The sequence below is a fragment of the Saccostrea echinata genome, unplaced genomic scaffold (assembly GCF_033153115.1).
Source record: "Saccostrea echinata isolate AGI-Se365-2 ecotype Australia unplaced genomic scaffold, CSIRO_AGI_Sech_v1 ptg000062l, whole genome shotgun sequence".
Taxonomy (NCBI): Eukaryota; Metazoa; Mollusca; class Bivalvia; order Ostreida; family Ostreidae; genus Saccostrea; species Saccostrea echinata.
In genome coordinates, this window is record NW_026889811.1 from 3,845,525 (window position 1) to 3,917,613 (window position 72,089).

The following is a 72,089-nucleotide window of genomic DNA, read 5'->3' on the forward strand; positions in this document are numbered from 1 at the left end:
TATTAAAATCATGACCCCCGGGGGTAAGGCGAGGCCACAATAGGGAATTCAAGTTTTACATTGAAATATATAGGAAAAATCTTTAAAAATCTTCTCAAGAACCACTGGGCCAGAAAAGCTGAAACTTATGTGGAAGCATCCTGGGATAGTGTAGATTCTAAATTGTTAAAATCATGACCCCCGGGGGTAGGGCGGAGCCACAATAGGGAATTCACATTTTACATTGAAATATACAGCAAAACTCGTTTAGTACGAACACGGATATTGCGAATTCACGGATATAGCGAAGTTTTCTTGGATCCCCAGCTAAATAAATTTTACGAATTCCTTATACGGATATGATGAATTACAGATATAGCGAAGTAATTTCACAGGTCCCTATGACTTCATTATAACCGAGTTTTACGGTATAGGAATAATCTTTAAAAGTCTTCTTCTCAATAACCACTGGGCTAGAAAAGCTGAAACTTATGTGGAAGCATCCTTGGATAGTGTAGATTCTAAATTGTTAAAATCATGACCCCTGGGGGTAGGGCAAGGCCACAATAGGGAATTCAAGTTTTACATTGAAATATATAGGAAAAATCTTTAAAAATCTTCTTCTCAATAACCACTGGGCCAGAAAAGCTGAAACTAATGTGGAAGCATACTGGGGTAGTGTAGATTCCAAATTATTAAAATCATGACCCCCGGGGGTAAGGCGGGGCCACAATAGGGAATTCAAGTTTTACATTGAAATATATAGGAAAAATCTTTAAAAATCTTCTCAAGGACCACTCTGCCAGAAAAGCTGAAACTTATGTAGAAGCATCCTGGGATAGTGTAGATTCTAACTTGTTAAATCATGACCCCCGGGGGCAGGGCGGGGCCACAATAGGGAATTCAAGTTTTACATTGAAATATATAGGAAAAATCTTTAAAAATCTTCTTCTTAAGAACCACTGGGCCAGAAAAGCTGAAACTGATGTGGAAGCATCCTGGGGTAGTGTAGATTCTAAATTTTACAAATCATGTCCGCCAGGGGTAGAGCGGGGCCACAATAGGTATAACAAGGGGGGAAATCTGGTAAAGAATAGCATGGCCAAAGCTACTCAAATGAGCGATGTGGCCCATGGGCCTCTTGTTTTTGTGTTCTTTTGAACATTTTCAGCTTCTTCTCTGAAACTGTTTAAACGATTTCAACCAATTTTGCATATAGAATCTATAGGTAAAGGGGAACCAAAATGTGAATTTCATAGTCTCTGCCCCCTGGAGACTGAGGGTTAGGGCTAAAACCATCAAAATAAGTGCAATCTTTAAAATTCTTCTTTACTCCTGGACATCAAGCAGTCAAACTGTTGGCATGATTGAAGTAAGCATAATGAACCCTATACCACAGTTGTGAAATTCATTGCTCCATGGTCAAGGGTTCTGGTTCTAGGGTGGGAGGCTATTGATCATAGACATATAGTGAAAATGCATTAATTCTTTGAAAATCTTCTTTTCTGCTCGTGGGTATTAAGCAGACCAAATTAGTGCATGATTATAATGAGCAAGGGCACCTCTTCCAAAATTGTTAAATTTAGTGAGAGGTTCTGGAGTTAAGATGGAGCTCTATTGATCATATAGGAAAATGCATCAGTTCTTCAAAACTCTTTTCTGTGCCTGGGTTTTTAACAGACAAAGTGCATAATTATGATGAGCAAGGGTGCTTCTTTCAAAATTGTGAAACTCATGGCCCCTTCATCGGGATTTTGGGTGGGGCTATTGATCATACAGTGAAGATGCATTAATTCTCTGAAAAGATTCTCTGCTTCTGGGTTTTTAAGCAGACAAACTAAGTGCATAATAATGATGAGCAAGGGTGCCTCTTTCAAAATTGTGAAATTCATAACCCCTTGGTCAGAGGTTCTTGAGTTAGGGTGGGGCTTTATTGATCATATAGTGAAAATGCTCTTCTCCTTGGGCTCTATTCATCTTAAAGAGAAAACACATTCTTTTGAAAATCTTTTTCTCTACCCCTGGGTATTTAGCAGATAAACTAAGTGGACCTTTTGTTGAATATGTTTCAAGGTCTTTTTCCTCCACTGTAAAACTTAAGATCCCTAACTTGGTCTAAAGTGTATTCATGTTAACAAATCTGAATCAACCTTGAGGGCATTTTCCCATTTGTAGTATAATGGGGGAGGTTAGCAAAAATGACAGAAGAAGGAATAAGAAGATACCCACAATTCTCACCTAAATCTAATACTGTAAACATTATACAATTATGGACTCTTTTGGTGGTGAATATGGTTTGTTATTCACCGAGGCGAAGCCGAGGTCAATATTGATATTTTTTGGTGAATAACAAACCATATTCACCACCGAAAGAGTCCATAATTGTTTTATTATATAGTCAGGATTTGAATGAATAAGACATTGAAGGCTGCATGACGACTCCATTTTCATTAACAAACTTCTGTCCTAGAAAAATTAAAAAAAATGTCCAGATTATAACTTATAACTTCTGTGTTTTCCTTTTGCTGTGTGTAAGACATCTAAAATGTTTGGAAAATAATCCTACGAGAAATTTGCCTAATAGTTTTCCTGCTCAGATATAGGTCTATGTAAAGCTGGCTCCGGCCGTTGCAACCATTGTTTTCAACGTTGTTTTAGGTTTGATTGTGACGTCACAATGCTGCTGCACGCTCACTGACCCTCCGGTGAATACGGCTTCAAATCCAGTGAATATGTAGTATTGTGAACTGTTTGCATTTGTATAGATTATATAGGGACTATTTATAGACTATATAATAATACATTTGGCTGACTATTTTTTTTAGCACTCATCACAGAAAATAATAGAGCACTAATATACAATGTAGATAGCTAAATGTTTATACATTTTTATCTATTTTAGCACATTAAAAATGCACTAAATCAAACTATACACCAACTTATTGATAAATCAATTTCAGCCAAATATTGTACATGCTCAATATAATGCAATTACAGTATTTGCCCTTCTCTTCTTGAGAGAATATTAAAGATTTTTTTTCTATATATTTCCATATAAAACTTGACCCCTTATTGTGCCCCATACTAGCCCAAAGGAACTTGAATCTACACTACATTGGTAGTACGTGGCCCTGCTGTTCTTGAGATTTTTAAAGCCTTTTTTCCCTATAAATTTCCATGTAGAATTTTGATCCTTTATTTTGTGTCCACCCCACCCCCCATGGTCCAATAAATGTGATCCAAAAGAATCTGATTAGAGTTCTCTTACATCCAACAATGTTTTCTAAAAGAAAATGGAATACAAAAAAAAATCAACAAAAATAAACCTTTAAAAGGTTACGTTTTACATTGTAAATGACTGCCACCTTCAAATGACCTCATCAGTCGTAAGCAGATTTGTGTCAGAAAATTACTGACCAGACTCCACACCTTGATCAGTAACTATGGGTCATTATAAAACAGCATTCTGATTAACAGGAAGCTTCCTGCTGTGTAAGGTCTTCATGTTCCTCAAAAAAAAAAAGTTATGGACTGGACAGCAATTCATTTACTTTTTCCAACGACCTTGATCTAGGGTTAGGTCACACCTTCTAGTCATAAGCTACCGTTCTACACATATGATATCTCCATATTGTTATGTTCAGATGTTACAAGCAAGGTTAAAGTTAATAGAGACAAAGACTGAATGCAAAATGTCCCTTATCTTTGAAAAACAGCCAATAAAGTATGTAAACAGGAAAAAAATAAACACTGAATGATATATGTTATCTTTATTGTTAATAACCTGACACATCGTGCCCATGTCACTGTATGTTGAGCATCTCAAGTTCTACATTGTTCCAATGATCATACAAACTGTTAGATCTTATGGCAGTGATGTCCTCACCAGAAACTTGAGAACTTAGTATTGGAACAATGCCACCAGTCACACTGGTTAAATTATCTCCAAAATTTATCTCAATGTAACCATCTTAACAAAAATACAAATTTCAGTTTGTTCATTATCAAACTTGTTAACACAAATTTAAATTTTTCCCCTTTTGGTGATTCAAATCTACATAAAAACTGAAACCAGTATTAATTGATGTTATCGACCAAAAAAAAATTATAACAGAAAATTTCCTGAAAATTTGTACAACTTTATCAAATACAATAAATTATAGTTCACACATTAAACAATATTCTTTTCTACTTCATATATAATCAGGTTAAAATTTCTCAAATTTCACATGTACTTTATGAAATGGCTTTACTAAAAGATGACTCCTTATGCAAATTTTGAAAATTTCAATATTGTGTTCTAATTTACCAAAATCCATCTTTAATCTGAATCCCATCTTTACCAATTTTAAGTACCCTCTTATAAAAACACAAAAAGCTGGGATTCAAAATATCTCCCCTTAACATGTATATATATAAAAGTTAAACATCATCCTAGAAAGTTTTCAACACTTGAACAAATCATTCGACAATTTTTTTTTTCTTGAACAAATAATCAAGTACCACACATACCATCATTCATAGCAATAACAATTCTCAATAGACATGTAATAGGCGGAAAAAAACTTACAAAACAGAATAGTATCAAAAAAAAAAAAAAATTAATAAGCATAAAGGGGAAAAAATTTTCAAACCTAAAAGCTACATATAACAATGCCTCCTCCGTGTAAATGACCTTGATGGCTTGGCATTTACACAACACATCACAAACATGCTGACAGAGGAATGATTGAATCCAAAATAATGCTGGATTATCTTTGTATGTAACAATATAAATTACAATCATCTTATTTTTTAAAAATTCTATTACATTTACTTTTGAATCTTATCAAAGTTCAAGTCGGATCGACATGCAATTAAAAAGTGAAAAAGAAACATTGACCATGTCTAACCATACACAGGATTCACGTGAAACAAAAAATTTTCATGAAAAGAGAACTAGAATTTAAGTACGAAATAATAATGTCATCCCAAAATTTTAAGTATTGGAAACATCTCCCCGTCAGCACCCTTGTAAGAGGTGTTTCAGACCACTGGCGCAATATGAACAAATTCAAAACAATAGCATACTCAAAATAAATATAATTCAATGAAACAAATAACACTGTGATCAATGACATAAAGCCCAAATATCAAGGTTTATGATACCCAGGATATACATGTTGACGTGCCACAAAACGACTAGATCCCACTGTTCACTCCCTTACACACCACAGACAAACCCATGTATGATCACGTTAGCACATCAGATGAAGAAAATAAATTGTTAGGAAGATTTTCTGGCATAAATCATTTTAACTAATCCATTTTTTTCCCGACTGCTGAAGTAAACAAAAGAAGAACAATAGTTAGAAGTTGTTATAAAGCTGGCACCAATTTTATTCCTTTGATCTCTCTCTCCTCCCCTTCTCTCCTTTATAATAACATTCTGAAATAAAAAAAAAAAGAAGAAATAAAAAGGGCACTAAGTACACATATTTAAAATAGAATTTTTTTTTGGTTTAACATTTAATTGGTATTATTCCATGTGCAAAAAGAATGGATTCCAAATCTATCAAAGTACATGGAAATAAAAAAATGATTCTTACCCAGATTTTGTTTATAAAATTGACCTCTATGGTCATGCCTGAAGTTACTATGACATCATAACACCACAATGCTCCAGAACCACTTAACTTCATCCAGCGTCTCCACAAAGAGTATTCTCCCCTGAATTCTCACAGACTGCAGAAAGAGTTCTCCCCCCTGAATCCAGACCTTTCCAATCAGACACGTCTCTGTCTGTTTCAGATGACCTCTGATGACCTTTACATCCATGCATCACCTCCCGGTGGTCATTACTGTCCGTCAACAGAGGACCGATGGTCAGATCAATTTCACACACACAAATCATCACAGGTCTCTCTTCACATTTTTTTTTGGCATATAAAATTAAAATTTCACATTAAATATTTACTTCTAGTCACTATTATTTTCTTTGATAAACAAATGCTTCCAGCAATCAGTGATATGCTAGAAAAGAAAAAAAACTTTTCACCTTCTCTAACAGTTTGAAATAAGTAAAAGAAACAAAGTTTTACATTAAAAGGTGAGTTGTTTTGAGAACACAATAAAAGTTCAACTTTTCTATCACATTATTTCCATATATTGCAGTTTTTTTTTTTTTTTTATACATAGTATCAAGGAATGTTAAGCATTGGCAGCTTACAAATACAGTAAGAAATCTATCAAAAATGCAGTACTTTGTTTTACATGTAAGCATCCACCTCCTATTTTTTCTCTCCAAATTTCAAATTCATATCATATAAATATTTTGCAGAGCAAAAAAAAGTCCTCCAAAGAATCTTGTCCATTTTTTTCTTTAAATAAATATGGCTTGGCTGAAGCTTAATATATGGGGAAAAAGCATCAGCCATGGAGAAAAATATAGGAAATAATATTCTACTGAAAAACAAGAAAAATTCACAAGACATGCTATCCAAAAAACTCCCATTTTCTTTAGTTGAATTTTCTACCTATCCCTATATTAAACCCGTCAGAGATTCCAAATATGTAAGTCACTTGGAATGTATGCAAATATACATGATAGATTATACAAAACAGCATACAACTGAATATTTCTTCTCATTTTGTCGTGTTCATTTATAGATGGTATTTTTCAAAGAATACAAAATGCAATGGAACAAAAGCTGTCACTTTCACCAAAGTTTCATTTTTCAATACACTTGTGATATAAAAATACTGATCATCCACAAAAACATCAAAAAGTGAGATAAATTATTTGACTCTCTAATAACAATGGTTAAAACTAAAATCCAAAGCAACACATGATGGCAGGGTAAGGCAATATGAAGCTTAGAGCGCAGCAGGTTTAGTGCTGGTTGAAGACAAGAATGCTCCCTGGATCTGTGAAAAAAGAAAACAAGCTTCAGTTAGGCACATTTCATTCATTTCCTGTTTATATTTCAATATTCTGCAGTGTTAAAATGAAGGTTTGTCAAAATATGGAATAATAATGGACTTTTTTTTGGAGGGGGGTGATTTTTTTTTTCTTGCAAAAATTGATCATAGCAATTGTTTAAGATATTGCCACAAATAGATACAACTGTTCATGAATATATGCATATTCTCATTGTTTTCATAAGAATATCAGTTTTAAATCGGCAGCAAAGCTATGAACAACTTCCAACCCCAATTCAATCTTACGCTAGTCAGCATTGCTAAGGCTTCAAGCTCTTTTTACGACAGAGCAATAATGCCTATTGCTTCCAATAGAGATGATATTGAACTGTATAGAGGGAGTATAAATGAAATCAATACGCAAGTACCTTTTAGACAAATATTCATTGATCTCGATATAACAAGATGGCTGTATAGGTTTTTCTGTGAGATGTGTCTTAACCATATTAAGGCTGACTGAAATTAATTCTATGTTTAATGTCACCTAAAAACCTATGAGGAGGGAGAAAAAAAAAATTAAAAATAAATTTCAGAGAAATGAGTATTTACTCATTGACATGGATCAAAATACTGTGAATATTTGTGCATGATGAAAGCTAATCAATAATCATTTTAATTAAATCTGTCAGTTTATATGATAGTCTCATCCCAAATACAGCTCATACAGAGCAGAAATGTTGACTATTTCTATAGAATGCAGTTTTTAGTTGCTAAAAATAAAAGAAAATGAGAATAGAAACTTTGAAAAAATATCAATTTCTTCATTTTTACAAAGTGCCAATTTATCCAAAACTTGCTTGCACGGTGGGTGACATTAAACGTACAATTAACTTTGGACAGCCTAATCCTACATCAAAACCTGGTATTTTGTTCAATGTATTTTGTACGAGTGTTGATTTTGTTTCTCAGAGGTTATTTCAAGCCCCAAGACCATAAACTGAGAACAGACTTAAGTCAAAATTTCAAATCAATATAACTTTTGAAATAATTTTGATAATGAAATAAAATTTTCATCATATGTGTACAATGGAATATTATACAAACCTGCAAATTTTTAAGTCTGCATGTTGAATAAAACTCAAGATATTCAAAATCAAAATTTTGACTTAAGTATGTTCTCAGTTTATGGTCTCAAGCCCAGAGGTCAGGAGGAAGACGAGTATAAATATGGAATTCTTGTTTATATTTACTTTCAGCATTTACTCTATTTCATGGCCATAATACTCACTTTTCTCTTTCATATTCATTACAATCTCCCATTCTGAAAATTGAAAAAAAAAAGGTAAATGTATTTCAGAACAAATATTTTAGTAAAAGATCACACAACCTATCCTATACAACATGATATAAGAACCCATTACATATTTGTCTGTCTATACTTGTATTTAACACTGCAGAGGAATCATCCATCATCCTTGCTGCATTGCATCATCAGTACATTTGCATAATGCTCATATCATCATACTTCTCAAAATATTTAAAAAAAAAAAATAATGTGGATCATGCACAACAGCCTTATAGCAAAGTTGTTGATTAAAAAAAATATCAGCTTTGACAAAAGTTAACCATTTTCTTTCCTGATTTTATTACTGAAGATTGGCAAATAATCACACGATGGTTTTAATTTCACTATGTTCACGATTCATCATTTTCCTGCGAAATTAAACCCATCGTGAAAGCTATCATAAGTTTTCAAAAGTTTGAATGCTTATATGAAATTTAAATTAATTTCCTGCAGCGTGAAATTTAAACCATCGCGATTGGTACTTATTGAGATATCGTGAAATTTTTACACTGTGGAATTAAAACAACTTACAGTATTTAGTCAATTATTATTTGTTTTAAAGATTAATTTTAATTTCCACTATTGACATTCATACCTCTCATAAGATAGCTGGTTACATCCACCCTATTAAAGCACCCTAAAATATCCCCCGTCTCTTTCTGATATCTGATTTGTTTTGGGGGATGTCTGGACTCTGCCCCCAACACAGCACTACACTCCTCCCCATATACCACTGTCACACATCCCTCATCACTGGGGGCCTCATTGGAGATCACAGGGGTATCGCTTACAGTGGGGGCACATGTGTCCTCACTGATAAACGAGAACTGCTGAGCAGAAGGGTTCTTGGAATCAGGAGAAAGAATTAAGGTGCTAATTGATTTCACTCCATTTTTCCCTTCTAAAGGAAAAGTTGCTGATTTGGAATTTCTTACAGAGTGTTTGTAGTCCTTGGTATTTGTGTAACTAGAATTGTTTGTGACACTTCTGGAGTGTATCACAGGAACACGGGGCAATCCTTTTGAACTGTTTGAGTCAACACTAAGATTTTCACTAGACTTAGTTTGGGCTAACACTGCAGGGGGCTGTAAACTACTGCTTGAAACAGAATTTGATACAGACACCATTGGTTCCTCGACCTCCAGTTGAGGATCAAATCCAAACACAATATCCAAGTTTTCATGGTCTTTCTCACCTCTGTCCAAGAAAATGACCGATTTTGCTTGCTTCTTTGCACTAACTTTTTTAGAAGAGACTTGTGATTTGCTTGTTTTAGAGGCTTCACAACTAGATTTTGATACCTTAATTTTAGAGACTATCTGATTGTTTGCACCTTGATTCTTTGCAGTCACTTGGATAGTGTTTTTTATAGAATAACTCTCCAGAGGTTCATTGAATTCACTATCACTAGCTTTAGTCACACTAGTGTTCGACACAGCTTCAGTAATAGATACACTGTCAATGGCAGCACTATTATCCACAGAGAAATTCTGAGAAGAGTTTGACTTTACACTCTCCACTACTGAAGGTGATTTCTCAGGTGAACTAAACAGACCTTCTTCCTTTTCTGGTTTGACCAATTCCTGACTTCCGAATTTTTGACGAATGGAAGAGGCTTCATTTTCTTTACCCTCTGGACTAGAGCCTATTGAATGCCTCCTCTCTGTAAGACTTCCCTTCCAAACTGCCGATTTTAAGTCAACAGAAACATTACTTGGATCCTCAGTATCCTCATCAGGACAAGTGGACACCGAACTGTTTGGCTTAGGAGAAGCGGCCATCTTTGCATAAGAAATTTGAAGTCTAGGAGACACGGCCTGTGCTGATGCAGGGAGTGATTTTACAGACTCCAAATCACTGTCATCTTGAGGTTTAATAAGAATTTCCTTTGGTACATCTCCAGTTGAACTGCGACGACCATCTCTGAAAGACTGCCTCCCCTGTCTGCCAGCACCAAGAGCAGGAAATGATGAAGGACTGAGGTCCCTCATTCTGTTTCTCTCATCCTCCATGGCTAGGGAGTTGACGAGGGAGGTTGGAGGTGGGGTAATGGACCTCTGGGGTCTTCGTCTCTCCTCCCTCAAGGGAACACGCTGGGTGGTATTAGCATCCTTGCTCACAATTTCTTTGACAGAGACAGGGACACCCTTTTTCTTCTTTTTACCAACTACTTGGAATTCCTCTTCCACTGGTTTAGGAAGGTCAAGGTCTGTGAATATATAGTAATCACTTTCTTTATCTATATCCTCAGTGTCTCCCACCACACTGCTTTTGGGTTCACTTTTCTGTTCCACCATCTTTTCCTCTGGCTCTTTTTCACCAGAGCTTTTAACAGTGTCTTTTTTATTATTATCTGACACTATGTTATGTTTCTTTTTGGAGTTTTTCATATTGTTTTGTTTCATATTGTTCAGATTTGTGTCAATCTGGAGGTCCTTGGTCACTTTACTGGAGGTATCAATTATTATTTCAGCACTGTCACTTTCCTCTTTATCATTGATTAACACCTCCCCTGCCTTAAGGTCTAAGCTTTTCAATTTCTTGTTGGAAATCCCCTCAGCCTCTTCCTCAGGAGACGTAATGTCACCATTCATCATCTCACCTTTCAATTTACTGTCTTTCAGAACACAATTTTCACCAATGATGTGATTCCGCTCCTTGATATCCCTTTGACAGTCTTCAGTCTTTATTTCTGGTGAGCCGAATCTTTCATTAGAATTTCCCATTTCTATCCTACAGGTTTCGGAATCTTCCCTATTCTCCTCGGAGCCTTCTTTTACACTATTCTCTGGGTTATTTTCCTTTTTTTCTGTAGATTTGATGTCTCCTGGTGTTACCTTAGGTTTTCTCTCTTTGTTCTTCTTGTTATTTTTGTCTGTAGATTTGACAGGGTTAACGTCCACTGTAGTGTTATTGGACACCTTTTTGGGTTTTCGCCCAGTGCCATCGTTTTCAATAAATGACAATATTTCGTCAATTTCTTTCGATCCTTGATAGTTTTCAATTTCCTCTGATTTTCGGACCGTTTCTACTGTTTTGTCTTTCTTTGGTTTTTTGCGTTTCTTTGTTGCCTCCTGATTAGAAGTGGACGACGAATCTTCTAACTCTCTCCTGTTAGAATAAAACGCTGGAATTGAATCATAGCTGGTGGGTTTGGAGTACACTGAGGAGCCAGAAGAATTCGGACTTTCTCTCATCGGCCTGTAGGCTTTAGGATTAAGAAGTTGTGCACACTCTAAACGAGGATTTCCATTTTCGTCTGTGTCACTATAATCTGGTCTTCTCTTGCTTTTGTCATCTAAATCATCTGAAAAGACACAGTTCTGATATTTAAACATTACCTGTATATAATGCTTATTATTAAAAACTGGCGAATGACTTTTGAACATCATTACAGCAGAATTTTTTTTTTTTCATATTTCCATACAAATTAACATATGCATGGAAATACAAATTGCAGATTTAAACTTGATCTATGGTATTAACAGTGAATCAATAGCCATGCCTATAAAACATTCCCAAACATTATACAGTGAAACTTGTCTAATCTAGATGTTATGTATTCTGAAATCTTGCCTAACAATGTAAACTTTAATACAGAATGTTGTTTAATCCAGTCAATTTTTTGGAACCAGTGGTGTCCAGATCAGACAAGTTATACTGTATTATTCTTGCTCTACAATTTTCAATCTACTGGTATAACAGAGGGCATTTATTAAACAAAATGTAATGTTTTAATATTAATTAAAAGTTTCATGATTTAAAAATTCCTGTATCTATAATAGCTACAAAATAGGAATTCATTTAATTGCCTCTTCAATAATAAGTGTATTAAAATTACTCCTCTGATCTGGTGTGAAACACCAATAAGCAACAGGACACATTAGTATACAGAATGAACTGAACATTTTGACAGGCTGTCATATTGCCCGAGGTAAAATGAATTCCTTGCTGTAATGGCCTACAATTAGGCATGCTACCAAAATAATCAAATGTGTGGGTTTCCCATATGGATTTTGTTGATCAATCTTTAAAACATTCTGAAGTTACAACCCTTAGATAAAAACCTACACAGCAGTATAATCCCTCAATATCAGAATTACTGAAATTACACAGAATACTGCCATCAGAAAGATCTTCTTTTTGTTAACTATATATCTGAACCAATCAATATACCTCCCAATACATCTTTATTATTCCATCCAGGTAAATATCAATACTGTTATTTTCACCATATTAAAACCATGTGCAAATAGGGCGTGTTACACAATTTAACATGTAGCAGCCATTTTGGAACACCAAATAGATCTTCATTTCAGAATGACAAATTTATACAAACATGTCTCTAATTACAGCACACATATACATTCCAGTTTAAATGGAGCCTCACAAAGTTAATCAATAACAAAAATAAACCACAATGTCAAACCATGTCCAGAGGTGAACTGAAAACAGCAGATTTGCCTTCTGCTCATGTATATAAATATATTTAAATATCTGTCTAGTGTACCTACATTTTATATATCCACACCTGAATACTGCCTCCTCACAAAGAAGTCATGACAACACACAAGTACTAGAGTACTTAAGACACTAGTCACAGTCAGAAACACATGACTCAGATCCTTCTACACAAAATTCAATTTCTCCCTGTACAAATTTTCACACTGAACAATCATTTGTCAGAGGCCTGTACCATGTGTGTGTACATACTGTCGATTTGAGCAGGTAAATTGTCAGTAGAATAGCTTGTTTACATAACTCACGGCTTGCCTACAATGGGATCTGTGGCAGTGTTGTGGAACACTGACCCCCGTTAGACACAAGAGGCAAGTCAACAGCATCTAACATCCACAAACTTCTGTCCCAGCCTGTCGAGGAACACCACGCAATAACAACACTAGCAAGGACAAACTTAATAGTTCACTGTCTCCCTAGCTTAGTATTCCTGGAGTGAACAGCCAGGCTCTAAAGCCTACTGTGTATTACAATCAATACTAACTGTATGGAAAGTGCCACAATCTCAGACGGACTGGTGGAATCTTTACATACTTTATAATCACAGAATTGCCTTTTGGTTGTGGTCTTAAGAAAACTTCTTATGTTTCTATCATATTCAAATTTTGTTCAACAACACAAATGTCAGAACTGAAAATTCTACAAAATGCCATTCCATGAAGATTTTAATGAGAAATGAAAAGTTCCTACCTCTGTGAATATAAATTTAAGAGTGAAATATTGTGTAGCCACCAATGACAAGATAGAAGTCCAGATCACATGCTGGTGAGATCTTGATAATGACATAGTGATAGAGTTCACATCACATTTTACAGGTGGGAAAAGTCCAACCCTGGGCTTCAGATCCCCAGGCTATTCTGCTCAAACAATTACCATCAAAAAAAGTCTCCAAGACATAAAACCATCTTAAGTGCATTAATTAAGACATGTCAACACATCAATGCCTTACAGATGAATTAGTTAATTTTTTTTATTAAATATACAAACATTATCACAAACTTGTTCACTTATCAATATTGATAACAGTAACACTCTCTGGTTGACTAAAACCTACCAAGGTAGCTTTTTTACGGGTTTAAACTGAAATGATGGAATGCTTTACTATTCTTTGCCTGCTGCACACACCTTGTATAAACATCGTGTAGGACCTGTAATCTGAAGACCCCCAATACAAATAGAGAATGAATACAAACATGTAACAGAGACAGTGTGAGCAGCTGTTCTGAATGGGAGCCAGGCTCAGTCAGTGCATTCCATCCCTGATGGGGAAAACATATACATGATACTCATATGACAAAACCAGAAACAATTCAATGCTGGTTCAACAGTGCCAAATTCATTTTTTTTTTCAGTGGGCTAATGAAAAAAAAAGAAGAAAAATTGAATTTAAATGTGACAGATCAGCATCACTGCCAAAAATGGAGAAAACGTGTAATTAAAACATCAGCCGTGCCTTTTCTTACTTTGTACCAAAAGACAGAATATTCTATGAAACAATTACAATAGTGCATGATATTTATATTACAAATTGATTCCTAGTTCTCTGATTGGCTAAAATCCAACATTCTAGAAATTACAAAGATAATGCCATCTGTACCCAACTTTCCTGGTGAATAATATAACATTTAATTTTCTTACATCGGACCAAAAAAACCCAGAAAACAATGGGTTCAGGTATGATTTTAACAGTTGTATTTAAACAATCAAGTCCAAGAAAATGGTGAGGTTTGCTTAAGGACCTTACATGCACTAATGAAAAATGTTTTTTGGACTCTGAGGAAATTATATCATATAAAGATGTAAATATGAAGTTTATATCTATTTAATTTTCAGCATAGGGTACCTGCCATTTACTCCCAGGATAAATCTTCTAAAAATGTTGTTGAACTGAAATAACTGTTGCTCACTTAAATGAGAATGAAAAGTACATGCAAACAGAGTTAAATTAATTCATCTAGGCCGAATGAAAAATTTAGAATGCTTGAATTGATTTCAAATAAAGTAATAAACTTTAGATTTCAATTTATTTCATTTCAGATCTAAGGGCAGATTACTTTAACCGCATAAAAATACCATGGATTCCGAATTAGAACTCTTTAGTGTGCAGTGTATAGAGGGTACTCGAGTTTGTATCACTTAACAAGTAGAGCTTTTTTCAAAAACTCTTTTTTAGCATCAACCTTAAACATTAAACTGGCATACACCTATCAGGCCATATAATTCTTGAGCATTAAATTTTCTACGTCAACTTTTTACTGACATTAGCCCTACCATGTGAAAGTTCAACCATACTCAGCTTTCCCCGTAAATCCAACTCTGCAGCTTGTTGGAGTTTACGGAGAAAGCAAAGGGATTAGAATGACAAGCGGGAACGACAACTTGGATAGAGAATGGAATGACAAGTGCAAAACAAAAGAAAACGAAAAATACTAGCTGAAAAGCTGACAATAAAGAAGTTCAATATTTCTGTTTACAATGAAAATAAAGAAACGGCTTTTAGTTATTGCTATAAAAATTAAAGTGTTATTTAGATTGATTGATTGCCATTTTCAACTGTTCGTTAGTCAATTTTTGTAAAGATTGAAAATCTTGAAAAATTGTAAAGTCGTGCGAAAATTAGATCACCAGAAAATTATCCCCCTTGCCTTGAACAGCATTTTAACCAATGAAATAATTGGAAATTTTCACATCATGTAATTTCTACCAATCACAAAAGAGAGGAAGTGCAAAATCCAAAGACTGTAAAATACTTCAACTCTGTATACCGTCTTCCAAGGAAGACAGTCATCATTGAATCATATAATAAAGCAATTGATGCAATATTCACCTTGCCCTTTGGGCTCAATAAATTTAGTACTCCTTGGGTTGCTAAATCATCATATTGACCTCAAAAATAACAATAACTGAATAATGGACTTTTGCGAGAAGCACTGACTTTTACACTCGACGGCTTACTTTGACACTTAAATATGTGTCATGTACGGAGGTACGGACTTGGTATTAGATTAGAAAACCTTACTAGTGGTCATAGGTATGGTGTTAGGGACACTTACATGATTTACTTGTATGCAATCAACACAAGAGATGATGACAGGTAGAATAACACAACTTAAAATACCTTATTCGTGAGGGATAGTACATGTATTTCCTTTCAATCTTATTTTATGAAGGAATCAAATAAGGAAGAAAAAACGATCCGGAATGAAAACTTGGGAGTAGTTGGTCAAATGGGAAGGGAGGGGGTTGGTAGAGGGTGTTTCTCCTTCCCCTCCCTAGACAACGTAATATGTGCTTTGAAATGCCCAATTATTATCGTTTAATTAACTGTTAAGCAAAATATTTATATCGCAAAAGAGCTTCCGTATATTGTCGCAATGTAAAAGTAAGTCGTTGATTGTAAAAGTCAGCGCTTCTCGCAAAAGTCCAATATTAAGTGTTTTAGGCAATATATATGCCTCTGTACATATAATGCATTGTTCCTGTAACAGTACTAATTTTATACTCAAAAGGTCAAGCAGCTACAGCTTAACCAATTTACCTGGCAGTCATAATTATCAAGGTACTCTTTAAGAAGATATTTTAATTAAAGTGTAACAGGAAAGGAGAAAATGTATGGCTGGACCGGGAATCAAACCCGGGACCCCTGCATCACTAGTCAGGTGCTCTACCGACTGAGCTACCCAGGCCAATATCACCAAACCATTACATTCCTCTCTCTTTAAATTGTCTTCACCCTCGAAGACACAAACCAAGTTCTTATTTGCCCCTGGCAGGACTTTCACCTGGAAGTCCAGGGGTGGTCAACGGCACCAAATCTGTAACAGGAAAGGAGAAAATGTATGGCTGGACTGGGAATCAAACCCAGACCCTGCAATATTAGTCAGGTTCTCTACCGACAGTTACCCAGGCCAAAATCCACGGCCCAAACCATGACAAAAGAATAAAGTTTGTAAAGTTTTGAATTCACTCCCTTGTCAAATGTACGTTTTATTTTTTGATAGATTTTCTTCAAATTATAGCTAACATAGTAAAAGTTTGCATTATCTTTTATGCATTTAAAATATACAGAGGTATTTATACAATGGAAATGCATATATGTATATACAACACATATTTAAAACGAGGGTTATGATGTTGAACATAGTAGACCGCCAACACAAGTACGACTAAGTGAACTCCATTTTAACCCTAATACTTGTCTGTGCTATTCTTGACCACAGACAACACCAGCTTATGAACATTAATTCTTCAATATTTACTTATTGATACACTTACTCTGAACCCACACCTATAATCTCCACAGCGTTTTTTTCATTAGATAGTTTTATATCTCAGAAAGTCTTATGTTTCATCTATTTTTTCCTCTATCAAGAGCCCACAAACAAATGGTTATAATTGCATCTCAAGAAACTTGTATATCTACAATTGTCAAATGATATATTGCTTCAACTACTATGGGTCATAGCTAGGATTATTTACTTGACCATGTCCTAGTAAATGGGTCCATTAACTCACCTGAGGCATGCACTGCAAGGGGAAGATAGAGGTCACACAACCTTAATGGATTAGTCAGTCCTGCAGCACGGGGGTAGTGAAGATACATGATTGGTCCCTCCCCCTATAAACTGCATCATTAATCCATAAGACAACACACTGATTCTCATCAAGTCCACACCTGTATTTCCTTATGTAAGACACAATCCTCAGTAGACAATCATCTCTCAAAAGATAACACTTGCTTACTTGATCAAAGTGCAGGCCTAAAGTAGATTATACCGAGCCACGTCACAAGAATGACTACCTGAGATGTCTACCTGACGCTCTGGAAGATGGCAAGATGAATTCTGCACACGTTGATGATGTGTCCTTGTTAGTTTCCCATCGTCAGACACACATGACACTGCATGAGAATGGATTCAGCACATACTACTATATGACCTCTCTCTGGCATATACTGTGAACCTCTTCACAAGCCAACAACCGACTGATAACAATGACAATTTTCAATGAGAACTGACCTACAACAATATACATTACACAGAGCCCTGTGTGACAACTGGCTACCTCCCTACACACATGTATATATCACACACATTGATCTTACTCAGTTGCTGTTATTGAAGATCAATACTTCAAGATGTCCATACATTCCACAGCTATGCATGTCTCACAGATAGCTGATCAACACTTAAAATATCACAGCAGCACTTCACTCCAGATTCCTACACACAGATATCTCATAGCAATGGGAATTTAACCAGGGATGTCAACATAATGCAAAGAAGTAGACTGACTGGAAGGCTCCAAATAAACGAGGCCCACAGGTCACAACACTCACCTTGGTCAAAACAGTCATCACCATTTCTTCCACAGGTTTTAATCTAGCCCTCAAATGTCTTTTATACCAACAAGTTTAAAATTGCGTAGCCCCCCCCCCCCCCTTTCCAAAGCATCAACACATCACCTTAATAAGGTATGTTATAAAAAAAAAAGAAAAGAAAAAGACACTCAATATGCCAGATATCAATTTTAATTTAGTTAACATCTAAAAATATGCAATTCTTTACACTCATGTGCTTTATTCCTGCACCTTTCATCAGATTCAACAATTCATTTATGGATTTTATCTTAAATATACTGTCTTTCCCATGGATGTCCAAATTATACAGCCATATAAATTACCCTATAAATTTTATTAATCTCTTCTCTACATGTACATGTAGTATGATCTAAATTGTCATTAACTGAAACAAAATAATAAAGCTAAATCAATGATAAGTCTAGTCAGAACCTAAATCCTTATATCTATAGATCTGATATTTCCAATTCTGCTACAAGTGATTGCTTAATAAACAACATGTTCAATCAATTATCATTGCCATTAATACTGATCAAAGATGTGTCTACTACCTTCAGATTTCATGTAATATCCAGTTATCCAAAGCCTTGTTTGATGTCAAATTTTACTTTTTTATCAAATCTCAGCAATAACACAACATTCCAATCAACTCATAAAGAAGCATTTCAATCCAATCTTTACAGCATCACAGAAGTTTATCAGTTAATAGCAGCACTGGTATACAGCAAACACCCTCTCAGTACAACACTAACAACAGACTACTGCTTGTAGAGAGAGAACACGCATCTACTGACTGTGTGTGTGTGTAGAAGGGGCAGCCATATTTCACCCATAAATTATATACAGAGAAAACAGTCAATATCACCTGCATACATAACAACCAAGGATACTGCTGCTACAGAGCTGGATAACACTCTGACAGCAGTGAGGGCTCAGTATACCCAGACTCTTCTCTGTATTAATTATGTTATTCTCAGTGAGTTATTACTGTGAGTTCTCCCACCCTCAGTGGAGAGAATCCTTAGTGATTATAATGCTGCCAGCAGGTTTCCATGCCAAGTATCCTAGACTGACAACAGTCATTATTCTACATGCATGCAATATGACAATATGTAATTCTCCTGATTTCTGACATATGAATTAATATCTTCTTTTCAACTCTACAATCTTATACAACAATAAAGCTAAAACACATGTACTGAAATGTATAGTGGAATCATAGCCTCCATATATCTATTTTAGATGTGTCTGCCAAATTTAGAAAATTAAGCAGAATATAGAAAACCTATAAATCATAAAATTTTTATAAATATATAAAATATTTAAATAAATAAATCAATCAATCCAAAATACAATAATTTTCAGTTTTAGCTACAAAGATAAGAGCAAGCAAATGCTTTGGCTAATGACAATAATAAATGATATATGACCTTAAAATACATGATATAATACCAAACAAGAGGGCCAGGGAACACTCAGCTCACCTGAGAACTCTGGCTAATAGGTTCAGTATTGAAAAGTTTAAATGCATAAGTGCCGACCCAATCTGCCCCCCCCCCCCCCTTTAATCTACACTACATGAGGATGCTTTCTTATTAATATGACTAATCCTGGCTTTGCTTTTCTTGAGAAGATGATTTTTTAAGATATTTTCCTGTTGTGGCCCCCCTACCCTGGGGGGGGGGGGGGGACATGTTTTGAACAAACTTGAATCTACACTATATAAAGCTTTCATGTAAGATTCATCTTTTCTGGCCCAGTGGTTATTGAAAGTAAGATCTTTAAAAGATACCATTATACTTTCACTACTTCTTAATTATCTCCCCTTTAAAGAGGTATCCCTTCAAGTGAATAAACTTATATTCCCATCACCCAAGGATGATTTGTGGCAAGTTTGATTGAAATAGTTCTGGAGAAAAAAATGAAATTGTGAAAAGTTTATAAATGCCAATGACAATGTCGACAATGCACAAATTTTGATCAGAAAAGCTCACTTGAGCATTTGGCACAGGTAAACTAAAAAAACATTGAAATCTATGCACAATTAATGGAGTTATTGCCCCTTGAAGTGACTATTTCTACCTGTTTTGAAAATCCAATCAAGTGAAAAATTGAATCAATTGATAATGAGGCTGTACTGGTGTGATGTCACTACATGGACCAAACAAGAGGTCCATGGGCCACAACACTCACCAGTCAATTTGGCCTTGTTGTTCTTCGTCATCAGATTTTTTTTCTCCCCATAGATTCCTATATAAAACTTTGATCACATATTGTAGCTCCACCCTTACCCCTGGGGTAATAATTTGAACAAACTTGAATCTACAGTGATTGTATAAATTCAACTTGTGTCAATGGAGCTTGGTCTATTTTTAAACAAATATTTACCAATATTTTAGATACTTTAGCTCCTGTTATTGAAATAAGGGTTAAGCAAAGAACAGAGCCATGGATGACATCATATATTTTAGGCCTCATTAGAGATAGGGATAAACATTTGTATTTGTATAGAAAACATAAAAGTCATGAAGACAATAAAATTTTTTGTAAATTAAGAAATTTAGTGCAGAGAGAAGTTAGAAAAGCCAGATCTTCTTATTTTCAAGATAAAATTGAGGAAAATAGGTCAGAGCCCAAGAAGTTGTAGCAACAGCTTAAGAACATTGGATACAAAACCAAACAAAAAAGTAGCGAAAATATTGTTTTAAACATAGATGGTAAAGTACACCATGAAGGCAAAACTATAGCGGATTATTTTAATTGTTTTTTTACTACTATTGCATTAAAACTTGTAAGCAAATTACCTAGTCCTTTACATGTATTTTCTGTTACATCAAAGGTATTTAGACAGTTTTATGCAGATAAAAACATAGAAAAAAAAACTTTAGTACTTCAACCTGTGTCTGAAGATTTTATTTATAAAGAACTGAAAAATCTGAATGTAAACAAAAGTACTGGTTTAGATAATATACCAGCAAGGTTTTTAAAAGATGGTGCTTTTTATATCAAGGAACCTATTATGTCCATTGTAAATAAATCTATAATCACCGGTACCGTACCAGAAGACTTTAAAATGGCGAGAGTCAAACCTCTCTTCAAAAAAGGAAATTCCCTTGAAGTCGGAAATTACAGGCCAGTCAGTATACTGTGTATAGTGTCAAAAATTTTGGAAAAATGTGTTCATGTTCAACTTTTAGATTTTTTAAACAATAATCACTTGTTGTATTCATACCAATCAGGTTTTAGAAATAAATTTTCAACAGATACTTGTTTAATACACATGTTAGATTTTATTAAAAGTAATACATCTAAAGGGCTTTTTACAGGTATGGTAATGTTAGATTTACAAAAAGCTTTTGATACTGTTGACCATACAATTTTATGTGATAAGTTAGAAGTTTTAGGAGTTTTATCCACTGCGTGGTTCAAATCTTATCTGTCCTGTAGACAGCAACAAGTCCATGTCAACAACATTTCATCAGATTTTAATTCGATAAACTGTGGTGTTCCTCAGGGAAGTATTTTAGGACCTCTTTTATTTTTAATCTATGTAAACGATATGGCTGTCAGTATTGATGATGACTGTAAATTAATTTTATATGCTGATGATAGTGCTATTTTTTATGCACACAAAGATCCTGCTATTATTGCTCATAAACTGGGCAGTGTTCTGGATAAATGTTCTTCATGGTTAGTTGATAATAGATTGTCACTTCACTTAGGTAAGACAGAATCTATTTTATTTGGTCCTCCGAGAAAGCTTAAAAATATCACAGATTTTAAAATTTTGTTCAATGGTCATGTTATTGTAGGTTCTGAAAGCGTTAAATATTTAGGAATCTGTATTGACAAGTTTCTTTCATGTGAAAATATTGTATTAAGCATTATACAAAAAGTTAATGCCAGACTTAAATTTTTATATAGAAATGCATCTTGTCTTAGTACACAGTCTAGAAAGACCCTATGTTCTGCCTTGATACAGTGTTACTTTGACTATGCCTGTTCTTCTTGGTATTGCGGAATAAATAAGCAACTTAAACACAGATTACAAGTTACCCAGAACAAAGTAGTAAGGTTCATTTTAAACCTTGGTCCAAGAGAGAGTATTTCTAGTAATATTTTAGACTCTCTGAATATGTTAAGAGTGGAAGATAGAGTTAAACAATTAAGATTAAACCATGTTTTTAATATATATCATGGAAATGCACCAGATTATCTCCATGATCATTTTGTGCTGAATAATAATATAACAAGAAGTGCAACTAATAAGAATTTTCATGTACCTAAGATAAAAGGGAAAGAGTCTACATGTTTTTTCTATAATGCTATTAAAGACTGGAATGCATTGCCACGTGAGATCAAGGAGATGAGTACTAAACAAAAATTTAAGAAAGCTGTAAGATCTTTTTTATCTAAAAATGCTAGTGATACTACGTGAAGGCTTGTCTAATTTTATTTCTATTTAATTTTATTTTAGTTTTATAAGCATTATTGTGATAATTTTTAAGGAAAATGTGTAATGAGAAACATGTCATTTTTCAAAGCATTATGCTATATTCATTTAAGTACCCTGCCTAAATTCCATTATTAATGTAATTTTTTTGTTACTAACGTATTTGTAATTTAAGGACCCCATTGGAAATAAGCTTTTTTATAAAGGCTTTTATGGGCTATCCTTAGGTAATACCTATCATCTGTATGTCATGTAATTTATATAATAATACATGTATATGCTCAATTGATCTTTATTAAGTAGCATAGTGCTGAGATAATGTCTGTTTTTTTTTTTCTATTAGTGGGCTAATCTGTAATGTTTTAATTGTGTGTTATCATGACATTCTGTGATAATTTTACCTGAATAAAATGAAATGAAATGAAATACACAACCTGAGGATACTTCCATACAAATATGACTGATCATAGCTTTGCTGCTCTTGAGAGGAAGATTCTTAGAGATTTTTCCTTTATATTCCTATGTAAACTATTATTACATACTCTGACCCCACCCTATCCCAGAGGTCATGATTTGAACAAACCTGAATCTACACTACCTGCAGATGCTTCCATTTAAATATATAAGACCAATGATGGCTTTGCTGTTCTTGAGAAGATTTTTAAAGATTTTTTCCAATGTAAAAGTTTGATCGCCCATAGTAGCATGACTCTACCCCTGGGGGTCATGATTTTGAAAATTTGAATGTACACTATGTCAGGAAGCTTTCAAACAAGTTTCATCTTTTCTGACCCATTGGTTCTTGAGAAGAAGATTTTTAATTGACCCCATCTAGTCTTCACTATTTCTTAATTATCTCCCATTGGAAGAGGGTGTGACCCTTAATTTGAACAACTCTGAATGCCCTTTACCCAAGGATATTCTGTGCCAAGTCTGGTTGACATTGGCTCAATGGTTCTGAAGAGGAAGATGAAATAAGTAATAAGTTTACGACAACAATGACAGACGATAGACAAATCTTAATCAGAAAAGCTCACTTCAGCCTTTGACTCAGGTGATCAAAAAAGGGGGTTAGATTTAGTTCCCATGTAATTTATGCACCCCTACTTTGAACAATTTTCTGATGAAAAAGTGCATAGAATCCACACAATTTTACAGTAAATCTCAAAAATCTCACCATTTATCTTCTATGCTCTAATGTTTCATTTCATTGATTATAGCTATTCCTCTCTTTTATACAACTAAGCTAGCTGCTTAACCAAGAATCAATATGTAACTTTTCTTATAACATCTAAAAAAAAATACTGTTAAACCAAATATTAAATTTATTTTATTTTAAAATTAAAATTTTCACTTTAAATTATAAACTGCAAATCTGCAAATTTCAAGTTTCTTTTACAAGTGTTTCAATTTCCTTAAAAAGAAAAAAATCCCAATCCAGAAACTTCCTGTTTTTTGTATAGATCTCATTCCCAAATCCTGTCCTTACATAGGATTATTTCTGTCACCCAATACAACACCTACTGTCTAATTTTATTCCTTTTATGGAATTCTACTGATAGAAGAAACTGAACTTCTGAAATGTAAAAAGTGTCCACCTTGAGCTTACAGTAAATCTAAAGCAGGATTATTTTAATCAATCCTAATACTTGTGTATTTCGTTAAGCCTTTTGATTCTATGATGACAATGAACTTAAAAGTTAAAAATTACTATCATGTCAATGTAGAGTTCTTTTATAATAACAAACATTTCCTGATCAATCATTCAATACTATATCCCATTATTTCTCATTATTGCCGAGTTTTTCCTTTTTTATACAGTTTTCCTCATTGTATCAGTGTTTTTCATACACTTACATTCAACATTGTTGAAGGCTGTTAGTCATATTAAACCCTCTTTTGTATTTCCTGAGTATATATATTCTTACAGTTAAGATACAATAGGTCCAGTCACTTGAACAAACTGATTGTCAATAATAAGAATATTAGTTGTCAATTTATGAGAAAGTCTTACTCTAAATCTAGGACAGTGCCCATACTTGCTGTGAAGGTATCCATATGTAATAAATGAATATGAATCCATGAAAATATAGAAATATGTCACTTTTTTGTTAACCTCATTTTTATTATTTTTTTTTAACAAGATCCTGTCCATTATCAGGTGCAATCTCCCTGTAAACCTGCAACAACTCAGTACTAAATTTCTTTTTCTACTATAAAAACTGAAGACATAATGCCTGAAGGTTCATCAATCAATTCTTAACAGAACAGAGTCTGAGAAAAACCAAACTAGTCCCCTGTAATGTTTATAGAGATTAATCAATGTGGTCCACCATATCATCCTGACATCACTCTTGTTATCAGTCCAATCTTTCTAACCTACCACCATAACTGATAGATGAATAATAAATACCATCAATTATATTAAACAATTCAAAAGAAAAGAAGGTGACAATGTTATTGACTCATATATATAAAACATTAATTAACATGAAAGCACTACAGTTCCACAGACTAAATATTTCCTGCTACCGTCTTGCTGTATAATGTGGGGGCATTACCCACTAAAATATAACCATACTGCCAAATTATTCTCCGTCCTCCTCTACTTACACCCTGTAATGTCAGTACGTGCCATGGGGTCAAAAGGTCAATATCTTACCACAAATGCCCCCCTCCTCCTCCAAATTCTGACCAATTTTTAACTTCATCCTGAAATCTCTCCCCGCCTCTCAGTCACTAGACACTAACTCAATGTTCACGGCACATCTCCTTGGAATGCTTGATTGGCACAATCTCAACACACCATCCAACTTTCAAAAATGTAGCCACAGTGGTTGTTTATTTTTTATCTGCATGCAGTGACATACATTTTGTCTAGAACATTTATTAATGTCCTCTGACTTTAACCAGGAAACTCCTCTCGCTCTATACTACAAGGTAGATATAGGCTGGGGTACAGCGTTAACTGAGCCGGATCACACTACTATACCACACTTCCTTCTTATCTGTATAACACCACAAGTCAATGCATTTTAATGTTCTAAATATAAAGGAATTAGAAGGGCAGATACATTGGAATAAGCCTTATATATAGATGTTGGAGTAATGTGTGGAATGATCATATCTTAATTTAGCATGATTAAGTTTTTATGGTAATTATACATAGGTACACAGTTTGATTAATCACTCTTCCTGTGTTGTCAAGTAAAGAACCTCCCAGGGTTATAAACAGATGTACTATACACAGAACAACAAGTATTGTCTACATAGGATCTATGATATTACGCAATTTTAGGTGAAAGCAAACATGTCCTTGAAACCTTTCCTTCATACTTGAATGTGAACAGGAAATCTTCTAGTTAACCAACAAACAAAATTACCCGAATCAATACCCTGTCTAGCACCTCAAACAACAATCTAACAATCCAAATCAATACCCTGTTTAGGGCCTCTGACCTTGTATTTGCCTTAATAGGAAATTTTACTGAATGCACAAACAGTTATATGAGACAGGTCAAATATGGCTTTATTTGTGGAATATGTGTACTTATATAGATATCGGAGAATATTCTCTAAAGGATTACGAAAAGTTGTCACCAGGGTTCTGAACATAGACTTAGACTCTGTTTAGATTCCACGATAACTTTTAATTTTTCTCCAGATGACATTTCTTTCACATCCTACATAAAGGGACATAACTAAGCCTTGCTTACTTGTGTCTGTTTTCTAATGACCGTTCTCACTACTATGATACAAAAACATCATCCAATTAGCATTAAACACATCAGAACACATAAAATTGTACCTCAGAATTTTCACTTGTGACAAGAGTTATATCAAGGATTTTTTGAGAAGTATATGTTTTACATAACTACTCACATAGGATGACTTAATTGCAAAGAAATTGGGAGGTCAGTGTGCATCTTATTCAGCTAAGGTACAATTAACTTGGATCTTTTTGCACTTAAATTGTAAATTTTAGGTTATCCACTTTAACCTTTATCGTATTCTATCAACATAATGTAATTAAGGCAATAAATATAATCTTATTTCATTTAACATACATTTATTGAAAAAATCCTGCAAATTAATGTGCCTAAATTATAGTGTGACCCTTTTTGCACTAAAAAATATCATATTTGGGGTATTAAAAATCTAAATAGGCAATAAAATATTTTCTTATATCAAGCTTTATATGACTTTAGTGCTGATCAATTGAAAATTTCATATAGTTTAAAATAATGAAAGAAAAAGCTGGGGCTAGTGATTAAGTTTTGAGATAATGGTCAAAATATGTGATTTTCAGGCCCAAGACCATGAAAATTTTATGCTGACTTCTTAAGGGAGCCAACTGGGGTTTTATTGTGTGAAAACTACTGTAGAGAAACTCTTTAATTTTATACCATATGTACCTTACATTGACTTCAGTATACATGCCAAGTTTAGTGAAAATCTACCGTCTGGTTATTTTTTAGGGACCATCTCAAAATACCGGTACATTTACTATAGGATTATATAGGAAAATACCATTTTTTTGCACTTCGGAGCAAATTATACAAATGCTACTATAGACTTTTTGCTAAAATTCTATTATTTGATGACTTACACTATTTTGTACATTTTATGCAAGAAACACAAAATTCTACCGTCTGGTTTCCAGAGGGGGCATCTCAAAATGTCAAAATTCATGATATTTTCCTGTTTTTATGGAGTACTACAAAACATGACAGATACCACAGATTTACATAAAAAATAATAAGAATGATTGTGATATTCTCAATTTCTTATGTTTAAAATTTCAAGAGCATCTATTTTATACTTTTTATTTTATGAAATAATCAATGATCTCTCTTAAAGAACTTCGGTTATTCATAACGTCAAAACCATACTATTATGACGTCTATCTACCCACCATTTGAAAAATTGTTTTAAAAATCAGTTATTTAAAGTCGTAATTAGAATTTTTTACCTTAGATTTCCTAAATTTGTAATTTTTTATAAATTATGTGAAAATAGTTGCTTTAAAAGAGTAAATACGCTTCGTTTTACTATGCTGCGCAAAGTATTGTGCAATGAAAACCCCAGTCAGCCCCCTTAAATATATTTTCATTTCTTGGCAAAGTCTGTTGAGTGAATGTGTAAAACTTGTTTTAAAAATATTTAAAAAAATTTTTAAAAAATTTCTAAAAAAAGAAATATTTCTAGCATATAATAATGAAAAAATTCTCTGAGTAAAAATATGTAGAGCTAAAGTTCCAAGATAATAAATCAAACAAATGTGTAGATTATGAAGAATTTTCTTCTAAATATCCTTCTACCACAAGAAAGTCCCCCATAAATCTTGATTCTTAACAATTTTGTGAGCAGTTTTTAAATTGAAAATTGAATAATTTTTATTGCTTTATTTGTTTACTTCAAATATGTCATAAAAATTTAACTGTTATAAATAATTTTGAAGTTAGAGGTTCTGACCAATCTTTTCTCAAAAGTTGATGAGAACATTCCCTGTTTATACAATAAAACACCCTTAAAACGAAATGCCCGGGATGAACGATTTTGCTTCGTTATAAATGTAATTTATTATATCTGTAGAGTTTACAATATATTTTAAAGTCAAGGGGAATGAAAGTCACTTTGCTGTAAGCATCAATTCATTATAAGCATGTTCGCTATAACCATGTTTTACTGTATATATGTAAATTTTAATTACAATAGCCATCTGTGTTTTTACAACAAGAAGCATCGTTAGCAAAATATCTAAATGATCAGCTACTCTGTCATGGTACTGTCTCGGTAGCTAATTCTCTCAGAGTTTGTTTCATTCTTAAATTCAAAGTAAAAAAAAAGGAAACAAAAAGAGGTTGTATAGACAAAAATATAACTTGTACAAGTTATACATGTTTATACATTTTCATACATGTTTGACAACTTAACATTCTAATTATAATTATCACTTGTCAAGCAAACTTAAATTTCTAGATGTTTTTGAAATCTGAACAAATCCATGAAAATCCGACATGCATAAAATACGAGTTAGATTTCAACTTTTCTCCACCATATTTTAATTCATGTAATCCATGTATTTATACATCATTAACAAATAAGATGTGCCCATTCTCAGTTGCAGTGATTCATTTTGAAAATGGTTATCATGGGTCCAAAGGACCCCTTTTACTAACAACAATGAGTCCCATGCCAAAACCAATGTGTCCAAATCCAAGGGTACTCAATGGTACCGTATATTAGATACTGCAGAGGAAATTCTGGTGAAATAGAAAAGGGTTCTGTCTGAAAGTGTTGTTTTATTGAAGCTGTAAGTGGTTTATACTATTATTACTATCAATTTGGAAGTAAGAATAAATGATTTTGTGGCATGTTATATATTGTCAACTGTGCACCTTGGTTCTATTTTTAGATTGTACTTATGATTTCACACATAATTTGTATTTAAATGCAGAGGCAGACCAGTTGTTCTATTGAATGAAGTAATGAAAGTTTTCTTTAAAAAAAAGGAAAGAAAAATAGCCTGAAAGAAGGATAATCAAATATTTATTAGCTTCTACGGAAGAAGTTGAAATGATTCAGGTTACAGCTAAAATACAAATGTATAGTATACACTGCAGAAATGCTTCAGCAGACAAAATTGAACTTTCTTTTTCTGATAATTGTTTCATTGTTAAATGCAATTTAACAGTGAAGTGTGAAATCTGACCTGTTGTTGACAACCTTATACCTGTTAAAATCGCTCATGCATATCGCTTAGCACGTGGATATGATGCAATCAGCCAAGTTTTGAAGCAGATTATGCCAAAATAATTTAAAAATTTTACCTTTCATTTTTATAAATTAAAAGCGTCCATTGGGATGCACATTTATTGAAATAATGCGTCCTGAGCAAAATTTATGTGTAATTTACGCAGGACGCACACCAAAATGAATCACTGCAGTTGTAACAAATAAGATGTGCCCATTCTCAGTTGTAACAAATAAGATGTGCCCATTCTCAGTTGTATGTAAACCTTGCAGATTATCTTCATTCAATGTAAATAATCTGAGAAATGATCCAAAATGAAAATTTAGTTTAGAATCTTATATTTTCATTTGCATAGGGAAATACTGTAGCCCAAATCATTCTTGTTTAAGCTGGGCGTTGTGTATAATCCCAAAGCTAACCTATTAGGATGAAAACTTTTTTACTCGATTTTTGTAAATTCAATCGTTAATATTTTGTCTAATCCATAATGTTGTCTAAACTGGCAAATTGGTGTCCAAATTAAACAAGAAGTCTGTGAGCCAATGCTCACTAATAATACCCCCGCTTTGATGTGAATGTACTCAAGTTCAGTTATGGACAGACACAAGGATGAACAACAGGTTGACATTGGATTCTTACAAAAATGATTCCCACTATATGGCATGCCTAAACAAAGAGTGTGCTAAAATTTCAAGCATCTGCAATCAGTAGTTGCTGAGAAAACTGCGACCAAAATTTGTTATGTATGGTATGGACAGACGCAAAGATACACAGGAAGTTGACATCGGATTTGTACAAAAATTAATCCCACCATATGGCATGCCTAAACAAAGGATGTGCTAAAATTTCAAGCATCTGCACCAGTAGTTGCTGAGAAAACTGCGACCAAAATTTGTTATGTATGGTACGGACAGACGTATGGATAAACAGGAAGTTGACATCAGATTCGTACAAAAATTAATCCCACTATATGGCATGCCTCAACAAAGTGTGTGCTAAAATTTCAAGCATCTGCGATTAGTAGTTGCTGAGAAAACTGTGACAAAAAATCAATTATGGACAGACAGACAGACACACAAGGGTAAAACAGTATACCCCCCTCTCCTTCGGAGCAGGGGTATAACAAGTTTTACTGTATTCATGAAAACATTTATTTTTAATTAGAGGCCACGCCTTCTATTGCTCTCAAGTGGGATGCATGGACAGACTTGCATGTGTATCTCTATTAACACCCCCCCCCCCTTTTTTCCCTCAAACTTCCCCCACAGATTCAATGATAAGCACATAAAAAATTATTTTAAAACAAGATGTGTTTGTGAAACACTGATGCCCCCGTATGGCAGCTTATGGTGAAGGTTAAAGTTTCTCAAATGCAAGTCAAAATCCAGGCCAAAAGATAAAAAATGTTGGTACCCAAAGAAAGGTCTTGTCTCGAGGAATTTACCTGTGAAATTTGAACGACCTAGCTGCAACTGTTCCAAAGTTATGGCGAAGGTTAAAGTTTTTAAAAACTAAGTAAAACGTCAAGGTCAAGGTCAAAGTGGTTGGTATCCAAAGGAAGGTCTTGTCACAAGGATTACATATGTGAAGTATGAAAGCCCTAGCATAAAATTTTGCAAAAGTGGGTCAAACTCCAAGGTCAAGGTCAAAAGGTCAAATATGATGGTACCCAAAGAAAGGTCTTATCACAAGGAATACACATGTGAAATATGAAAGTCATAGCTCCAACCAATCAAAAGTTATGGGCAAGGTTAAAGTTGACAACAGACAAACGGACAAACAGACAGACAGGACAAAAACAATATACCCCCTGGATCTTTCGATCCGGGGGCATAAAAAAAAGTTTGATATCAACCTAAAACATATTTACAGCTGCTCATATATACAGTACTCAAACAGTAGCCTTTCTGATGGATTAAGTTGTTTGGTGAGGCCAAATAAAAAAATATGTGTGGTTCCGGTTACACCTCCAAACAAATTAGGGTAGGTAGGTAGGGTTTTGTTTTTTTTTTTTTTAAATATAATAAAAGTCAAAAATATCATTGAATGTTCTTGAATTAACTATTGGTGATATTGGTGAGATAATACTATTGCTTTCTTTCAGGTGGTGACATTTGTAACTGACAAAACACTTGTACTGCATGTTGAAACGATGTTGTCAAAGAAGGCCACCATTGCTGAAACTAAAACTAATACCACAGCCAATGAGGGAAATCAGGGAAAATTCCGGAAATTTGCAAATTGTCAAAAAAAAAGTTTAGGGTCGGGGGTATAAAATAGGGACGGTTGGGTAACCGGAACCACACATATTTTTTTATTTGGCCTGAGGGCATATGTAACTTATCATTCATCATTTGATATCTACTCAAAATACTTGATAATGAATGCTGATTTTATGATGGTACTGTGGTTTTAAATTAAGAATATCTTAGAAAATTATTGGGAAAGGTCTATTGTAAAGTACATGTACATAGACCCCTCAGCCCCTGACAGTTTTCATTTAATATCTTGTGGGCTGATTGCAGCGACGTCTTTAGGGAAAACTAGAAAACTGACCAGTCAGCAAGGGCCCCGCCGAGGGGTAGAAATATAAGAGTGCAGCTTACAGAATAAGAATTTTAATTGATTACAAAAATTCAAAAATATATGAAGAAGAATATGCAATAACAACTGTATTTATAAAATTAAAATTTCAAGATAATTCATAAATATCCAACAACCTTTAAAGAGTATCCCTGTATTTACATAAGGCAGTAAAACACATCATATCTATAATAACTCAGTTAAATGTATATTCAAACAATAATAAAGCATGTGTTTTCAAAATCACCCAGGCTTGACCTTAACTTCAAAACAAACATCAGTTGCAGACAAAGGTTAATTTATCTTAAAGTGACAAATAAAGATAAGCCTGGAAAATTTTCTGCCCAAGACAAGATAATTAATCCCAAGGGATTAATTGTACTGCTCTCTTATCCTTTTCTTCCAAGTTTACAATAAGAAATCTTTCAGTAACGATAGAATGAGTTTATTATTGGACTACCCATTAAAATTTATAGTATTCTTGAATTTACAACGGCAGGCAAAAAAAAATGAATAAATAAATAAAATAAATAAATAAAAACAAAAAAATAAAAAAAAAACATATCTTTATGTATATCTTGTTTTTAGAATTCAATAAAATCATAACTCATTGTATATTTTACCAATATAAAGTATGAACATTATTTAAATCCACATTTCAGAGAATGTAAACATCATTCAGAATTGACCTCAACTTCAAAATAAACTTCATTTGCAGACAGAGGTGTTAATTAATCTCAATTTGACAGAAACAGATAATGCTTTGGATTTTCTTCAAGAGGAAAGTTAATTAATCCCATGGGACTAGTTGCAGCTTTCATAGTTTACAATCCAAACATTCTCAGCAGTTATCTCTCTTTGCCCTGGCATTTATTCTAATGTAAAGTTAAGGAATCTACCCCACCACCCCAGGGGTACCCCCACCCCAGCTCCAAACTGGATGACATAGAGAACCAAACTTAGCATCAAAATATGTCTTACTGCCTCTTCAACCAACATACCAAGTTTGAACTTAATTGGTCAACTACAAAAAAAGTTATTAGAAAAAAACAGAAAATTTGTGGACGGGTTAATGACAGACGGACAGACAGACAGAGTGATTACTATAGGGCACCCGCAAATCCTTGCGAGGCCCTAATTACAAATCTTGATTTGTTTTTTTAATCTATCAACCAATCACATTAAGCCTTTTGGTGATTAACAATGTGTTACACCTGCATTTTAGGTGTCAACTGATTCCTTTCTGTTTACATTATCTGTCTACTTCAATTTGATTGGTGCTTCTCAATGAGAGAAGCAAGCCCAAATAAAACAAATGAAATTTGTCAACAATGCAATGCGGTGACACAGGACCCCTGACGTTGTGAGGATGATTGATAAACAAATCCAGCCCTTATGTCTGTATATCATACAAGAAAATGTATTATTAGAACTTTGGGTCTAGGGCCCTGACAGAATTGAGAATTTCAGTGTCAGTAAGGCTAAACTTGGAATTTTCAGGGGATTCCTGGTGAGTCAAACAAGAAGCAATGTCAAATAACAATGTTTTTATCTTTGAATTACTTATAGCTGAACACTACTCATAAATAGGCACCATTACATAGGTATATAAACCCTTTGACTTGTTACACCCGATTACACACTTGAAACACGTGGCCGATGTGTAATATTCCTTTCATGGTCTTAGATTTAATGAGTTTATTCCTTGTTTTTATGTGCATTTTCTGTTTGTAAATAATGTATTGACTTCCATATTTCATGTCACTTTTCTCCTGGCTCAGAAAAAGTGCATACAATTTGATAATTTCATTGCGACTGAGCAACAAGGCAATGTAAGCAGTGTTCGAAATTCAGAATTATTTTCTACGGGTCCAAAGGACCCACAGATAAAGGGACTACACAAGTCCTTCCAGGGCAGCGTAGGCCAAAAAATAATATCATCAAAGATTTGGGAAAATAAACTTTTACGTATTGATGATATCGGTAAGTTTATCGCTTCATATGAAATATGTCAATTTAATAAAGGGTATCTACAACTTGCAAGTATTAACAATATGAAACAGTAAATCATTAATCGTCACACAGTCTTACTTGGTCATATGTATAACACGTAATGAGTTTAATATGTGTTTGTATTACTTTAAACGTACTTTTCCTCGGAATTACAATTTCTGTTTTTAAAATCCGCGGGTACAGAATTACGCAGGTTTCTTAGATTGCCACAGTATGTTGATAAAATGTTTGGACAATTTTCCATGGAAAGTTTGTAACCGCTTACATTTAGCGTAAATTTATTCCACGCAGAAAAAAAGTCAGATCTTATGTATTTATTTAAAATGCACATGAAAAGAAGAATTGATATGATCTTGATAAAAATAACAAGTTTTACTCATCTTCAGTTCAATTTCTTTTAAAGACGCTCATTGGTTAATTTGTCTAATATATCCAATTAAAATGCAGGAAAAATATTTATAAAAGTTATTGAAAATGCATTAACTAATAAATGTTAACTTCGATTGCAACTTCTTAAGCCTTTCCAACAAGCGATAAAGAAAAACATCGGTGTATTTTTCCAAGCTCGCCAGAAAGGTCCAAGAAGATGTGATTGACGTTAACTTGTTCCCGGCAAATCATCGTCGGCCCAAAATTATTTCAAGGACCCATTTAGTCATACCTTTCGTGAGTCCTTCCGTTTGTACATCGACGCTGGACCGACGGGCCGATGCTTATTTCGAACACTGAATGAAAGATGTACATCTATACTTGTCCGACCTCTACAGCGAAATACCTTGAACTGTTAAGAGGTCTGCAGCTTATATAAAGGTTGTAGGGGATAGCACCAATGAACAAGAAATATGGCAAACAATGCCTTTTACGAGTAGTGTTCAGCTTTAAAATTGCTCATCATAACCATGCACTTAGTTTGTCTGCAAAATCTACATTTTCACTTAATAATCAATAGAGCCCCCATCGTAACACCTGAACCCCTGACCCCTGAACCAGGAATTTCATAATATTTGTAAAGATCGAGATAAATGCTCATTATAATCATGCCAATAGTTTGACTGCTTGATGTCCAGGAGTAAAGAAGATTTTTGAAGATTGCATTAATTTTGATAATTTTGGCCCAATCCCTCAGGCCCAAGAAGGCAGGGATAATGAAATTCATAATTTTTTGCCCCCCCCCCCCCCCCCTTGCCCACAGTGCTCTGTACCAAAATTGGTTCAACGGTATATGAAAAGAAGCTTAAAGTTGTTCAAAAGTTCACAACCAACAGACTATGAATGACAAGGGACGAAAACAGATAGCAATAGGTCACCTGAATAACTCAGGTAACCTAAAAAATAAATTTAGGTATTAAAGAAAAAAATTTCGGGTATGGGCAATTTGACAGGTTGGTGGGAGTACATCAAACAAAACATTTTTTATTGTTGCATGGCCTTGATTAAATTTGATTTCAATTAACATGAATAAGAATTCAGATACCGGTATGTAATATCACGCAAGCATAACAAACAATATTACTAAGTTGGAAAGATTTTAGAACTCTGCGTAATTTTAAGCCTTTGTTGTAAGTTATTTTGTAATACAGGGCACTGATACAAGAAACTGTTCATTTATTTTCTGCATTCAAAATGAAATACTGCATATGAGCAGAACACCATGCAAACAGGAACTTCAGTGTACCAGAAAGTCTAAAATTTTACAGGAAATACAGTCTTGTAAAAACGTTTATTACATTTTCAACAATGAAATACTGTGATTTATTTATTGAATAAAAGTGATATTCTCTCACTGTGAAAGGATATCAAAGTGATATTCTTCACTGTGTGAAAGGATATCAAAGTAAGTAAAAATAATTTCTGGCCTGTCATAAGATAACTAATAAAACCATCTTTATAGAGATTTCTCCCAAAATATGTTACTAAAATCCCTGTTACAATGTTTTAAATCTCATAGCTAAACTAGAGTGTCTCAACTGCTCAACTATGACGTCAAAGCCTATGACACTGTGTTAAGATAAGAAAGAGGCAAAGGGAAATCTAAGAAAATGTAATAAACTCGTGAGTCAGGATTTTTTGATATTTTCACTCGTGCTTTGCACTCGTGAAAATATCAAAAAATCCTGTTCCACTCGTGAAATAAATTCCATATCCAACTACAAAACATTGAATATCCTCTATATATTTTATCAGTCCAAGCATTTACTTACCAGACCAAGGTTTTTCTTTAAACTCAGTATATAGTTATAGAAAAATGATATTAATAAAATAATCAAGCTTCTTATTAATAATTTTCCTTTGTACAAGACCGTATACGATTGAATAACATGGGCCCATTTTACAAAAGAACTTACGACTATGATCAAAAACTTTTGTTGCTTGTAAAATCTTACAATACTTATGTTTCTATTAAAAATTGTTTGCATAAAAATATCTTTCTAAATTCTATTCAAAAAGATTAAAAACCATTTTCAAAGTAATGTAAAAAGGAAAGTTATTTGCATAAAAACATAAATTTTGATCTAGTCATAAGATCTTTTGTAAAACGGGGCCTATATTCCCTTTTTCTGGTTATTGGACTCTTCCAAAGAAATACACAGTTTCAAAGATTTTATTTCAACTTAAACTGGCCTGGCAGTTCCATTGTTTACATTTTAAATTTCTATGTTTATTACAAAAATAACACTAGTAAAATGAATTGAACTTAGTAGACATGAATACTGTATACAGGGTTATTTTTTAATTTAAAAGCTTCCACTCAGGTTCTAGAATACTACATCTCCCTTTTTCTTAGCTGTCGACAAAATTTATCGTAAAATGCCTTATCGTAAACAGATTTCAAAGCATGTGTTTGACAACGACAGGTGAGATTACATTGGTTAAGAGAAGGCATTTTTACGATAAATTTTGTCAATAGCCAAGAGAAAGGGAGGTACACTATTCTAGAACCTGAGCATGCTGAGTGGAAGCTTTTGACATCGATGATAAAAGTAATCAAGGGAATCAGCATTCATTTACTCTTTTTGCATCCCTTCTTACGATTTTGGTCATCGCGTGAAATCAATTTTTTTAATGAAATATGAATTAGTGTTAGATATGAAATGAATAATGACATCACTAACTCTATTTGGCAACTAAATTTATGAACTTTATATATTATTTCTTCCAGGCTATATTAACAAAACATCACTTTAAAGGCTAAAGCAACCATGCACTCAAAGCTATTATAGTGAAGAGCATGAAAAACATTTATTTGCAAAATTAATGTAAATGATGTTTTTGTTTACTTCATTGCAGTTGATATTTGACTTTAATTATTGCAATGGTCATTTTAGGCCATATTTACATATATATATATATATATATATATATATATATATATATATATATATATATATATATATATATATATATATATATATATCTTCTCAAAACTGAAGCGTAAAACCACGCAAGCAATGCTACCTCTTTTGAGGTCTGAATCTCCCTCTTTTTAATCATAGTAGGTTAAAGGGTTTTTATCACATATTTATCTTTTTTTTAAAAATGAAACACTATTATATTCTTGAAACATATAATTATCGTTTAATCATGAAAAAACTTTGAAAACAGTCATAATTAGGTGAGTTCTCGAAGTAAAATCTCCACTAATTAGATAAGGGTCATGTGGTACTGAAACATCATAGGTGTCAATGGTCAATTAGAACTCCTAAAGCTTATCGTAAGAAAAAAAATATCAAATAGATTTTGGCGTTAAAAAATACACACTACACAATAAGGCAAAAAAAAAAAAAGTCTCGTTTCCTGCTACCCGTCCTACCCTATTTTTTGGCACCTGACCCTAAAGTTTTTTTTTAAGTTTTGGAAGAAAAAAAATCGAGAATTTCCGGAATTTCATCGTTCTATCACTGTAATTGTTTTCCGTGTTGACACAAAACAAGCATTTCATGAAATTCTTGTTTTAAATATGGACTTTCATAAAGTACCACTTGAGTTGTGCATAAAAAGACATGAAATTTGATTTTGAAAGACAATATTGACCTGTGACATGTTTAATTTTATCTTTTATTAGTTCATATCCAGGAAATGTTGTCGAAAAAAAATAAACTAAAAATAAAATAAAATAAAATAAACTAAAAATAAAATAAAACAATTTTCCTACCTACCTACCCTATTTTTTTCAGGCTGGTAGCAGGAAACAAGACTATTATTTTTTTTGGCCTAAGGTCGGTGGAAATTTTCACATCGACGACATTCTTTTAGTTATGGACGGTCAATCTTTTATGTATGAGAGAAATAACCAAGAAAAATATGCCGACAATAGGAAAGGACACCGAAGACGAAGCCGTTGACAACTCAGAACTTCCGACTAAATAGAAAGTTGGACTCCATAAATATTTATAAAGACGAGAATTTTAAATTCAACTTCTTCATTATTTTAATAAACTATATATAAATAAATCCTATATATCTTCTATCTGTTCCAGTGAATATCATGTAATAGAAATGACATTTCTTCAACAGTGTTTAATGGCGCCATACTCCATTACAAAGTTCACAACATTCCTATACATGTATTAGCATATACTACATTCTGTGAGACTTTAAAAAATATGTGTTGAGTATTTTTTCTGTTTTAAAAAGATACCATGTCCTTAAAAATATTTTATAATACAGAAAAAAATTGTGATAGGGCATAAACAATTGTTTTGAATGGAGACAAAGCCCTTGCGATTGCAGAAAAAAGGAACCCCTTTCACTTCTCGACCAAGTCCTGGAAATGTGAAAAAAGTCTTCCTAAAACCTTTTTTGTACGCATTTGTGCATCCTAAAGCCACAAATTAAACCTTACTAGCTGTTAATTATCCAATTATCACTTATTTATTTACTAACAGGTTTAATAGACATAACAAATGAGCCATTTTTATACACAATAAGTACTTTGCTGGACCAGGATTGACACCTATGACATCTGAGCAATGGCGCATAGCATCGTCGATCAAAATATGCATATTGAGAAATTCAAACTTTGAATCGCTGAAACATCAACAATATTAATTTTCTAGCAAAGATTTTCAAATATATGATTTTCATAACATGTAAACTTTGTCATATCAAAAAATTTTGAGACACGTGTGATAAAAACCCTTTAACATGTATGTCAGTGGTAATATGGCAGTATGCGTGTTGTTGACAGCGTTGTCATGCTAGTGTCTTACATTTTTGACAACTTGAAAGCGTGAAAATAAGGGACATTAATATGTAAAACAATGAATATTCCTTTATCATTCTTTAAAGTGTGGATTAATAGGTAATGAGGTTAGAACATGTAGAATAAATGCAAAATAAATTTCATTTGTTGACATGACAGAAAATTCCTCTTTGTTTTGATGTTTTATTTCAAAACTATTTTTCCCAATCCAATTGGTACCGGATCCATTCCCAGTAAATAGAAAAAAAATCGCTGGCTAAAAAATAGCTTTCCAGTACATGTTTGAATACATATGAAACGAAGTACCCCATGAATTACCATCATGTTGAATATGAACTGGTTGTGAATTCCACCTAGTAATAAGGTTCAATCTAAATGCACTCTTAAGGAATAAAAAAGATGCAATAAAAAATGAAATTTCTTCATTGGTACATCCTCACAATGTCAAGGTTTTGTGATTTCGGAACTCCACACAAACCCTTGACATAAGTCGCTATTTAAAAGTTGGGCTAGAAAACTACTATTTCATTTGTTCCTCAGAGCTCCAGATAATTTTTAATCCAAAAGTGTATTTACTCCCTGATTTTCAAATCAATGCAGATTTTCATATTCAGCAAAATGATTTGAGAGTATTTCTTTAATATATTAATGTTTTGAAATCTATTGTAATTTTGAGTTTGTTATCGAAATCAAGGTATTTTAAAAGAGGAAAGAAAAAACTACAGCAGTTCCTGGATTTATTTAAATAAAATTTTAAAAATGCCAACAAGATTTTTGCTAAACCTGAGAAACTTTTTTTTTGACATGGAAGATCATACAGTAGGGAAAGTAACCATAGACACATAATTTTTTTCTCCATTTAAGATGATATCGTAGCAAGTCAAGAGTAAATCGAGAAAAAAAAAATAACGAAAGAAATCAGAAATTGTCAATGAAGCCATCATAAAATCGTTATGTACAATCCTTGTGTAACCGTCCTACTAAACAAAGAACCATAGAGACCTCTAGAGAATCTAAGAGAACTCTTTATCATTAAATTCAAATACATATTATGCGTAATGTCTCTCTACAGCAGTTTATTTAATTGGTCTTGAATTTAAGCAGAGCTCGTTTTTTTTCGATATGGTCTTAATCTGGTCTTCACTGCTTTTTTTTTTTTTTTTTTTTTTTTTTTTTTTTTTTTACACATAGTGTACTCTTTCATAACATTACAGTATAAACTTTTTTCTCCAACTAGGACTCTTTTTTCTCCAATTAGCCATTGTTTTCTAACACTGTTTTCTATTACTTATACGCTTGTTACAATATCGTCTTACATAGACGACACAAGCTTTTGTGTGCTTAAAAGTAACTATGCCTAGTGCGTAGTTTTTCTAAATAAAGAAATCGATTTTAACCTAAATCATTGAATTCTTTCTCCCGAACTGGAAATCGTCGTCGCCATAACATAGAATAGTCCTAGTTATTGAAACGCTTTTAAATTATTTACCTCATTTTGAAAAAAAAATCAAACACTGAGCTAACCTCAATTCATATCATTAGCTAAGTCGTACTTGTATTATTCAATCCGCCGTACGAGTATTTTCGTAGTGTAATGCTTATTTACGATTGCTAATGCATAACTGTACGCCCAGTTTTAATTTTCAATGCGTATTTTGTATAATTCAATGCGTATTTTTGCAAATACGCACCTTATCTGGAGCTCTGTGTTCCTGGTCTAGGACTGGAACCAATCACAAAACAGCTTTTATTATTGGTAAGTTTTGGAAACAAATATGACTCGATTTTAAAATGGAAAGTGTCAAAATTGTAGAATTTGTGACTAGTTACTTTAAATGATTAACATCGGGGATTTTGAAGATCGTCCTCCTTACAATCACAAAAGATATGCTCTTGAGTTGAGCAATTTGATAACGACAGATTTGAAGAATAATTCTCATTGGTTAGTTTATAATTACCCATTATGTCATGTGTAACCGCAAGCCCAACTTTTAAATAACGACTTATGTCAAGGGTTTGTGTGGAGTTCCGAAATCACAAAACCTTGACATTGTGAGGATGTCGTTGGTACCACTTTTACTGCTTAGTTATGGTACCACTTTTACTGCTTAGTTATGGCAGTGAACACAAAGTTTTTTTTATACCTACACAGGTGTTGAATTTTTTATTGGTCAGAAAGAAAATGTTTTGGTCCTATGATAGTCATTGAACATTACAATAGAACTGAATGCCCTGTCTATGCAAAAAATAAAACTTTCACATTCACTGCAACTGATATCGAGTTTTATGATATCATCTGTTTAGCTGTAACCAAGGCAGCTTACACATAAAAGCTATGTAGTCTGTCAAAAAGGCAATGATAAACAAATTAACGAAATTATATCAAAAAATGTAGATGCAGGCTTCTACAATTGGCAATACAAAACATACCTTTAGAACCTCTTTTCTTTTTCTTCTTCTTTTTTCCATCCTCAGCAGCAAGATCTGGGCTTTGTGAAATACGTCGTCCCTCAGGCATACCATCTACTGTGTGCTTGGTACTAGAGATCAGTTCTCCAATAGAACTCCCCACCTTATTAAGCTGGTCCAGCCCCTGGCCAAAGGGGGGATCACTCCCATATTCTCCACGATGAAAACTCTTTTTCTCAATTCGTACATGTTCACTACTAGTGCTGCCAATGAAAGGGGAATGTCTGCTATACATAGGAAAATTAATCTGATCGTCAACATCACGTAGGGAAGACCCCGATCTTTCTTTAAGGGCCCTCTGACTGTTTTCAAAGGAGAAAGTTGAGGTACTAAAGTTTTCATAATCCTCACAACTTTCACGAGTCATTGGTGTGTAGTAGTTTTGATGACGTTTTCTGTCACTTCTGGCATAGAGTCTCTGGTGCAGATCTCTGGAATCAGAGTCACTATCATCATCAGTTTCAAAGTCATCCTCATCATTGGGAACGGTTCGGCGAGAATAAGTCCTCATCTGAACTCCCTGAAATGTTGGTTCACTATCACTGCCTTTACCACTCTGCGGTGATTCAATGTCATTTTTATCAGAATCTACCTCGTGAGCTTCATCATAGTCCAGGTGATATGTTGTTGTTGGTGTGATTTTGACGGTAGATGGGTAGTAGTCAAAACACCCTCGCTCATCACCTTCACTATCCTCATGTTCAGAGTAACTGCCCACACTGGTGGTTGTCTTACTAGAATTACAGATACCAGAATCATTGTCAGTGCGTTTATCAACTTGTTCCATGTCTATGATACAAGACTCTTGGCGTCTGCTGTAAGATGGGGACTGGTATGACATTGGACAACCACCAAATGGGCGAAGCTGAACCCTGTCTAAGTCGTCATCATTATCCTCACTTGATGGTCTGTCCTCCGTTTTATACATTCCGGTGGCAGTCACATCATAGGACATTTTGTCCCTGTTCTTTGCCAGGCTAAAGTTGCGGGCTCTCAGCACTAAAGCACTGAATTCGTCTTCTGGATAATCAGCTATATCACGTGCCCTGCTTTTAATCAACTCTAACTGAAAAAGACAAAAAATGAATACATTGATGGGCTGTTTACCCTCAATTATCTACAAAATAAACTTTATAGTTAAATGCATATCAGGGTTGTCCCTAAGACTTTAAATAACAGGGGGCATTTAAAAAGTAGAAGGGGTCTGGAGTTCCTCCCCTAACATTGGGTTGAGGGGGGTTACCAGAATAATCGGGTGATTAAGACATAATAGGCAGGGAAATTCCCTGGCCCCCGGGTCTTAGGGACAACCCTGCATATACTTAAAACTTAATTCTTGATGCTAAGCTTAGCCATAAAAAATGTGTTAATATTCTTCACAATAAAAATTCTGTTGTGCAGTCTGTCCAAAATTTTTATTTCAAGTACTAGTCTGAATTTCCTCTGCAAAAGTCAATCTTATCTGCCTATGTAACTCTTTTAAACATCAAATGACTGCTAATTAATGCATCATAGATCTAGACAACTATGTGTACACATTGTTTCATTGTTTATGTCACTTATCATGTTTATAGTAAAAGCAACAGGCTACAATAAACCTAACATATAGTAAGATTGCTTTGTTGTTTTACAGTAGTCTTGTGTATACATATATACATATACTATAATACTAATATTACCATTTATTTAATGTACATTTGTAATGAAAGTGGTGTCATAAATACCAACATTTCTCATAACAAGCATGCAGTATAGACAACTTGTTCAAATTCGGAAAGGGGGGGGGGGCGTCATCTTTCCATGACCTTAATTTAGCAGCATGAAATTTCTGTACATGCATTTACATAAACTTCTTGAAATTTTTACAAATATGACTTAAAATAACTGTTGTGGGGCCATGTGGTCAGAATTATGTGGTCTCCATATTTGAGAGCTTTCAACATGGGTGCAGACATGTTGGATACACTGCCGCCTACCTTGAAAATTTTGCCCTACTTACACTGCAGCTAAGCACTTACGGTTTCAACTGAAATGGAGTCATTTTGGACGCTTTTATGTTATAAAAGGCGTTGTAACATATTTCTACGACAAAGACGAATATTCCAGACACGTCATGTACGGCTACGGGTTAACAATTTGTTATTCGGCTACACCTAATAAATATGTACACAGGTCAGGCCCACGCAAATGTTTGCAAATTTCACAGTGAAAGGGAGATCACTCCGATTTGTTGTTCTCGTTCCGACGTTTGTTTAAACGTTGAGTAAAAAAATTATAAATATGAAAATTTAGCAAAAAATCAGATTAAATACCGCATTATTCAAATTCATTGTTTTGAGTATTTGCTCTCCTTTTTTTTCTATCGAGAGGTGAAGAACAGCAAGACGTAAATTTTCTCTTTCAGAGTATAAAAAGTGTGTTTACCTGAGTGTCAGGGAGATTTTTTGGCAATATTGAATCGTAAATGCTGAAAAATTGCTCTGGGTCTTCGTTTCTTATTGCCGAAGCAAGGAGAAATGAATACTTTTCGTTTTCCTCCACATTTTCGGCGTCGTTATCCATTTTATCGAGAAGCCATTTTGGAAATTCGTCTCCAAGAACAAACCTCGGGAATCGCGAGAATGTTTCAGGCGCGCGAAATTTGAAAAAAAAAAAAGTTCTCGAATTTAAGGTATGCATCTTGATAATTAATTCATAGGCCTACCCTCCCTCCCCCAACAGATTTTTAAATTTTCAATTTTCACGACTGCTTTGGAACATTTCATATAACTTGGAACGGATAAATTCGTCAGTTTCCACGACATTTAGTGAAAAATACTTGATCATGAATGAGTTATGTGAGCTTTGCTGAAAACTAGATGTGTAACCAGCCCTCAAATTTCGTGTAAAAAGATACCCTTTTCCCCTCCCCCCTTAAAATTCCCGATTTGCTTCTAAAAATAAACTTTTCGTACTTTCCGTGAGGATGATAAATATATATATATATAATACCTTATATCCCTTTTCCCCTTGTCCAAATATTTTATAAATATGTTTGAAACAAATTAAATTCATTTTTCATCTATTTAAAGAAGGGATGGCAATTGAAAACAGAATTGCTAATCGGTTAACCGCAAGACATTCTGACCGTATCAACCAGTTAATAAGAAATAAGTATTTAAAAAGTTTTTGAAAACATTGTTCTCTTCAAAATACTGAGAGTGAAATTATTTGTAAAATAATCATGAATAATAGTACACGGAGCGTCTTGCGGCTTACCGATCAGCAGTATTCGATTGCCATCCCTACTTTAAATAGATCAATTTATTTTGTTTCAAGCATATTTGCTTTCTATAATCTCGTTGAAGAGTGATCGGTGTCTATCCGTCAGTCGATCTGCCACGTGTCGCATGCAGAGTTCTTGTTCTCTTTCATGGAATATGTACGTGTATATATGTATATATATATATAAAAAAATGTCAGTAAAGTTTTGAAATCTATTCAGTCAAGAAAAATGAAATGTGAAGATAACAAACAGTGGCCATTCTTAAAGTCGAATAATTCTGAGCAGAGAAAACACGAACCACTGAAAACAGAAATTTGATCAGGTGTCATGGAGGAGCAAGCTTCCCCTGTCGACTGTTCACACCCGCCGTGATCGGGTAAACGATAAAAGACGTCAGTCAACATTTAACTGAACGACAGACTGTATTTGCAAAAAAGGTCATTGCATGTATCAACCATGGAATTTGCAAAATGTTGATTTTAAACGAGATTGTTGATATCTTTGTATCGTTAACTTATTTGTCAATAGCATGCCTCATTTGAGAAATTGTTCGTACGTAGAACACGGTCATGTGTATCGAATCAACTGGTAGACATATAAACTCCATAATATGCTAGTAATAATTGTATACTGTATGTGTACTTAAAAAAGCGGGCTTCATATTTTAGCGGCTTTGGCGCAGACAACGATGCGCTAATTCATGAATAATGCTAAGAAATCATTTATAAATACAATATACGGCACGGACATGTATAGCGGTAATTCATGATTTCGCCAACAACTCCATACCCAGTGACTGCGCTAAATTTTGAATTCGCCAAATTATGTACACGTACAGTATATTGCTACATAAATAAAGGAAGTTAACTATAGAGTTGTAGTAATATTTATCATAAAGTTTATGGCATTTATGCCTGCTGTTCAATCCATTTCATTGATTTGAATAAAATATATTTTAAACTATAAAGTTTAGTTGTCTCCCCCCCCCCCCCCCCCCCCAGCTAACTGGATTAAATATGGTGAAAAATGCACCTCGTTCCTCTTAAATTTGGAACGAAAGCGCCAGCAAAATAATGTTATAGAAAAAATAACTGAAGGGGAAAATTCTGTATATAGCAATAATGAAATTTTAGGAACATTATGTAGTTTTTATGAAAATCTCTATACGTCTCAAACCCCATATGAAGAAGAAATGAAAAGCTATATTTCCGAAACTGAAAATTCCTCAAAACTAAGAGATTATAACAAAATTATTGTGAGAATATACCCACAATGAAGGAATGTGAAGAAGCTATCAAAAATATGAAAAATAATAAATCACCGGGTTACGACAATTTTTAAGGCTGTCCAATATAACCTGGACTTATTTATAATAACAGTTGAAATACTAGTGTTAAATCCTCGAAGGATAAACACGGTTTCAAAATTGGACTTAATAATGAGATTAAAATATTACAACATGCGGACGATTCAACAAACCCACTTAAAGACATAGAATCTGTAAAACACATTGTTCAAGTAATAAATAAATTTTCAAAAGTAGCTGGGCCAAATCTAAACATAGATATATCGAATGCATGTTACTGGGGACCTTAAAAAATCATGTAACAGAATAGCGGATATAAAGGTAACTAACGGCCCAGTAAAACCTCTAGATATATATACGTAGGACACAAAAAAGAAATAGTAGTATGTTTATAAAAAAAAAGGCAAGATAAAATTGATAAAATTTCTAAAACATTAGATTCATGGGAAAAGAGAAAGTTGACAATTTTTGGGAAAAAAGAAATAGTTAACCCATTGTGTTATTCAAAACTACAATATAATGCAACTATTTTGCCTAATCCACCTGAAAAAAAGTTAAACAAATAAGTAGATTAACTTTTAACTTTGTTTGGAATAGTAAAGACCATATAAAAAGAAATGCACTTATAGGAAAGGAAAAGGAAAGCGGGATTAATTGACATATTGATGTTGAATATAAATTTCAGGCATCCAAACCATATTGGATTCCAAGATTACTAAAAACATAATCTAGTCTTGCATCTTTTTAAAATTATTCATTTTATAAAGAGACATTGTCACTAGAGTACATTTTAAAAACTATTCTAACACATGTAGATGACTATAAAGAACTAGAATATCTTCCTAAATTCTACAAAGAATCTGTGCTTTCAATACATATAAAATTACAAAAAGATCTAATGAATATATCCACAGACAAGTTTTTATCTTTACCAATCTGGAAAAATATAAACTTTTTACGTATAAAAATAAACCAATTTATTTTGAAAATTGGATTAAAGCGGGAATTCTGTACACAAAAGATTTGTATGGTGTATATGGTTCATTCCATGATATTAGAAACTTCTGTGATTAGTTTTTATATGAAAACAATATTTTTGAGACCAGGTCTTCCAATAATCTGTTGGAATTCCCATCGGTACCAATTGCGCCCCGTTATCAGCAGACCTATTTTTGTATTCATACAAAGCAGAATTTATTCAAAATCTTAAGCATGAGAAAAAGAAAACCCTTACTATGGCCTTCAACTCGACATTTAGATATATCGACGACCTATTATCAATTAACAATAGCTATTTCCATTCATATGTCGACACGATATATCCCAGTGAGCTTGAAATAAAAGATACCACAGAGTCTGACACATCTGTTTCATATTTGGATATTTCACTATAGAAAAAGACGTTAATGGTAATCTAACAACAAAGCTTTATGATAAACGTGATGTCTTTAACTTTTCAATCGTCAACTTCCCTTTCTTCAGCAATATACCCTCATCACCTACATATGGGGTTTATATCTCTCAGTTGGTTCGATACGCAAGAGCTCTACGTATGAACAATTTCTAAACGAGGTAAGTTATTGACAAACAAGTTGATGAAACGAGAATATCAACAGTCTTGTTTAACGTCATGATTTCGTAAGTTCTATGGTCGATACAATGACCATGTCAGCAAATACATGTACAATCTATCATTAAGTCAAATGCTGACTGGTGTTTTTCATACTTATTGTTAGGCCATTATTCACACACTGAATTGTCGACGGATTTTTTTCCTTATTTCCCGATCATGACGAGGAGCACACGGCGGGTGTGATCGGTTGGCAAGGGATGCTCACTCCTCCATGGCACCTGACCCCACCTCTGATGTTTTAGAGGTTCATGTTTGCTCTGCTCCTGATCTGTATTGTTTGAATGAACTTTTGAGCTTGAATACGATTCGATATCTCCATATATTTCATGTGAATATCAATATCTTATTCTGAAGACAATATTTAACAAACATTCAAAGATATATATATATGTGAAAAGGCGCCATGTTTGCCATCAGTTAATGTCTTTCTCTCGTAAAACATCCAAATATTAAACAGATGTGTCAGACTCTGTGGTGATTTTTATTTTGAGTTCAGTTGGATATATCGAATAAACATATAGGAATGAAACGGAATATTGTTAATCGATAAAACGTCGTCGATATATCTAAATGTTGAACTGAGGGCCAAAGCACGAAACGTCTTATTTTCATGTAGAAGTTTTTGAATAAATCCTGCTTCTTATGAATTCAAAAACAGAAATGCTAATAACTGGGAACAATCAGTACCCATGGGAAGTTAAACTTACATAAGCACATCACCATGGAGTGTAGTTTGTTCAAATAATGACCCCTGGGGCTAGAACGGAACCACAATCGCGGGTGATCAAAGACAACGTTCTAGGGGAATGGGGTGTGTCTTTCTCCCAAAAAGTAGGGCTATGATTCATCAGCTTACTATTAGTCTTTCGATATATAAATATATATTCCTTACTTATAGTGTTATAAGTTGTTTCACCATTATTTCCATACCCATTCACATCAAAGTTTGTTTTTAAATACATGTATAAGTTAAATGTTTAAGTTAAAGCATCGGGTTCGATGCCATAGGATTTTATAGAAATTCCCATCAAGACTTAGATCGGGGACTGACTTGAACGATTGACTCATTCTGTTTTTAATCAGTTATCACAACTTGATTTCTTTTATTTTACTTAAATCAAGTTTTGATTGAATAACTCACTAATAACGTTTTGTATATGTTCTATGAACATTGTATTTTTTTTCTTTTTTTAAAGAATGACTTAGGGGACGACATTTGATTCTGAAGGGGGGGGGGGGCTGGCAATTTTTGGAGGTCAGATTATTTTTTTGCATGCCAGTGACTTAGATTTATTATTTATTTACATTTATTTTCACATTTTTCATTTTGTCAAGATGATCGAAAAAAAAGTCTGACAAGCAAAAAGAAAAAAAAAGGGGGGGGGGGACAAATCCAAAACTCTTGTTAAGGTCAGTCAAGGATAGAGTATTCATTTATTTATTACCTTACCAATCGAGGATAGCTAGATTATTTATTTTCAGCATTTTTAACGGACAGCTTATTTATATATATAATTTCTGGACAAAACTAGCTCCAGCTCTAGCTCCCCCTGCCCTCAGAATCTAAAAGTCGTCCCCTTAGAGGAAAATAGAAAAACGCACGCAGGGGAAAACTCGAGAAACAGTTAATGACATCAGAGAGTGCAAATATTTATAAATATTCAAAACTTGTATATCTTTATTTCTCGTGCACCTGAAGGATGTATTCGTTTTTATCAGCACGGTGTCTTTTCACTTGCAAAAGCGGAAACGAGGAGTTCCGAGAGAGAGTTTGACAACAAAATCGATTACATGCTGGAGAATAACTGAGTGCTTGGTCATATCTTAATAAAACTGCATTAGCAACTCTGCCAAAGAAGTAAGGGAAAAATGGCTGAGAACATTTTCCTGTTTATTCCAAATATAGTTGGTAAGTGTATGGAGTTTAGTTCTGGGGAGAAATAGGATACTATTTATGCACAGGCCTCTGAATTTCTATCAATAAGCCGTTATATGATTGATCAAAGTGATATGTATACCCCCGCTATATATATATAGAGGGGGTATATATATCACTCTGATCAATCATATAACGTCTTATTGATAGAAATTCAGAGGCCTGTGATTTATGTCAAAATACTGTTTGTAAACAAAATATTTTTGTGCTGTTAATTTATTATATCATATTATTATATCATTTAATCACATCACTGAACTGTCATATATATCCAAACATCTTTCTTAACATTAAATGATGACAAAAAAATGCTGTTTGTAGGGTAAAAATAGTGGGAAATAGTTATTAGTTACTATAGTAAGTAGTTTTACCTTCCTCAAGTTCCTATTGTTCCAAGGCCAGATTGCGGACGACTGAGGACCATCACTACAGAGGTCGATGCCAGACAACTCCAGATACTTGACCTTGAAAATCTCAAAAATTAGGAAGTAAGCTGGCTAATGAACTTTAACCCAGACAAGTGTGAGGTTATCTGTATCACCACCAAACAGAAGCAATGCATTACCCCCTATTACATCTACAGGAAGGAGCTGGCCGTTACCACAAAAGCCAAGTATCTAGGGGTCAACATCTCCAACAACCTACCGTGGAACCATCGTATCGATAATGTTTGTAATAAGGCAAACACCACCACTGTCTTCTTATGGAGGAACCTCTCGTCCTGTCCAAGCAACATCAAGGACAAATGTTACAAGACTTTGGTCAGACCCCAGGTAGAATACTGTAGATTCCTTATTTTTCATGAGTACTTATCATCTTGAATTGACTCTTTAACGTGAAATTGCGAGAATAATGATTCGTAAATTGATGGTTGATCAAGAGATTTTACATGGATTTCAGCACCATAAAAATAAAAGCAAGTAATTTTATTTTGCGAGTAGTGCTTCTTGTGATGTTACTTAATTCCTCGTGTATAATTAGGAATCTACAGTAAGTATACACTGTCTGGGACCCTCACACAAAGAAGAACATTAACAAAATAGAAGCGGTGCAAAGGAGAGCAGCAGGTTTGTGACAAATAACTACACTAATAGTGTCACAATGATGATTGAAAGTCTAGAGTGGGAGAGCTTACGTCAACGAAGAATCAGAGTGAAGGCTAACATGATGTAATGTGTTGTCTCTTCCTTAGTTGCCATAGAACTGCCTCTTCAATGCAACCAAACAGGAGCAGTCACAAGAGGACACCAACACCAGTACAGGATCACATTCTGCTGTACCAACGTCTACAAGGAAACAAGGGGACACCAACACCAGTACAGGATCACATTCTGCCGTACCAACGTCTTCAAGCTCTTGGCAGAAGAAGAAGAGTACCCCAAAGCCACGAGGATGTGTTTTGCATGACAATGTATACATGCTATTGAGTACAATTCTGCTTTATTAATTAAACATTTATTAGTGTATTGGAAGATACAAACCATGACAAACCAGATCAAGATTTGAATCTTGACTCCCTGAACTCGGACAAGTACTTTACCAAACCAACCAACAGCATATCGACTTTCCTGACTGCTACATTCCTCCTCCTTAAGCATCTTTGGGCTTATCCCTGTCAAGGTGTCTCTTGGAAGAGGATGGGAAAGATATCTTTCATAGTTTTATAATAGTATAAGTCTTAAATATACTGCTCCTGGCAATATTTTTTATGTATTGTCTGTTTCAGATTATCTGCGGGTCATCACAGCTTTTATTTCCTTTTATTACCTGCCGACAGATCCGTGGAGTGCCTCATTTTGGTATTTACTGAGTGGACTTTTAGATGCCATTGACGGCCACTTAGCCAGAATGCTGGATCAGGGTAAAGGGTTGACTCCTTTATAGTAATGAAGTTTGGGCAAATTCCACATTCAAAATTTTTTAAAATTTGATTTTTCAAGAAAGAATTAAAATTTCTGCTCTTGATTTCATGCAATACAAAACATATGTCATTGGGATTGGATATTTTGGGATTCTGATTTTTGCGATATTGACTGGACTGCATACTTCTTAGTGTTTTTCCTTGAACAATATATCCTACAGCTTTACTTAGAAAACAATGCAACCACTTGAGCAATACTTCAGTTCACTGGTTGATGAAGATTTTTTGTGAAACAACAGAGAAATGCTTTCAATGGTTCACTTGAAAAAGTTTTTGTGATAGTTAACTCATTATGTAAATGTGATTATTTGCTGTTTAATGTTGAGTTAGCAGGATTTCAGCCATGTTTCGGTGGTTATGTAAGTGTGTATTCCTCTACAAATTCTCCAGTTTGAGTTTTAGCAAGTCATTGCTTTTTTTTTTTTACAGGAAGTAAGTTAGGAGCCATGTTGGACATGCTTATTGACCGTTGTGCCACTATGTGTCTAATGGCTGCTCTGTGTCACTTCTACCCAAAGTACATGTTGTTTTTCCAGTTTAGCATGGCATTAGATATCACTAGTCACTGGTTCCATGTCCAAAGGTTGGTACTGGAAACAAGTTTTTTTTTCATGAAAGATGAATAAATTATGATCAAACTTCTTTTAAACAATAATGTACAAGACATTTTTGTTGAGGAATAAACTTTGTTAACCTTTTGGAAATCCTAGCAGATCCAACCACAGTTTTTAGCTCACCTGGACCAAAGACTTAAGTGAGCTTTCCTGCTTGAAATTTGTCTAGCGTGTGTTGATGTTATCAAAAACTTTGCACATTTTCATCTTCTCCAGAACCACTAGGTCAATTTCAACCAAACTTGGCAAGAGTATCCTTGGGTTCCAGTTTGTTCAAATGAAGGACCAAACCTTCTTCCAAGGGGAAATAATTATGAAATAAAGATGACTCTTGATCTCTCAAAGTTCAAGGGACCTTAAAAAAGTTAGAGAGATAGAGAGGTTTAAGAGATTGAAAGGCGAAAGAAATCCGTAATTTTCAGGTCCAATCAATTTTGGTTCTATTATGTTGAAAGGAAGTATTCTGGCACATTTTCTTCTGTATATTACGAGTAATTCACTGAATTTCAACAACAAAGATCGTTATCTTCATTAAATAAGAAAAAAAATCTTTCAGCTTTAATATTTATTTCTTTTTATTTCATTACTATGCTCAAATGGTATTTGCATGGCACAAATAGCACACCTGATCTCCTGCTAGGTCCTACACCAGATTGCTTAGTATCGCTATTTAGTAATTGAGATTGCAATTTTGTGCAATGATTTCCTTACTGTAAATGTGTAGAAATAGAATAAAGGTTTGTAATTCATGAGAATTTATGACATGCCACTAAAGAAGAAGGTATGGTTTGGGCTTTATTGTGCCCTAAAAATTTAATGTTCTTAAAAGGTTATAAAATTGGCTATAACATGAGTTGAGTAGATGAATATGATAAATCATTAAAGAATATGGCATAAAGGAGGACCATTCTGGAAATATGAGGTCATTAATTTGGTACATTTCTAAGTTTTTTGCAGAAAAACCTCAAAATGACTCATTTTCTGTGCTTATTTTCCTTTAGAAAATAGTGTCCGCAGCTCTCGCCCACTTCAATTTTTAGATATATTTTGTAAAATGCTTTGAAAAATCACATATATCAAAATCTTTGTGGGCGATGCATGCGCTGTATGTTTTTTGAAAGAAAATTCCACTAAAAATTGATGTCTTCAACAACTTTTAAAGAAAATACGGGAAAAGGCACAAGTTCATGACGTCACAATTAGCATTTAGGAGGTCATACTGGAAAATCGATTTGTATGTTCTTACTGCAAGGAATTTCAATAATTCAGAAAGGATGAATTTAAATTTCTTACATCACTTCTAAAGGATGATTCTCTATAAGGCCATTTTCCGGCCTACGATAAAATCACTTAAAAATGTGATTTTATGTAACTTTAATCATTATATTTCATGATTTTGATGTTTGTTTTTCAACATCGATCACCTAAGTTGCGTGATTTAAAGATCACAAACGGCCGTCAAGTAAAGAAAAATTGAGGGTAGGTCTATTTACATCAAGTTTTCATGCATGTTTCTAGATGTAAATGATCAAAAATTGTTTATTTATGTCGGAAACATATCAGATTTAAGTATTATAAGCAAAGATTGTTTAATTTAAGGCTAAAGATATTTTTTTATGGCAAGAATTTTGATGCATTCACATTTTGCATATTTTGAATGTAAATCTTTACAAAATGCACCTCGTACGATGTTGAAAAATGTTTAATAGCATTTAATTAAAAGTATTATTTTATATATGTTTATATTATACTTGTGTATTGTTTCTATAGATGTGGTACCTATTTTACGCATAAAATGCCCATGCAAAAAATGAGATTTCTAAGTTTCTTTTGACCTATAAAAGTTGTGTATCAAATGTTTAAAGCAATGAATGAATTTTGTTTGTGATTAAATCAAAATTAAGTTGTAATTTATAAAATATAGTCTACATTTGCAAAAAAAATTAAGAATTCATTAATTTACAGGATGAAAATATTAATGCAAGTACATCTTAATGGTCAGTACATAAAACTCAAAAGGTTGTATTAAAAATATATATATCGACGTAAAATGAAATAACATCGTAAGAGTTGATTTGATTCAATTTAATTACGCATGTAAAACAATATATTTAATTTAAAATGCTATCTTAACTATAATACACAAATGTATGTATAAAAGTCGCTATCTTAACTATAATACACAAATGTATGTATAAAAGTCGAGCCCCCCCCCCCCCCCCCCCCCCCCACGGCACTCCATAAAATGGAGTAGATTTTCAACAGTTCCTTCCACTACGCATATCAGAAGTTTTAGTATATCCATGGACTAACAGAGTTCTACAACATCCCAGGTACAAAATGGACCGTAAGAGATGACACTCCTTTTGCACTCTTGAAACCTGAGAATTAAATTCTCTTTCCGTGCTGCGTCAAGAACTAAGGTGTTTAACACGGGTAGTGACAGTTCCTTTGCTAAGTCCTCAGCATTGAAAGTAAAAGTCATGGGTCTCTTGGATATTATCTTAAAGAAGGAGGTCCTGTCCCACGGTAGGTGTTGGTCAATACTGAAACCATGCATAAATCAAAATTGTGACACTTCACCTTAAGTAGATGATCTCTTTATCTGGGTGAAAAATTCTAAAATGACGTAAAGCAACATTCAATTATCAATCACGTGACATTTAGGAACCCCTTTCCTCCTTGGCGTTTTATTTTCTAAGACAGAACTACTGTTCTCATAACTTATATTGATGCTACCAAAGAAGTGTGATGAATAGATTGAGTCCTCTCAACACCCAGTTAACAAAATACATGGATCCTATGTCACTCATACGGAAAAGTGTCCTTCTAAAAGGTCGAGGCGAGAATTTCCATCATGAAACCATCCCATCAGTAATTCTCTATCTATAAAAGTTACATGTGTACCCATAGAAAAATTAAGTTTATAACACAAATAGCCAATGCATCTTCCCGCTACAACAAAAATAGCTTTTATCATTTCTAGAACTAATAACAAATATGCAGTACTCCTAAGGAAATACAAATACAAAGAAGTAGCATAGATAAACTAAACTATCCTTATAAAAAATATAATTATAATAAGTAACTTATATTCATGTCTTATAGTCTATAAAAGAATTTCTTTATTTCTAGCAGATAGTTCAATGAGACTTGTATTCACGTAATTTCATAACAACCAGTCATTTCAGTCCTTTGATTTTAGATTTTTTAAGTAAAAAGTTTTCCTTTTTTGAGTAAACATGCATGGCTTATATTAATTCTTAGTAAATCAATAGAAACATGTACTCTAAGTGGAAGTTTATAATAAGAAATAATCTACATAAGCTGATATCCTTCATTGTAAGTAGTTAGCTTTTCCTGCAAATATCGTAAAAATGAAGCGAAAAGTTTTTATTTACATGTCATAACCACCTTTAACCAAGTTGATAATTTGGTAGTCACTTTTTATGTTCATAAGAAGTTTACATGCAAATTTTGGTGTTGGTTAAAGGTGGTTATGACATGTGTAGGAGTTACCTAACACACCAACCCTCTTGAGTTTTCCCATTACCCTAATGCTAATACGGACCGATAGTACCTTACTTTGTGACCCTATATCATAACAAATACTTTTGTATCATTAACCAATCAACATTTATCATTAAATTGGAATATTAGCCTACTGACTCATGCAGTTTTTAAGGGAAAAAATACTATTTGAAAATTTGAAGTCATTGTAGGCCGCAAAACGGCCTTATAGAGAATGATCCTTTAGAAAAATACAGGGCCAGATATGTATTGAAACCGTACCTTGTTCTTTAATTCTCAAATTTATCATCTCTCTGGCTGATCAGTCAAAATTAGAAGTGAATGGCTATCTGTTTTTTGAAATTGACCAATCAACCAATTATTTAATTGTCGACACTTGAACGACACCCGGGTGAAGTGTCACCTTTGTAAACACCCAATTAATATATCCACTCTAGCCCCCGATATTTACTGTTATCCAAGTAATTCCTAGCTAAATTAATTACACACTTGACTGGCGTACGTATGCAATCAACACTTTGAGATATCAAGAGTGGAAAACAGTGAAATCTGTGTATCGGAACCAGGTCTTCGTTTGAGAGATAAAAGAACTTTGAGAGATCAAAAGTTTGTCAGATCGTGAGTAAATCTGCTTAATTAAATAGAAGAAAAAAATTGGGACCAGGGTTTTACTTTGAGAGACTGAGAACTTAAAGAGATCAGAGTTCAACCATCAAGAGTCACCTGTATTGAAAAAAAATAGCTGAGGTCCTTTAAAGATCTTCTCAAGAACCACTGGGCCAGGAAAGATGAAACTTATTTGAAAGCTTCCTGACATGTAATGTTGCATAGCTTCAAGCTTGTTCAAATCATGACCCCTGGTGGTAGCGTGGGGCCACAATGGGGGATCAAAGTTTTACATAGGAATATATAGGAAAATTGTTCAAAAATTTTCCTCTTAAGAACAGCAAAATCTTGATTAGTCATATTTATATGGAAATCATGTTCAAATCATGATCCCTAGGGGTAGGGTGGGGCCACAGTGGGGGATCAAAGTTTAACATGGGGATACATTGGAAGAATCTTTAAAAATCTTCTTCTCAAGAACAACATAGGTACGATTAGTCTTATTTATATGGAAGCATCCCCAGGTAGTGTAGATTCAAGTTTGTTTATGATCCCAAGGGGTAGGGGGGAAATCTACAAGTTAAGAACAGAAGGGCCATAGTGACTCAGGTGAGCATTATGGCCTATGGACCTCTTTTTTAGCTGACCTGAGCTGAAAGCTCAAGTGAGCTTTTCTGATCACCCGTTGTCCGTCGTCCGTCTGTCCGTCCGTCCGTCCGTCTGTCTGTCCGTCCGTCCGTCTGTAAACTTTTCACATTTTCAACTTCTTCTCAAGAACCACTGGGCCAATTTTAACCAAACTTGGTACAAAGCATCCTTGGGTGAAGGGGAGTTTAAATTGTTAAAATAAAGGGCCAAGCCCCCTTCCAAGGGGAGATAATCAAGAAAAGACAAAAAAAGGGTGGGGTCATTAAAAAATCTTCTTCTCAAGAACCACTGGGCCAGAAAAGCTGAAACTTATGTGAAAGCATCCTGGGGTAGTGTAGATTCTAAATTGTTAAAATCATGACCCCCGGGGGTAGGGCGGGGCCACAATAGGGAATCCAAGTTTTACATTGAAAAATGTAGAAAAAAATCTTTAAAAATCTTCTTCTCAAGAACCACTGGGCCAGAAAAGCTGAAACTTATGTGGAAGCATCCTGGGGTAGTGTAGATTTTAAATTGTTCAAATCATGACCCCCGGGGGTAGGGCGGGGCCACAATAGGGAATCCAAGTTTTACATTGAAATATGTAGAAAAAATCTTTAAAAATCTTCTTCTCAAGAACCACTGGGCCAGAAAAGCTGAAACTTATGTGGAAGCATCCTGGGGTAGTGTAGATTCTAAATTGTAAAAACCATGACCCCCAGGGGTAGGGCGGGGCCACAATAGGGAATCCAAGTTTTACATTGAAATATGTAGAAAATATCTTTAAAAATCTTGTTCTCAAGAACCACTGGGCCAGAAATGCTGAAACTTATGTGGAAGCATCCTGGGGTAGTGTAGATTCTAAATTGTTCAAATCATGACCCCTGGGGTAGGGCGGGGCCACAATAGGTATTACAAGGGGGAAATCGGGTGAAAAACAGCAAGGCCAAAGTTACTCAGGTGAGCGTTGTGGCCCATGGGCCTCTTGTTCTTCATATTTGTGTTTAATCGAGAACCAAGTTTATGATTTATTTATGATAACAGTATGTAAAAGCTTCTTAAGCTTGATAAATTTCATACAAAAGTCAGATGATGATCACAGAAAATTTTTGGAAAATACAATTTAATAAGATACACTTGGTATTGCTTGTACCAGGTATCTGAATGTTCCTTATACATAAAATTACTTTTACAGTTCTTTGATGAAGGGAGGAGAGAGCCATAAGAAGCTGGATTTGTCAGCCAACCCAATCCTCAAACACTATTATCACAACAGAGTGAGTAAATGTCAGTCAATCCAGTACTCAAACACTAACTGATAAACAAACAGACAAACAGACAGTATAACAACAGAGTAAGTAAATGCCAGTCAATCCAGTACTCACACACTGACTGATAAACATACAGACAGACAGTATAACAACAGGGTAAGTAAATGTCAGTCAATCCAGTACTCAAACACTAACTGATAAACAGACAGACAGACAGAGAGTATAACAACAGGGTGAGTAAATGTCAATCAATCCAGTACTCACACACTGACTGATAAACATACATACAGATAGTATAACAACAGGGTAAGTAAATGTCAGTCAATCCAGTACTCAAACACTAACTGATAAACAGACAGACAAACAAATAGTATAACAACAGAGTAAGTAAATGTCAGTCAATCCAGTACTCACACACTGACTGATAAACATACAGACAGACAGACAGTATAACAACAGGGTAATTAAATGTCAGTCAATCCAGTACTCAAACACTAACTGATAAACAGACAGACAAACAGACAGTATAACAACAGGGTGAGTAAATGTCAGTCAATCCAGTATTCAAACACTAACTGATAAACAGACAGACAGACAGTATAACAACAGGGTTAGTAAATGTCAGTCAATCCAGTACTAACACACTAACTGATAAACAGACAGACAGACACACAGACAGTATAACAACAGGGTTAGTAAATGTTAGTCAATCCAGTACTCACACACTGACTGATAAACATACAGACAAACAGACAGTATAACAACAGGGTAAGTAAATGTCAGTTAGTCCAGTACTAACACACTAACTGATAAACAGACAGACAAACAAATAGTATAACAACAGGGTAAGTAAATGCCAGTCAATCCAGTACTCACACACTGACTGATAAACATACAGACAGACAGTATAACAACAGGGTAAGTAAATGTCAGTCAATCCAGTACTCAAACACTAACTGATAAACAGACAGACAAACAAATGGTATAACAACAGAGTAAGTAAATGTCAGTCAATCCAGTACTCACACACTGACTGATAAACATACAGACAGACAAACAGTATAACAACAGGGTAATTAAATGTCAGTCAATCCAGTACTCAAACACTAACTGATAAAAAGACAGACAAACAGACAGTATAACAACAGGGTGAGTAAATGTCAGTCAATCCAGTACTAAAACACTGACTGATAAACATACAGACAGACAGAGAGTATAACAACAGGGTGAGTAAATGTCAGTCAATCCAGTATTCAAACACTAACTGATAAACAGACAGACAGACATTATAACAACAGGGTTAGTAAATGTCAGTCAATCCAGTACTAACACACTAACTGATAAACAGACAGACAGACAGACAGACAGTATAACAACAGGGTTAGTAAATGTCAGTCAATCCAGTACTAACACACTAACTGATAAACAGACAGACAGACAGACAGTATAACAACAAGGTTAGTAAATGTCAGTCAATCCAGTACTCACACACTGACTGATAAACATACAGAGAAACAGACAGTATAACAACAGGGTAAGTAAATGTCAGTCAATCCAGTACTAAAACACTGACTGATAAACAGACAGACACACAGATAGTATAACAACAAGGTGAGTAAATGTCAGTCAATCCAGTACTAACACACTAACTGATAAACAGACAGACAGACAGACAGACAGTATAACAACAGAGTAGGTAAATGTCAGTCAATCCAGTACTCACACACTGATTGATAAACATACAGACAGAGAGTATAACAACAGGGTGAGTAAATGTCAGTCAATCCAGTACTAAAACACTGACTGATAAACAGACAGACAAACAGATAGTATAACAACAAGGTTAGTAAATGTCAGTCAATCCAGTACTCACACACTGATTGATAAACATACAGACTGAGAGTATAACAACAGGGTGAGTAAATGTCAGTCAATCCAGTACTAAAACACTGACTGATAAACAGACAGACAAACAGATAGTATAACAACAGGGTGAGTAAATGTCAGCCAATCCAGTACTCACACACTGACTGATAAACATACAGACAGACAGTATAACAACAGGGTGAGTAAATGTCAGTCAATCCAGTACTCAAACACTAACTGATAAACAGACAGACAAACAGATAGTATAACAACAGGGTAAGTAAATGTCAGTCAATCCAGTACTCAAACACTAACTGATAAACAGACAGACAGACAGTATAATAACAGGGTTAGTAAATGTCAGTCAATCCAGTACTCTAACACTGACTGATAAACAGACAGACAGACAGACAGACAGACAGACAGTATAACAACAGGGAGAGTAAATGTCAGTCAATCCAGTACTCAAACACTAACTGATAAACAGACAGACAGACAGTATAATCACTCATATAAGCCTCCAAAATTTCTTGACATTAAGATTTTCTAGGCATTCATAACATGTTATAATAGATATGACACTTCACAGTAAACCTGTTTTTTTTAGTTTGATGATAATTGATGGAATATCAATTAGTCCACCTTATGGTTTAAACTAGCTGCAGATCTGTAGTTCTCTGGTCAGAAAAAAAATTGGGATGGATGACCAGAGAGCTACAGTGCCACCCATAGAAAAATTTATATATTTATTGCGCACAAAGAGTTGCACTCAGTTCTGGATTAATTTATCCAAATTCTTACCTAAACTGCACAAAAGCTTGATTTCAAAAATTTCCTTAGACCTCTATCCACTACATGCACTCTTGTAGTTGACATCTGCATGAAGTGCGTTGGACTGAATTATTTTGCCACCCAAAATGGCAGTATAAATAGGAGAAATTTTCGATGTTATCAATTTCAAGCCAGGAAGGTGATTAACAATGGTTATAGGTAATAGTTTGTTCTGGAAATAGTAAAATATTACGTTAGGAATGCAAGCTTAGTAATATTTTGATGGCAGTTTGAAAAACATGGAGAAATAAATCAAGAAACAGTGCACTTTTTTGTGTGCAATAAATATAATTTTTTTTCAATGGATGGCACTGTAGCTCATCGGTCTGTCAACATTTTTTTTTTTTTTGAGAGCTACAATTCTGCAGTTAGGTTTAAACAAATAACTTGTTTATTAATGATGTGTGTGAAAACATTTTTTTTCCAGATTATACTTTTTGTTATGTGTTCTGCCAATGAGCTTTTCTTCTGCATGTTGTATCTGACCTACTTCACTCCAGGGCCAACTTGTGAGTATGCTCATCAAACAGTTCTTGTACTTAATTCTTATACTGTATGTTTATCTGTACTTATTTTAGCAGAAATAATATATTAGCTCCTTTCCCACTTCTTGTTGTCCCAAATCAGTTGAAGAGGAAGGTGTGCTAAATTTTGAGTGTGTTAATTTATGTATATGTATAGTAATGAAATACCTTCTTGGTGTTAAAAAATAGTTCAAAGGGAAGACCAACTTACATGTTACAAGGGTATATGAATATATCCTTTCTTTATATAATAATTCTCACAATGATTTGTATGTCTTTTGAAATATGAATTTCCAGGAATCATTTTTAATTTTAGAAAATGTTCCATGTTTATAGTTTGATCTGTTGAATTTTTTTTTTGGTTTCAGTGTTAGGAATTGGGCTTTTCCAGGCAATTCTCTATATCAGTGCTCCACTGTCCTTCATTAAGGCAGGGATCAGCATCTTACAGCTGATAGCAGCAAGTAAGAACATTGCTCTTATAGATCAAAGTGATAGAGAGGCTAGAAAGACCAAGTAAAGAGAACCAGATTAATAGCAGCAATAAAGGGAGGCAACTTAGCATCAATCACAAGTGTATCTTCTAAGAGGATGATACTTTGATACTCTTCCATGTTTTATTTGTTGTATGTTTTTATCTGTTATATACATATATAAATTGTTTTTATTGTAATCAAATTCATGTGTTTTAATTTTATTAGAGTTCAGACAAGTATTGTGTGATGTATTGTGTATGAAATCCTATTGCTGATTTTTAAAGAGATGATTTTATTTTAATTTTAGTTGTTTAACATGACTTCCTCTTGGTTATGAAAATAATTTATTATTGAAAGATAAGTATGTTTGTTAAGTATGTTAAAAAAGCAGTTTAAGATGATGGAAAGTAAAAGATACAAATCAATTGTAACTGAGGCAGTGGAGTTATTAAAACATGTTATAGGATTGGGATATTTAGATATATTAAAAAAAAACAACATATTTATCATCAACAATTCTTAGATGAACAAAATTCCTCATGCCAGAACTGGCAATACATGTATTAATACCACCCAAAGCAAGACCAGGGTTGTACATTCAAATAAGTTTTGGTTGACCACCTGCAATGTGTACAAAAGAATAAAGGGATTTAAGGAAATTTTTGGAAGAGAAAACTTAAGGGCAAAGAACAATTAATATGATCTTTTAATTATTCTATATTAAGCAGATCAAGGATATATCTGTTCATTTTTAAAATTAGCAGAAACTTTGCACATTCTCATTTATTTCTGTGTAACGAATGCAGCTAAGGAGCAGCATCAATAGTTATAATGTACTCCCAGAAAAAAATGGACTGGACTAATTTGCATTGTCACTGATAAAGTATACTTGCTGCAAAAATTAAAGTCACCCTTTTTTCTGTTGTGTGTTTTTTAATCTCAAGCCAGAATAAATGTATGAGACATCAGAAAATGAAGGATACCGAACTGATAGGGATGCGTGATTTTATCAGTATACTGGTATATTGCGATTTTTTATTGCATGATACGTATCTTGATACGGAGACTAAAATACCGGTATTTGGTACATAACTATAAATTCTGGAAATTATTCATTTATTTGTTCAAACTATTGAATGACAATTACAGGAAGTGTAAAAAAATGTTGAAAACAGTTAAACAACGGCATTAAAACATTCTTTATATTAAAATAATGAACACTTTAAAAGTAGAGTTATGTTTTTATACCATATTTTTAAGGAATATTATGGAAATTCGTTTGAAATTGTAGTAAAAATTGTGTGTAAAAATATCACGATTTATTGTGATATTTTTGGGATAGAATCGTAATATATCACGATACGAAATTTTTGCAGATACCCATCCCTACGAATTAATGTGTCATGTCTGTAAGTAAGAGTGTCGAAAGCTATTCCAGGCTTGTGTTAGCTATAACCATATTAAGTATTCAGTATTGTACCAAATATTGCTGTTTGTTAAATAGATTTTTTAGTGTCATTAGCTTTATTGATAATTATTAGTGATAGTATATGTATATTTTTAAGTGTGTATGCTTATTTATAAATGATGTAGAAGGTGCTTTGTAGCCATTGTTATTTTGAAATTTAAATTTTCTTGATGATTACAACCCTTTAGTTGAAATATAGTCCTAAAGAAGGGGTTCAGATGAGTCCAAGACATAATTATGCCATAAAGGAGATTTGTAGCAAAGAGAGATGTTCCTGCTTGCAATGCATCAAAACGCAAAGCACGAATATCAGTTATTAACATAAGTTTTTTTTATTAACATACCGGTAAGTTTCATCTGTGTTTGAATTCTACATTTTTACCACTTTAAAAACAAATTTTTATACTCAAATACATGTATATATTTCTAATTGTAGCCTGTTAGTCATTCATATTCTTTGGAAGTTAATTTTCAGTTTATATGTATTATTATAAATAATGAAAATTTAGAGAAAATACTATTAACATTATATGTTTGTCTTTTGAATTGTAATTAACTTATATGTTCCTTGTGAGAAAAAAAATATTGTGTAAATTTCATGTCTTGAACAGGAAAAAGCTTTCATTTTTCAGACTGCTTTTAAAACGATGTAGAGTTTTCAGCTCTTGGTGAAAGTTTGATGAAAGCATTGGTCTACACATTTGTTTTGAGATTTAACTTTTATATTAATGATACAGTGGTTAAACCTGCAGAACAAATATTGTCAATTTTATTAACTATTATATACATGTAATTCATTTATGATCATATGATTGTACATATGAATAAATTAGATTTAGATTTCATGACTATCGTTTAAGGACTGTCAGAAATTCTCCATCTCTATCACAGTTTCATGGCATGTTGATAATATGTTAAAATAAAAAACAGTCTAAATGCAGTAAACTGAAGTCTAAATACGTTAGTGCAGCAGTGTTGAGATTATGTTGGTATTCTAGAAGAATATTTAATTAACTTTGAAGTCTTTTATATCTGCATCTAATATTGTCCTCAGTGATGAAATTCTGTTTTTGTTCAATCCAACATCCAAGAATGGAACCCAGAAAAATATCTGTAAGGAAGAGTTTATTGAACAGCGTGAAAAGAAGGCCTGGGTTGCTAATGATGCATGTGATTTCAGAATTGTTGTAATAAGATATTTGGCATGAAATAAAATACTTACACAGTTAACAATGCTTATAAATGGAATGAAAAGTGGAAAAAGACCAGTGGAAAAGGAATATGCCTAGGAATTGAAAAAAGTTACACAATGTTTACAGGAGTATAAAATACAGAAGAAATTGAATTTCAATACTGTGAGGGTAAACACTTATTACCTCAACTTTGTCATTTAGAACTTTAAATTCCATCACATCTAACCATTCTGCCCATGTGAAGACAAAAATTCTCACAAATGTTACATCTTGACTTATCTGTAAATTAATAAAGTCTCTCTTTTTTGTTACCTTTAATTATAAAAAAAATGAAGGACAAAAAAGTGAAAGACAAGAATACTAAACAAATTAATGTAGACCATATACATGCATAAAGTGTATATATATACAAGCTAGTTCATATCTTCTAATTAATCTAACCTTATGGATATCGTAAACCGTGCCTTTCTTGTCATGGGCCTTTAACATTTCTAGAGAATCGATGATTGCTTTTAAAATCACAGTGTTTTCTTTTTTACATGTCCACCTGAATTTTATGAAGAAAAAAAAAACAACCGTGTACATAATGTAGAGAATTATTGCATATTTTAAATTTAATCTTTAAAATGACACCTACACCTCTTTATAGCTGTGTAGATTTTTAATGATGGGGAGCCACATGGCTGGACGGAGAAGAGCTTGGACTGGGGACTGCAAGAGACTCGACAGCGAAACCATGTCGACATGTGCTTTTGTTGATGGAGAAACGCCCCCCAGATTTGTTTACATTTGTTGGAAGTTCCGTAGATTATTAGTGCATATCCATAAAATATATCAGGTATCGAAACAGTCATTAAATCTATTGAATTTTTTAAAGAATATATAGAAACAATATCGATTAAAATAAATTTACTCATGCAGTAAGCAACTGGAATAAATACGAAACAGAGGTTGAAACCTTTCTGACCTTGACACTGGAAGTACAGTTGACGAGGCAGCCAGAGGCATAACTAATAATCACATGACTTCTATTGATTGACAATGACACGATAGCTGGCTGGCGTAAGTGAGGTTTTACTTTCGTTTATATGTACTTTGATATTTTGATAAGAATTAATGTTTGATGCTTGAGTTTAGCCAAAATATTGGAACTTCCGTCTGCCCTTTTGTTGTTTTGCATCAGGCATCCTGAAAGACTAGCCTATTGTCGTAGTGAGCTAATTGTCAGTATTTACACAGACTGCAGTTTACTAGTTGCTGATAAGAGAGATAATATAATAAAATATATAATATAATATATAATAAATATAATAATAAATGCTCATATAAGTACTGTTCAAAGCTTTCAAAAGGATTGGAAACGATACAATCATCATTTTAGGTGGGTAAAGGTACCATGCAGGTACCTGCAGATTTTGAAAGGCCAGTTATAAGTGGGAAAACATATAAAGCAGAGAAAAATCTACATATAAAAACAGATTTAAAACTGGATGTCGAATAAAGTGAATGAAAATAGCTAGAAAGCTATGGTTACTTTTGATGGAGTATAGAATAGGGTGACATACAGAATGTTCAATCATGTCTTACAATTCTGGTTTAATCTCTTTTTGACAGTATTAATGTCTATTTGAAGGTAGGTGAATGCACGAAAATACCGTAAACTGGTCTATTTTAGTGTTTACAACCACTATGAACATTACTAGCTACACGTCTGTAGCTTGATGGTAAAAAAAAAAAATTGGGATGGACGACTAGGGAGCTACAGTGCCACCCATTAAAAAAGGGTATATTTTTGGTGCACAAAAAGCAAACTGTTTCTCGATTTATTCCTCTGTATATTTAAGCTGCCATCTCAAAATATTCCAAATATATTTTCTTTATTACTTCCACACCAAAACTGTTTATACAAGTTATGCATGAAGTGCATTGGACCAAATTGTCTTGCCACACAAAATGGCAGTATAAATTGGCAAAATTTTCATTGGCCTGAAATTTCAGACTGAAGAGGCTATTATTGGGGAATGTTTTGTTGTGGAAATAGTAACAAAATATGTTTGAACACAGGGTTAGTAATAATTTGAGATGCCAGTTTAGATATACTAGTTTGAAGAAATATATTGAGATACATTGCACTTTTTGTGCCCAATAAACATACACTTTTTAAATGGGTTTGTGGTGGTCAGATGAGTTAGATCGAAGATGGCCAGAGAGCTCAGTTGGTAGTCTCCTCTCCCATTACATTTGGTGCCATGCCATGCCCTGGAAGTGACAGGTGAAATACCTGCCAGGGAAGAGCCTGGGTTGGTGTCATGGGGCCGAAGACTTTTAAAGAGGGAGGAATATTTGGCGGTCAGACGGGTTCAATCACCGATTGCCAGATAGCTCAGTTGGTAGAGCACCTGACTGGAGATTCAGGGGGCTCAGGTTTGAATCAGTCTGGTCTGCTGCATTTTTCTCCTCTCCCATTACAGATGGCACTGTAGCTCTCTAATTGTGCATCCCAATTTTTTCAGACCAGCGAGCTACAGATCTGCAGCTAGAACATGACAAGTGTTGCAAGATACATCTTTAATGCGTTACATTTGATGATACTACACTGACATGAATTGTAACCTTTTGTCATTGGTTTATTTTAAATGTGCTATGATTAAGTTAGTGATAATCATGATAAGATGTTGAAAAGGTTTGCAATTCAAGTAAGGAAGAGTTATTCAAGCAAAACTTCATATTTCTCAAATAGAATTGGAAGTTTTAGAACATGTTATTTATAATATTGCCATGTTTTGATTATTATAAAGGATTATATTTTTTCTATAGCACACCACAATTATGAATATCAGCAAGAAATCCGCTAAGAAGACATTCCATGTTGATGAGTCAGACTTGCTCTGTAAAAATGGTTGTGGTTTCTATGGTAATCCAGCATGGCAGGGATTCTGTTCTAAATGTTACAGAGAGGTTTACCAGGCAGCAAAGCAGGCCCAGGCCCAACATGATGAACAGAAAACTAGGTGAGGGGAATTCTGGGGGGGAGAGGGCATTATCAGGTAGACCCAGGCACAACATGATGAACAGAAAACTAGGTGAGGACACAGAAATTAGCAGTCATGAGAGGAATTCTGGGGGATTGGTGCTACCAGGTAGACCAGGCATGACATAATGAACATAAATCTAGGCGAGGACACAACATTTAGCAGTGGTGAGAGAAGTTCTGGGGGAGGGGGGTTATCAGGTAGACTCCGGCTTAAAATGATAATCAGAGAACTAACTGAGAACACAGTTGTAGTAATAAATGTCGGAAAAAGCAGGCCCAAGAAAACTAAGTAAAATCAAAAAAGTAAGCAGTGGGTGAGGGATAGGAGGAGCAGGCCCAGGCTAAATGTCAGAAAAACCGGACGGAAACTGGGGAAAAGTGGTGTATTTTTTTGTATGTGTATGGTGATGGTGGTTGGTGGGGGTTGGGGGGGGGGTAACAGGTTAGGTGAGGTAAGGCCCAGGATCAGCATAATTAGAAATCCAGGTGAGAATGTAACAATAATATACAAACTTATATACAAGTTTTAGACATACACTTTGAAGCAGAGATGATTTTATATATATTTAAAAGGGCAATAGTTAATTGTTTCATTGAATGACTTGAGATTATTGATTATGATTTATCTTAACATATAATTATGCACCTATTAAAGATACAGTTGAACTTTGGTATCTCGAACACCGATATCTCGAATACCATGGATATGTCAAGTGATTTTGAAGTCCCAACCACTTATTCTTAAAGTATTTTACCCTCGATATCTCAAATCCTCAGATATCTCAAAGTTTTTTCTTGGTCCCATCGAGTTCGAGATAACGAGGTTTGACTGTACTTCAAATACAACGAAGTATTAAATGTTTCCATTCAGACTACAAAAGGAGAACAGATATTCAACCTCTTATAGTCGTGCTACACTTGAAACTTATGTACAGTATTTTCTAGCTTTATTGTGAAGAGATTAAAATATTATTGTATTTAGTGCAAATGAAATAATACTTGGCATTGCTTTCACATAGTACATTGACCTCATACAGCTAGGTTATGAATATAACTGTATTAATTGTGTAGAAGAACATTGAACTTAATCTAAGGAGTAACAATATTGTATTTTTATTACATACTGCATTATAATATACTTTATGATTTCGTGAGTAAAGGGATTGTTTCTAGAGACACGAAGACGTTGACACCACAAAGCCATTTAACATCACTTCTTCAGCACTCCTTGTTATTTTCACCCTCAGTCATTCGTTAACACCTAGAGATGATTTTTATACTTGATGGTTAAAAACAAAATTTCTCTAACAATGGTTTTTTTTTTTTTCATGTTTAAAGTTCATTTAGAGGATAAACAAGAGTGACAACTTTTACCTAAGTTAATTTTTGTTAGGAATTTTTTTCACAAAAAATCAGATGTGTGTTGAAAGATTGGGGTAGAAAGATAGAGTACATAGAGCCATTAAACACCCAAATAGCTTTACTATATGTATTATTGCAACTGGCTCACCTTAGCCAAAGGTCTCTCCCTACCCCAGGGGGTAGGGAGAGGTCACAATTGGATATTAAAGTTATACGTAGGAGTATATAGGAAAAATCATTAAAACTCTTCTTTTCAAGAACAGAAAAGCCATGATTAGTCATATTGATTTAGAAGCATCCTTAGGTAGTGTAGATTCAAGAGTGTTCAAATCATGCCCCCTGCCCCCACTTTTATATTTTAACTTTTCAATACTGAACTGATTTCTGCTTTTCCTTGCCGAAGTTCTCAGGTGAGCAATGAGGCCGATGGGCAGCTTGTTTTTGTGATGCTGTACCATCTTTCTCATCTATGAGAATGATATCAGTATCTGAGTTTACAATGATTACATGGCTTGTTTAAAATTTACAAACTATAAATATACTTTATTTAATAAATATATTAATTTCACAAAATGAAGTGATTATGAAACCCAGACCAATAAGTTTGAATTCCACAATTTTACATTCATAAGATTTTAAAATGTATTTGTTTTGGAGTATTGAGTAGAATTGGCAGAATAAAAAAAATATTAGAAATTTGAATTTTTTTTTTCTAATTCCCCAGAAATTAGGGTCAGCATCCTAGAAATTAAAAAAACAAAACACAAAAAAAAAACCCCTGTGGCTTTAATTCTGCAGCTGGACTTATGCATTGCAACTTTTTTCACTTGAGCTGCATTCCCTAAAGTTATAGTGCACTATTTTAAAGTGTCAGTCACACCCAGAATGATCACATATATAACTGAACACATCACTCATACTAATAAATTTAAGATTTATAGGCATATTGTAACAATGTCAGACCAGTCAGCCTTATTATTAGATTTGGTGAATAGTGAGTCAAGTAGACCAACTTCACACATTCAGATGATTAGATCAATATTAAGATTTGTAACAGAGGCTGATGAAGGAAGACAGATGTTACACACTGTGACTCATGGGCTGGGTTAAATGTTCACAGGGTTAACAAGGTGTAGGTCACAGGTGTCTACTCAGACTGCTATTTGTTTATGTATACCTTGATATCTAGTATGGAGAGGGTACTTCTTACTCTTTCCAGCCAGATTTTCTGATTGTTCATTATCATAAGATTCGTAATATAGATATTAGTTTTGTACCTTTGAGTGACACATAGCAGATACTAGTAAACCATGGTTTTATCAGGTACACATGCCTGTATTAGTCTCTTGATTCTTCTGTTTACTCCGCCAATATAGCTAGATACACATCTTCTGTGTCCTTTTTTTGGTTAGTGTATGTCCTGGTATATCATGATCTTATTACATTAATAGCAGGTTTTTATGCCGCCGCCATAAAATGGCTGGGGCACATAGTGTTACCCTGTTTCGTTATTCTGTCAACTCAAATTTGACATGTGGATATATCATAGGAATACACAGGTCAAGTTCGAATTTGGTCATGGTCCAATAATTTTTGACAGAGTTATCCCTCTTGAACTTAGGAAAAAATAAGAAATTTTCAGTTTCCACTTTCTAACTTTTGTAGGGATGTATATATAAGGTTGAAATTGCATATGCAGGTATACTACCAGAAAATACAGGTCAAGTTCGAATTTGGTAATGGTCCGATGATTTTTGAGAGAGTTATCCCTCGTGAAATTAGGGAAAAATAAGAAATTTTCAGTTTCCTCTCTCTAATGTTTGTAGGGATGTATGTATAAGGTTGAAATTGCATATGCAGGAATATTACCAGAAAATACAGGTCAAGTTCGAATTTGGTCATGGTACGATGATTTTTGACAGAGTTGTTTCTCTTGAACTTAGAAAAAATAAGAAGAAATTTTCAGTCTCCACTCTGTAACTTTTGTAGGGATGTATGTATGAGGTTGAAATTGTATATGCTGGTATTTTACCAGAAAATATGGTTCATGTTTGAATACAAATTTAAAACTAAATATTTTGGCTGCTTGTGGGGGCATTCATGGCATTATCGACACATCTAATTGTACCAAGTGTTGTTATAGCCAGTCACTAAGGACAGCAAAGATTGCTTCATCATTCATTATTTTCAAGTTCTGAATAATAAAAAATAGTAATATCTTTTATCTCAATATTGATGTTTTGATATAACAAACACTTTTAACTGTATGTACATGGATTTAAGGATTTTGGATTTTATGATGTAAAAAATGTCATCTATTGATGTATCTATCCAAGATTTTTTTTGTGGACGGTGGGGTGGGTGGTTGTAGTCATGTATATAACTCTGTATGGATTTCATTGGTCATCTGAAAGGAATCAAGTGATGTTATGCTCAACAAGAGAAAAGAAGTATTCTCTCTTTCTGTAATAACATGAATGTTTAATGAATTAGGGTTATAATAATAGCCAATATTGATGACAGAATCATTCCCTGTAGTATGATGCCCTGTAGTATGTAGGTTATTGAATACTTGACACTGTTGATGAGACTTTTGTTACATCATCATATCCCCCGGAGAAGCAGGTGCTAGACTTAGGTCAGGGAGATGTTAATGCTCCTATATTGTTATTATCGATCTGTGTAGCATATAGATATTTTCTTGTTTAATAATTCTGTTTCATCTTCTTAGATGAACAGAAAGTAAAACTTGGAAGTATATTGTTGAAACATTTTACGTGTTCATTAGGAAAGTTATTAAGGGAAAACGGACTTATTTTTTTCCTGATGATTTGTGTTCTTCAGTATATACCTTGTTGTTGACAGGCCAGAGACAGAGGAGACCTCTACTCCATTGTTCTCCAAATTTACAGAGAAAAAGTCACTTCAGTTCAACAAGAGATCACATACAGTCAAGTCGATATTCAGGAAGACAGCTACCAAAGGTAATACAAAGATATCTACCAAATGTAATCATCCAGTCAAGTCTATATTCAGGAAGACACGT

General features: G+C 33.9%; 4 protein-coding genes across 4 annotated transcripts in view; 2 read left to right on the top strand and 2 right to left on the bottom strand.

Moving 5' to 3' along the window:
• Positions 1–3,734: 3,734 nt before the first annotated feature.
• LOC133175413 (biorientation of chromosomes in cell division protein 1-like 1) lies at positions 3,735–44,178 on the bottom strand. The gene is made up of 6 exons (XM_061310520.1): positions 44,004–44,178; positions 41,541–42,645; positions 8,820–11,531; positions 8,168–8,200; positions 5,568–6,885; positions 3,735–5,407 (listed from the first exon to the last, which is right to left on the bottom strand). The coding sequence occupies exons 1-5, from the start codon at positions 44,139–44,141 to the stop codon at positions 6,851–6,853; spliced, it is 4,023 nt and encodes a 1,340-aa protein (XP_061166504.1). The 5' UTR covers positions 44,142–44,178; the 3' UTR covers positions 3,735–5,407; positions 5,568–6,850.
• A 5,404-nt stretch (positions 44,179–49,582) lies between these two features.
• Positions 49,583–64,299, top strand: LOC133175515 (CDP-diacylglycerol--inositol 3-phosphatidyltransferase-like). Its single transcript, XM_061310635.1, has 6 exons — positions 49,583–49,692; positions 51,446–51,580; positions 52,070–52,223; positions 58,214–58,295; positions 61,414–61,495; positions 61,879–64,299. The coding sequence occupies exons 1-6, from the start codon at positions 49,653–49,655 to the stop codon at positions 62,028–62,030; spliced, it is 645 nt and encodes a 214-aa protein (XP_061166619.1). The 5' UTR covers positions 49,583–49,652; the 3' UTR covers positions 62,031–64,299.
• LOC133175516 (uncharacterized) lies at positions 64,210–65,434 on the bottom strand. Its single transcript, XM_061310636.1, has 5 exons — positions 65,285–65,434; positions 65,089–65,194; positions 64,831–64,926; positions 64,677–64,739; positions 64,210–64,565 (listed from the first exon to the last, which is right to left on the bottom strand). Exons 1-5 carry the CDS (start codon positions 65,383–65,385, stop codon positions 64,461–64,463), a joined length of 471 nt encoding a protein of 156 aa, XP_061166620.1. The 5' UTR covers positions 65,386–65,434; the 3' UTR covers positions 64,210–64,460.
• Positions 65,435–65,636: 202 nt separating this feature from the next.
• Positions 65,637–72,089, top strand: part of LOC133175514 (rab5 GDP/GTP exchange factor-like) — a 14,141-nt gene continuing 7,688 nt past the window's right edge. The window contains exons 1-3 of the mRNA XM_061310632.1: positions 65,637–65,709; positions 67,465–67,658; positions 71,909–72,027. Coding sequence (XP_061166616.1) covers positions 67,477–67,658; positions 71,909–72,027 — 301 coding nt within the window. The 5' untranslated portion in view covers positions 65,637–65,709; positions 67,465–67,476. The remainder of the gene's footprint in view (positions 65,710–67,464; positions 67,659–71,908; positions 72,028–72,089) is intronic.

Coding starts and splice junctions, on each gene's coding strand:
- LOC133175413 (XM_061310520.1), bottom strand. CDS start 44,141: ATGGATAACGACGCCGAAAATGTGGAGGAAAACGAAAAGTATTCATTT. Junction 11,532..41,540: donor AAAGAAAAGAGGTTCTAAAG/GTATGTTTTGTA, acceptor GTGTCTTTTCAG/ATGATTTAGATGACAAAAGC. Junction 8,201..8,819: donor AACCAGCTATCTTATGAGAG/GTATGAATGTCA, acceptor TTCAATTTTCAG/AATGGGAGATTGTAATGAAT.
- LOC133175515 (XM_061310635.1), top strand. CDS start 49,653: ATGGCTGAGAACATTTTCCTGTTTATTCCAAATATAGTTG. Junction 52,224..58,213: donor CACTGGTTCCATGTCCAAAG/GTTGGTACTGGA, acceptor TTACTTTTACAG/TTCTTTGATGAAGGGAGGAG. Junction 61,496..61,878: donor CTTCACTCCAGGGCCAACTT/GTGAGTATGCTC, acceptor TTTTGGTTTCAG/TGTTAGGAATTGGGCTTTTC.
- LOC133175516 (XM_061310636.1), bottom strand. CDS start 65,385: ATGGTTTCGCTGTCGAGTCTCTTGCAGTCCCCAGTCCAAGCTCTTCTC. Junction 64,927..65,088: donor CGGTTTACGATATCCATAAG/GTTAGATTAATT, acceptor ATTAATTTACAG/ATAAGTCAAGATGTAACATT. Junction 64,740..64,830: donor TTCTAAATGACAAAGTTGAG/GTAATAAGTGTT, acceptor TTCAATTCCTAG/GCATATTCCTTTTCCACTGG.